Below are 70514 nucleotides of genomic sequence, written 5' to 3'. Positions count from 1 at the left end.
CGACCACACTTATAGCTTCGTTTGTGGTTACAAACGGAGGTCTCATCAGTTTTTTCCCGAACGATCACTTCCTTACTGAGTACCTCATCCGGCTTGATCTTGAAGGATTCACTTGTAGTTGCCAAGTAGCCACAAAATTCGAGGGTTCTGATATATGTCCGAAAGATTCGCTACACATCTTTCCTTTACACGGTGACCCGTTTTCGACCTCGATCTCCTTTGGATGATTAGCTTACGCCTTCGAAAATCCGCAAACCGTCGCTTGCACGCTGGCTCATAAAACGTTGCCACAACACTCACGATCTCCACCATAGGGCAGCAACATCATGTGAACGAGTTTATTTTCCACCGCCTTGTGGATTTTGGACTTACCCTCGACCAAATGCTATACTTCCTTGATCTTGCAAATGGTCTTCGTCAGGTCATTTTGAGCTGAAATATCGCAGGGCTTAGGAAATTTCAAATCTCAGATTGCATAGCTGTGATAGGGTCTACGTGGGCGCCTGACTGAGCAGTCTTTCTAACCGGTGTATTTCACCACCGCCGAAAAAGTTTGAGCTTGCACCCTCCTCTAGTATTTTAAATCTCCTTCCGATGTTTTCATCGTGTTGTTTTTATGACATCTTCGTATTGAGACCCATACAACTTTACCGCAAATGCGGTCACTTCAAATGAATCCCAGGCTATCTCCTTCGAGGAACTGGCACAAGATTGGTATGGACCCTTACGAGGCTCAAAACTCGACCATCACAAGCCGGAATCCTCTGGAAGAAAAATTCAGTAGAACTTGACGAAGCTGGTCCAAAAGACCAAATTTTAACGGGACGGCAAACCTCAGCCCTCCTAACCAGTAGTTTCAGAAAGATGTTACTTTTCTGACTACGGTAGCAAAGACGACAGAGGTCTCATCAACTTTTCTAGCGGGGAAGAGTACTTATAGGCTTGGTGGTGTGTCATTATCAAATGTAGGCCATTGGAACGAAATTTTTGAACAATATTGAAAAATAAAATTATGTCGAACCTCAAAAAGGTAATCGTTTGTTCTTCATCTTTGAAGAATTACTGAGAGCTCGAGGAATAGTTTTAGATTTTCAACATCTTAATTTTTCTGATAACATCCGTAAAACTAACATTCCTCAATCCCTTCCCAGGATGACGATTTTATCATCGACACGGCACCGAACGGCGATACCACGATGACAATGACGAACGGCGGTGGCGGCAGTTCCGGTTCACGGGGAGCGAACGGAACCTCCGGTTCCGGTGTAGGACGATACGCAACCCTAGCGACGGTCGGCAAGCGCAATAGCGGCGCTTCGGGAACCGGCAGCATCAACAATGAAAACAACCAAAACAATATCAACACCGTACTAAAGCGTACAAGTAAGTTTCTAGTTGAATTTTTAACTGGGTTCTACTAATAAGGGGTCATCCAAAAAAAAAGTTCATCTCATGATCCGTATCGATCTTATACTAATCTTAAACCATCTCCCTTATTCTACCTACCAAAATGCTTCCATGGGATAAAACAACAAATCGCCGAATTGCATTTAATCATGTTTTCTACTCTACCAGAAAACATCATAACACACGACGAGTACCATAGGTTCTGTGATAAAGCACTAGAAAGTAAATATCTGAGTCTTTAAGAGTGTAGTTTTGTGATGGGTGTTAAAGCACATATTTTTTTAAGGTTTATTGCTACGAGCACTTTTTCTATTTCACTTGTATAATTTTGCAATTTTTGAATATTTTTTGGTTATGGATGGATGCGTTTGTTGAAAAAACACAATTTAGTTTTTTTAAACTTATTCAACATGCTGACCTAATTTAAGTGTTCTGTTTCACTGATGTTATTTTTTTCTCAACATGTGAGCTTGCGTTGTGTTGTTGAAAATTCTATCATTCGATATACTAACGTCTCATCAACTTTCCCGCTAGCATACGACCTGGCAACACAGTGCGAATCGCGTAGGGCTTCAATGCGACGGCATACCATAATAGGTTGCAACCAGAACTACAAACTTGACCATCTGAACAGTCACTCGATGCCACCGTCGAGACCTTCCTCCAGACAATCGGATCACAATAGCCAAAGTCAGCAGACACAGTCTCAACAACAACAACATCAGAACCAACAGCAACAGCCAAATCCGGCCAGTGTTGCCAGCACCAACGGAAGTACAAGCCGGCTGACGGCAGTGGGACCCGGAGATTTGGTCGGCGGAAGTAATCTTTCCTCGCTGGATACCTGGACTAAAAATTCGCTAGACGAGCACCAGTGGAAGAACACTTTCAACCTGAACGATCGACTCTCGCTAACGTTGGAGGAGATCGTCCATATTCGCTCGGTCATGACCAAAGCCGAACTGGAGGGACTTCCGGTTGACATCCACATCAAGGAGGATGTCGAAAAGCGGAAGGTGTGCTTCCTGTGTTTACGGACTCGTTTCACACTGTTTGCGAGAGGAATTCTGTGCAAACTCTGCCAACGGACAGTTTGTAATAAATGTAACCAAAAGGTTTGTTATCCTGTATAGAGGTTTTGGTAAGAAAACTTAACAACGTTTTTGTCTATTTCATAGATGCGAATACCGACCGAACATTTCCGTAATGTTCCGGTGGTGCTCCTGTCCCCATCGTTGATGAGCAGCCCATGCACCTCGAATACTCCCTCACCAAGCCATCATGCGGCACACCACGGTTCCGGACCGCACAGCATGATGGACGAATCGTTTCCACGATCGCTAATGGAGCGGCTTCTACGACCCGAGTTAGACCGAAAGGTAGGTCAAAAGAGGTACGAAGTCATTAACAAACTCATCCAAATTTTTCCCCAACTTCCGCCAGACTCGCAACACCGTCGGAAGTGCCCCGTCGTCACCAAAGAATCAACGCTCGGCGTCCAGCACCCCGGGTACCAGCCTGCAGGGTGAGCCCCTGTCACTTCCGATGGCATCGCAGCCGCATTCCGCGATCGTGGCTGCTGCCGCCAACGGTGCCAAAGAATACAACAGTAGCAATAGCAATGGAGCGGTGTCCAGTAATGGGGGTCCAAAGAGTGGTCCGAACTCCATCATGTCCCGCAGCATGGAGGGTCCGCACAGTTTACCACCGGCCAGTCCGGCACGGCCTCACTCGAACAGTAGTACACTGGATCGGAGGTAAGTTTTATTCAAAGGGGTTTTTCAGTGCCCTCCCTTGGTAATGTCAAAGCAAATCTCAAAAACTTGTTATATTGAAAAACTAACAAAGGGATTACTAAACTTTGTGAAAAATTAGTTTCAACGATGGCTAGAAGTTTCACCGTGAAAGAAGATAATCAAACTGAACTCTTTCTGGAAGTGTTCAGAAACAGGACTCCTTAGGTGTTCAACAAGTTGTTGACGAAACATGAATTTTAGATGACAAAAATCAATGTTAGAAGTATACAAGTATAAGCTACTGTTACCAGTATGAAAAAAAATTAATTACCGATTTGTGACCCCTTGGATGTAGCGAATGGCTGAATAAAAAACCACAAAAAGTTTAATAGTATGAGCACTAGTTGTTCATTGTTTATTGTTTAGAAATCAACGGATCACATGTTGATCCTAATGATTACACTTTGTCTGTGATTACACTATAACTAACAAATTAAAATAAATATCATCATTAAACTTCACAATACTTGATACAATTAAAATTTTGGTTCGGAAAATTTTGGTTTCTTGGGACGTCGAAGTCGAAATGTTCGGAAAAAGCGATTGAAAATTTTTAGAATGCCGATGAAAGCATTGTTAGCCCCGTATTTGTTCAAACGAATGGGAACGTAAAGCTGCAGGTTCTGGTTTCGTAATCCTCGGGGTCGTACGCTGAGAGGTATGCCTTTCAACAGTTCGGAACAGTCGATTTTTGATGTGAGAAGGTCCGCGACTACTAGAGCACGAGTACCTATCGTAATTTCGGCGAACTTGTTGCGTATCTAAGCCTGATGATGGCATGAGATGGCAGCGGTTTTCATAGCTTGGTAAACGAAACGGACCTTGACAGTTTAGGTATCGTAGAGCGTAGAGCGCCATGAGAAACAAGAAAGCTTTTTCGACAACATAGTTCGTATGAGTCTTGAACTCCAGCCATCGGTTGAGAATAACGCATATATCGTTGATGTGGCCCACCCGGATAATGGTTCCGTCTCCAAGGATGTACTCTGCATGGAGTGGGTGCCGCTTACGGGAAAACGATATTACCGAGCATTTACTGCGGTTCAAAGGCAGGCAATTGATGTCGCACCAGTGAGAAAAAGCGGTGAATTGCTGTTGATGTCGTCTTGGCCATTTATGGTGTAAAAAGTTTCAGGTCAGCGGCATATGCGAGCTTTGTGCTGCCGAGGAGCGAGAGTACAGCATTAAAATAGATCACGAAAATGATTAGTCCCAAATGATTTCCTTGGGGAACTCCTGAGGTGCCTTCTGCCTGGTGCCGAACTGCCTAGAAAAGAATTCACCAGTACGAACGGATTACTTTCATCCCATTATGTATCTCCGGAACCAATCCAATAGGGAACCACAGAAGCCTTAACGTTCGAGTTTTGCGATTGCAATATCGTGGTTCAGCTTTTCAAACACCGCAGAGAGATCTGTGTAAATGGCATCTGTCTGAATTTTCTTGGCAAAGCTATCCTGAACGAACGATGTAAAACTTAGTAGGTTTGTAGTCGTGGATCGTTTAGGCATGAACCCGTGCAGGTCGTTGGAGAAGTGATGCTGCAAAGTGAGAAAATTTGATCCAAAACAACCAGTTCAAACAATTTGGCGATCGCGCGTGGAGCGGAGATTCCGTGGTAGTTGCTTGTATCTCTCTTATCTCCCTTCTTTTGGGCAAGAAACATGTGAGCTTCTTTCCACAATGAGGGAAAGATTGCACCGTCTAGCGAAGATTGAAAGATGTGCCCGGATAGCAGGATCAATAAGAATAGCGTTCAAAGATGATCCTAGGGGTGATATATTCCCGACAGCCCTGGCCAGTTGCTTCGAGGAAATATCCTTAGTTGTGAAAATCCTAGAATTACTCGGCCAAAGTTTACAAATTTCTGGAATAAAATTCGCTGTGTCGCTGTCAAGGAACATGTAGGACCCTGGTAGGAGCCCTGGTTCTTTCCGTAGAATTTTTAAATGCTTCCAAAAAGATCTCGGACTGGTCTTGAAATTCCTTTGTAACCGGTTTAGATATTTCGTAGCAACGCATACCAAATTTATAAGCAGAGTTTAGTTTGCGGTATTCTGCCTTAGTGTAGGGGGATTTGTGCTTGTTGTAATTTCATAGTGCACTTTTCTTAGCCGTCTTCTGTCGCCGCAGTTCTTTAGTGACGTTTCAGAACATAGTGATCAATGATGTAGTTGAGAATGCTCGAAAATGCTGCGTGCAGAAACCACTAAGGCTGGGTGATGTGGAACAGCTTTGGGAAGGGGAGCGGGAGCTAAAGCAATCGTCGGAATACTGAACTCATCGTTAACGAAACACCTGCCGAGTACACGTACGTTTTCGTTTTTCGACATTATTTATCTGACGTAGATTCCCTGTATTCAAGGCGTCTTAGTTGAAGCTAGAGATGCCGAGAACGTAGAACGCACAGGGTCTAGAAACAGAAAGCCACTTCAGGGGGAGCACCATTTTATGAGGAGAACAAATAGAGTAAACTTGTGAAAGGCAACGCAAAAAGGACTCTGCTAAAACCAGGTCGCCGAAACGATCAGGAGGCACGTACACTAAGCATAGATAGAGTTTCCTATTACCGAGATCAATGCGAGTCCAAAGAAGCTCCAGATCGTCCCAGGAAACGTCTCCAATATTTAAGCAAAGCTGGAAGTTTAGATCTAACGGCAAGTAGATTTTTCGCTGTTGAGGGGGCTACGATCACAACGAAACACTGCATAATCTGGGCCGACAATCTGACTGGAGAGGGTACGGTTATTAAGCCATGTTTCGGTAAAGGGAATGATATAGTAGTAGTAGCACGGTGTTATTAAAAGAACTCTGTTTTTCTTGCCAAACATTCTGAAAAGTTTCGGTATGAATTCAAGAAAAAGTCAATCGGATAAGTAGGGTGGTCCAAAAATAGCGGTATGATCTGAAATCTGACTTCTCTGAAAGCTCCATGCTCGTATTATTCGGCCGGCTGTCCGATTTTTGCACTAGAATGTTGTGGAGTTTTTGAATTTTTTTTTAAATATTTTAGTTTGGCAAAAAGAATGGCGGGAGCCAATCGAACTATTATTCGCAGAAGCCAATCGAGCACACATTTTATATATCGGAAAATCATGGTAAAAGTATTGTGATTAATAAAACTTTTATGGCTTTTTAGTAACACTTATTAAACCCTTTGTTTCATAAAGTAACAAATTTGCAACAATTAATGTATGAAATAAGTGAAAAATCATCGTTTGCAACTGGTAAAAAACTATTTTTAACGAAGAATAAAAAATCATGAAATGAAGGGTTAAGTTATTAAGCATATATTTTTTTTAACCTGCGACCCAGAGAAGGGTCTTGACTCAAACATTCAGTCAACGAATCTTTTTTGTAGAGAAATGAATCCAACTGTGTTAGATGAAATTTCAGCGACTAGACAAGATGAAAATTGATGTAGAAAAAAGTTTCTCTACAAAAAAGTTTCGCTGACTGAATGTTTGAGTCAAGACCCATCACTGGGTCGCAGTTTAAAAATAGAAATAAGGCGGTGCCAAACACCGAACTTGGCTGGATATCCAAAAAAAGGCAAATGCATCATTTCTCATCGTAACTGACAATCCGTGCAGTATATGAGAAGGAAATGCAAATCTTGCCGTGATTAAAATGTTCAAATTTGAGTCCAACTGTAAGATGAAATGATGGGAATATAATTAGACCACGAAAATGATGATGATCACATGGGAGAACAATTCCCTTCATTCCGATAGACTTCGACCAGTATAACTTTCATACGCCAGGTTGTCTCCGCAAGATGTGGGTTCAAGTCCTACCGGGAGACAAGGCAAATTTTTTTCGCATGTTTTTCAACATCAATTTTCATCTTGTTTAGTCCCTGAAATTTCATCTAACACAGTTGGATTCATTTCTCTACATTAAGCATCATTTTTACTAAGTTTTGCCTATAGATATCAATGATTAAAATATTTTTCAAAAGAGATTTCGAGTTAAAGCGACAAAAATAGCATGTAATTTACGAATCTCGGAAGTTAATTTCTTATTGCCACTGGAAAAAGTTATGAAGATCATGAACATTATCATAGAATGCTCTATTGGCTCCCGAAAATGACAGTTCGAGTGGCTTTCGTCATTCTCTTTGCCAGACTAGCCTATATTAAATTATAGTGTCTACATATAATATTTCTCATCTATCGGATCGTTCTGGAAAAGCTCCCAGTGTATCTTTGAGGCAAATGCTCACTATTTCTCTTTTATAAACAGTTCAAATAGTTGAGTATAGACTTGCAGTGACGAATTCAAATTCCTTCTATTTCTTCCAATTAAATGCCTCTCAGGTTTTCGAGTCGATCCTTCGTCAAGTAAATATCAGAATCAATGAGATAAATCGAGCTAAACCGGCAATTAAGCAATCTTTCAGCGCGACTTTTTTTTAAGAAACCAAAAGCTCCATAGGATGGTCTCTTAGAAGCTTACTCAGACCTGATTGAAGGCTCTATAGCGTTCTATACTCAGCTTAAATGTTAAGTTGAATAATTTCTAAGCAAATGTGAAAGAATCATGTGAAAAATTTCGAAACAACTCGAACAATACACAATTTCTAAAGAAATTTCGAATGAAACTCAAATGTTCTTAAAAAGTTTTATATGGCTCAAAAAAGTTTGTTTGAAGTTTCACAACTCGTTAGTTAGCAGTTCCTTAGAAAGCACGATAGTTAAATTTGATTTTCGAATTTTGTAAGTCGCTCGGAATGCACGAAAATGTTCCATGCTACATCTATGAATGAACATTTCATGTTCGTTCAAAAGTCCAAATTGAGCACATTCGAAAAATGGTGGTTATTTCTCTCGGGTACCACCTAAATGTTAAGCTAAATGTGAACTTTGAATGCAGACGATTATGTACCCATGAGACTTTCTGTTACTTGGGTCTCTTTAGACATGAACGAAAGCTATTTAAGCTTTAATTAACCCTTTTTTATGGAATTTTGGTTACTTGGAAAGTAAAATTGGTTTTGTATAAAGATAAATTGATTTTGAATAAAAAAAAACTGTTCGTTCTAGCCTTTCTTCAAGATTTTCCGGACTTATGAATGGTGTATACAAGTCAAAAGGTTTTTTTGGATAAATAAGCGTCGTTTGAGGGAATAATAAATTGATGAAATCTTAAAGGCAATCAATTTATCCATGCTTATTTTTAACCAAATTCTCATTTAGATTAATTAATTTGTTCAGATTATTTCAACAGCATTCTTCTTGCCGAAGACTTTTGGAATTCTAATGGTTCTATAGGAAAGGCATGCATTTTTAGGACTTCCTGTAGGAGGGTCTTTTTAATCTTAAAAGTGTTTTATAAATGTTTTATAGAAGCATATATAGTTTTATAAATAAGATTAACACCACATCACAAACGATTCCTAACCGTTTCACAGTGCTTCCAGGAACCGATTCGCCAAAGCGTTCACCCTGTCGGCGGCCGCAGCAGCCGGTGGTGGATCCGGAAGTGGCCCAGTCAGCGGAACCAGCGGCTTCGATCCGCAGAAGGAACGACTTACCGGGGAGCTGATGGCCGTGTGCAACGACTGCCGATCGCTGGTGCTCGAAATCATCCGGTCCTCGCGGCAAACGCGATCCTCGGCCCAAAACCAGGCACTCCGGAATTTGACCCTGGATCTGTCCCCGGTGTACAAGCGCTAGATTAGTCTTCTTCCCTCATCCATCCCCAACTAGAGAGCAACAGCCCCAATGTCACAAAACGCTCTGTACAGGAACAGTTGTTTCCAGGGTTTGTGCGTGTTATAGTATCCTGATTTTTTTTCTTGGATCTATGGATTTTGGAAATATGAGGTAACATCTATTGTTTTAACGAGAATTATCCAAAGCAAAACAGAGTGCACTGAAACATTTGTTAAATGCTCTGGAATCAGAGTGTGAAAAATGAGTGAAAAATCAAATTTGACTTCACTAGGAAATTGTAAAAAGTACCATATTGAATTGTAATTATTATTCTTGTAGTTAAGTTGGATCTATACATTCATTCTTTGGCAGCAGTTTTACAGAGCTGCTAGAGATCTTTTTAGGAAGTTCTTTTCATTTGTACTGTTTTGATAGATTGAAATCGAGAATTCGCTAACATCGAATGCTGGAAGTCTGTTCGAGATTTCATCAGCGGCGTTAAAAAAGAGTCTCACGAAAAGAATATCTGCTATTCTGTATCGAGAAAGTTTTAAGCTCAAAATTGGATTCGAAATTGTTTGAAGTTTATTCTTAATTTTATGCCTGTTTCTTGAATTTGATTTTTCACTGTCGCACAAATCTCGCGCGGTTTAGTGTAGGCTCCAGTTCAAAAACGATCCGATAAGGTTGTTGAACCACGAAGTTCGCCCATCTATGTATGTAAACTGAACAGAAAACAATAAGCATTATGTTCACATACCAAATAACTCATAAGAAAATTCTCTTACTAAACATCCAATGGTAAACGCTTATTAGCAGATCAGAAGAAGAAAGTAACACAAAAAGCACCTTATCGAAAAAAGAATTTTAGTCAAAAGGTTTGTTGTTTGTTGTTGGTTGAACTTTATAGGGAAGAAGGTTATCTGGCATGTGAAACTGGATCTTTCGAAGGTATATGAAATAAAACACTTTAACCAAATTAGTAATAACCGTGACTTGTTGAGAAGAAGGAAGAAATAGATATCTAGACAAACAAATGCATTCACCTGATCGATAACTGTACACACGTTTCGCTTATTGGATGCTTTACTTGGCACTTTTTAATCAAACTCCTTCATCGATTAGTTAAAAGCCATAAGAGTTAAATTTTCAAGTGATTAGCACATTTTTATCTATAAAGTTTCCAGGACATCTCCAGTTTAGTATACTCAAAAACCTAACATAAAAAATGTCTCAAGCTATCAAAATTCAAAGTTATTTCCAGTTTGATAGATTTTTTGTAGAAATGCACATTTAGGAAAAAAATAAAAGTGTTTTATTTCCTCGGAGGCATCGACCTCAAATCGACTGATAGATACCTTTTTGGTTTTCGGAATGAGATAATCATTTTTAAATGATGAAATTGACCATGTAAAATCATATCCATCTACCAAGACCCCCTTTCTCTCAAGAGAATAATCATTTTTGAAGAAAAAATCTATATCTGTAGAGTGCTAAGTTTCCCGGTAAAGTTCTACAGTAAGAAATTGTTTGTACTCCAATTCCAATCATCCGACAATATTCATAACCTGAACCGAACATACACCCAAACGATACTCATACAATTAAGAAAGGCAAGCAGGCGTAATGTGGAACAATAGTATACTAGACATTTGGGTTTTCAACTATTCAATCTTAACAGAGCCCTTTATTTTCACCAAGAGAAAACAACAGCAATCTTTTAAGTTTTAGCTTTAGATTCCCACCTCGAAAACGGAAATCAACAATTATTTTCCTGTTGTGCTGCAGTCAATCTTTTACTACAACAACTCATTCACACAAATCGAACCGAGGCAGACAACTTCAGCTGAACGATTGTGAGAATGAAACACACAAATATTAGTTCTATTAATATTTACCTACCTACTGTAGCGAGTTAAATTTAGCCAATTTAGCGCACCGAAAATAAACACTAACAAAAAACAATCCTAAGCCCCCTAATAAATCGTGAGTAACTGTATTGATGAAAATTTAAGAAAAAAAACTTAAACCCTATAGTTTACCTCCATGAAGAAACTCATTTGTGTAAATTTGCAGTTTTAAAACATAGATTAATATATATCAAAGAGCTGTTAAATTGATTAAATTATCATAATATGATGACTAAATAAACTTGGCTGCCTGGTTTGTAAATCCGCTTCGAAACATCCATAAGGCACATCTCTCGAGACAACCTGGGTCGGAGGTTCCAATAAATTATTTTAAAAGGTAAGTTTTGAATTATAAGGATCTTAAGGTATAATGACAACCCTGTTCAGTAGTGTGGAGCCCCAACAATGCTTTCTGAAATGAATGGCAGCAATTAATATAGCTAAATAAAAAAAAACGTTCCATAGCGCTCTTTAGCTAGAAAAAGAAACATTAAGCAAACCACGAAAATGTCAGCTTTTCTCTTAATAATAATTCCTCCTCCTTTTTCCTCCTAAATTTCTTAATTTCAAATATTATTATTTGTATCTTATTCAGGTAAAATGAAACTTTTTTTTCAGGGTGAGGTACAGTTGAACTTTTATAAAACTTTTTCAAAGATATGTTTCGACACATAAATTTTATTGGAAATATGTTAAAATTTATAACTTAAGGACAAGTTCGGAAAAAGGCCAATTAAGGGGGGAGTAGGGTCTAACGGGTAAAAGAAAACACAATTTTCACGATTTTTTTTAGAGCTATCGTTCAAACAAATGTATTCAAATTTTTTGCATTATACAAAGCATTGTTAAAAGAACATTTAGTAATTTTTTCGTAGAAAATTATTGAAAAATGAGCCAGTGGCGGAGCACTTTCGAGGATGCCTTTTAGAAAACAGGATTTGCGGTGGACACTGTATCTCAGCACAGAATCATCTTACATAAAAAAAAACAGAGCAAAATAATTTTAATAGATGTTTTTCTGGACCCCAACGATTTTATTTTACTTAAAAAAAAATTTATGAAATTTTTGTGGCTGTTTGAAGTAAAAACTACGATTTTTCACGAAAAAATCCGCCATTTTTTATCTGTAAAATCTCCCCAAAGTAAAAAAAAAAGAAAATCGTTGGGGTTTGGTATTTTATATGTAGAAAATATGTTCCAAATTTGAAAAGAATCGGTGAAGTAGTTTTCAAATGACGATGTTCATTGACTTTAAAAATGTGCTTTCGAGAAAAACGCGTTTGAAGTTTCTGCTTGCAGTATTCTTGCAGTAATAGATAAGAGGAAATAAAGGCCTGTAATTTTTACTTGCTTCGATTGACTTGAAAATTTGACACAACATTCTTGAAATGTTTTACAATAAGAAAAAAAAAATAAAAAAAAATCGATTTTTTGAAAGTGTTAGACCCTACTCTCCCCTTAAGTTACTTTTAAAAGGCAAGAAAAGTTGAGATAACGAAAGGAAAAATCGGTCAAAACTTGTTTTATGATAACGCAGCCTTTTTAGAAAAATTCATGATATTCTTTCCTTCTTTGATACCACATGTTTCTTTAATGATTTCCTTCACCTTTTGAAAAATTGACAAAAGTTTCAGAAATGAAAATATCACAAAAATTTTAAAATGATAAGAAAGTTAAAAATGAAAAAAATAAACTGACAAAAATGATAACAGTGGCATAAGTGACAAAAAACCAAAAAATGATAAAAACTACAAAAATGACATAAAAGACAAAAATAAGGAGTATCAAGTACATCACAGAAATTACACAAATAACAAAAACTACAGAGATTACAAAAAAAAAATTACAAGAATAGGAAAATAACCAAAATTACAAAAATGAGAAAACTACAAAAATAACACATCATACTAAAATTTCAAAAATAAGAAATTTTGAAAAATGACAAAAAATATTAAAATTCGAGCATTACAAAAAAAATCAAAAAAGGCAAAAATTTCAAAAATTACTTAAATTACAACAATAAAATGAATTATCCACATGATTATTGACAAAAACGAGAAAATGTCAATATGGCCGGAATAAAAATCAAATTCTTCGTTTGTTCACCCCCCCCCCCCCCTCCCTTCGATTTTTTTGAAAATCCTGAAGAAGGGGCTATCAAAATCTTTGAAGTATTTCATAAAAAATATGATAAATTCTTTGAAATTTTAAACTTTCGCCCCTTAGAAAGGGCGAAAGTAAAACTGTTGAATACATATATGAATTGCAACCTTTTGTAACTGAAGATTTTTTTTTTAAATTTTCGATCTTAAATAATTCGATTTTTTGTTATCTGAGCAATGTATTTTGTATGCATGTTTGTGGCATGCAAGCTTTCGTTCAATTTGTACCAATTTGTTGAAAATTTGGATTATTTTTTTTATTGTCTGCCATACTCCCTCCCTTCGTAATGTTTCATCACCAATTGACGAAAGAAGGATTGCAAAATTAGTCCGGATGTCAAAAGTGAAAAAAATTACAAAACACATTACAAAAATGGCAAAATTGTCAAAAAATACATTGATAAGATAAATAAAAGACAAAAATTACAATAAAATGTGATTAAAAATGACAAAAATTATTATAAAATGTGATTAAAAGTGACAAAAATTTTAAAAATAATAAAAACAAAATTGTTAAATAGAATTGACAAAAATAATTTTAAAAATATACAAAAAGGCGTCTATTAAATGTCAAAAATAACAAATATGTAAAATTTCAATGTTGACAATATTGTCAAAATTAAAAAAAATTAAAATGAAAAAAATTGTGAATACTACCAAAATTACAAAAAAAATCAAAAAGACAAACATGTTAAAAATACAAATCTTCAGACAAAAATAATCAAAATCAGATAAAAGATAAAAAAAATTTAATTTGTGTGATATTTGTATATAACGAAGATAAAAAAAATTATATCGACCTACTTTGTTAAAACTGGGAGATGAACAGGTGCAGCAGTAAAGCTGATAACGGAAGTGTAAAGTTGTCAGTTAAAAAAGTGAGATGTCATTGCTTTTGAATAAAATTTGACAAAAAAAAGTTTTAAAAAAGTATTTGGGTGCCAGCGCAAATACCGCAAAATGTTTCGAGCTCATCAATTTGTGCAGGCTTACGCGGAGTGAATACAATTGTTAGAAAAAATTCTAATTTCCTGTGCTGCGTCTTGTTGGTCGTTTCAACGAAGAACATCCACAAATATGTGAAGAATTTCTCGGATCCGTATGCTTTAATCAATGAACATTTAACAATAAAGTTATAATCCGCTCTTGAGTGTCAATTTTGGAAATTTGGTGGCATGTTACTTTATTCGGGTGCATCAAAATAAAAAAAAATCTTCTGAAACCTACGATGAATTCTTGAAATCTTTCATGTTGTATCATTAAATTTTTTATGGGCGCACCCTGAAAGCCCAGGTAAAAAAATCCCAACAATTCAACACTCGTCGCATAAAATAACTTTATCTCTCTTTATTCTGTACTGATTTTTACAAAAATTATAGTTTTGGAAACCTCGTAACGTAACTCAAATGTTCGGTTGTTATTCAGCTACAACACTTCTGTTTTTTTGTTATTCAAAGTCTAAGAAAAAAAAAATCCGAAACACATGCTTTGGAGAAATACTGTAGATTAGCTACAGAACCAGTCTTTATTTTAATATAATGCAATGAAGTTATCAATTATTGGTGTAAAAATATTTTTTGGTCAATCACCAATTTTTTTAAAATATTTTTTTTTAATTCAGTTACCAGTCTAGGCTAAAATGCATAAAAATGCAAATTCATGGATTCACCTTTTAAATCTCATCCATCCATCCAAAATTTCATCCATCCAAACATTAATTTTCATGATTTTAGCTAGTAGAATTTTTTGTAGTATTTTTTTACCCCTAAATGTATGCAGCAGCCATATGATTTTTCTTCAAACACATTTTTGACAGTATGTAAATGTCGTTTAGCTCACTTGTTAAGGACAACAGAAAAAATGGCATCCGACAAAAACGATGTTTGTTTTTATTTTTTCCTGACCTCAAAAAGCAGAATAAATTTATTTCTAGTATGGAAGTGAAAGATACGTAGCGGAGGTATCCGAAAATGCGAAACATAGAAATTTTCGTTGTTGAATTTCGGGGAAAATAAAGATTAAAGTTGAAAATTCGCGGCCATTGGTGCTTTCACGGTAATTGACCAAAAGTTTGAAATATTTTTGAAAATTCGTCCAAAAATCTGCGTTTCGTATTTTGAAAATCTTAAGTTGTGAAAATTTGTCAAAATAAGTCAACTTTCCTTTTCCTTTGTTCAAAGATTATCTGGTGTGACTTATAAACAATTTTGACGATTCATTGATTGAAAAGTACGGTTTTCACATCATTTTTTTACATTTTTTGTGGTGATATGATTTTAAAACTTTTCAATAAAATACATTCTTGTGTGAAACGTATAGATTCTAACTCCAGCTTTCTTGGACATAAAGTGATTTTTCTTGAGCATTCCATAGCTGATCTACGGATTTTTTTATAGACTTTGAATAACGGAAAACTCAAGGGTTGTAGCTGAACATTGTCTGAAAAACATATTTGTATTATTTACGTTACGAGGTTTCCAAAACTATAAATTTTATAAAAATCGGTAGGGTAGAGAAACAAGAGAGATATATTTAGCGGTTTTAGTCATATTGCAAGTGGCATAAGTAGCCTCGATAGTAGTAGGTTGGTTTCTGAGAGTTGGATATCTACCTTCGAAGAACCATCGGCCGTGGAAGCCCACGAAGTAATTCGAAGGCCAAGCCACATGTAAACTTCGGACCAACCAGATTTCATTGTATAGGTTAAGGTAGTGCCACCTCTATCCCGGTACTACTTCTCCTAAATAATGAAATGTTGCGGGGTAAAGTATGGTGTACGTTAATAAGTTTTCCTCGCAAAAATGGTCTTTCGCTCTTTTCAACATCTGTAAGTTTTCTCCTAACTTTTCTATCAATCTTTATCAATTTTCAATTCTGATATTCTTTCTCCAAGAATATAAAATTTCACCGATATGCCTATAATAAATTTATTAAAATCAATTAACGGTGGTAAACTTATCTTAAAAAAAAATTGAATTTTCGGAAAATCGACAAAAGAAGAACTGGATATTGAACTTGAGTATGTTATTTAAGGGGGGGGTAGGGTCTAACGGGTATAAAAAAACACCATTTTCTCGATTTTTTTCTAGAGCTATCGTTCAAACAAATGTATTCAAATTTTTTGCATTATACAAAGCATTGTTAAAAGAACATTTAGTAATTTTTTCGTAGAAAAATATTGAAAAATGAGCCGGTGACGGAGCATTTTCGAGGATGCCTTTTAGAAAACAGGATTTGCGGTGGACACTGTATCTCAGCACAGAATCATCTGAAGTCAAAAAATCAGAGCAAAATATTTTTAATAGATGTTTTTCTGGTCCCCAACGTTTTTATTTAACTTAAAAATATTTTTATGAAATTTTTGTGACTGTTTTAAGTAAAAACTACGATTTTTCACTTAAAAATCCGCCATTTTTCACCTGTAAAATCTCCCCAAAGTAAAAAAATCGAAAAAGAAAAACGTTGGGGTCTGGTATTTTATATGTAGAAAATATGTTCCAAATTTGAAAAGAATCGGATAAGTAGTTTTCAAATGACGATGTCCACGGACTTTAAAAATGTGCTTTCGAGAAAAACGCGTTTGAAGTTTCTGCTCTTGCTTTCTTGCAGTATTAGATAGGAGGAAATAAAGGCCTATTACTTCTACAGTTTTGCTTCAATTGACTTGAAAATTTGACACAACATTCTTGAAATGTTTTACAATAAGAAAATAAAAAAATAAAAAAATCGAGTTTTTGAAAGTGTTAGACCCTACCCACCCCCCCCCCCCCCCTTAACAGTTTTATAAATTCTTCGAAAATTTTTAAACAATTGAAAGGGTCAAAGTCAAATTGTAGCAGTAGGTAAAAAGATTGAAAGCAAGTTTTTAGCTGCAAGCTTTAGTTCAATTTGATCAGATTTATTGATAATTTGAATGATTTTTTAATATCCCCTCCACTTGATGTTTCTATGTCAAGTAAGATTTGGGATTTTTTTCTGGCCTAATTGACAGAAAAAGAAAAAAAGACAAAATTAAAAAAAAACATAAATAAACATGAAAGACAAAAACGACAAAAATAACGAAAATGACAAAAAGACTGAAAAGGCATAAATGACAAAAATGACATACAAGACAAACATTACGCAAAAGACAAACATTAACAAAAATAAGGAAAATGGGAAAAATATAAAAAAAAAAACACAATTAACAAACAAATAAAAATGACAATATTTAAATTAAATGACACAAATGAAAGGAAAAAATTACCAAAGAAAAAACGACAAGAATAAAAATTAAAATATGACAAAAAGGGTTATCTGTCCCTTCGTTTTTTTTTTTGCAGTCTTTAGATTTAACTTTTGAGCCTTTAACTCTAAACGATTTATTTAAAAAATACAATAGCATCTTTACATGGGATAAAACTGTAAAACTTTGTGGTTTGTCCACAAATATCAAATATCTAATTTTGCGATCATGAGAGTTACTCATCAATGTCATGTAAGAGATTTCAAAATGTGCAATAATCAATACTCTTATTTGAGTTTTCTTTTCTAAGCGTGGACATTCGGCTGCGCGAATCTTCGGCTTTTGTTCGGGTGCGACACGTTGAAATCAGCTGTCAAAGTTCGGTTTTTGTTGTGATTAAACGCTTCGGTCGGACGGAAAACATTCACCCAACTTGTGGAACAAATAGCATATTTTTACGGATAAAATCGGTATCTATCGGGCAACAGGAAACTTTCGGAGGGCACAATGGTAGACGAAGGTACCCGGAAAACGCTCAGCAGCATTCCACTGCTGCAGACCAAGGCTGGACCCCGGGATAAAGATCTCTGGGTACAACGACTGAAGGAAGAGTATCAGGCACTGATCAAGGTGGGTTCACAGGATATTTTTTAAGAATATCAATAGATGAGTGTTAATTTTGTATTTTTTTTAAAATTCAGTATGTGCAAAATAATAAAGCTTCCGATTCCGATTGGTTCCGTTTGGAATCCAACAAAGAAGGAACAAAATGGTTCGGCAAATGCTGGTATGTCCATAACCTTCTGAAATACGAGTTCGATGTAGAATTTGACGTGAGTAACTCTCGATGACAGAAATTGTATGAATAAATGCATCATGATCAATGCTGTCCCTCTCTTAACAGATTCCAGTAACTTATCCAGCAACGGCACCGGAAATCGCCCTGCCTGAGCTGGACGGCAAAACCGCCAAAATGTACCGGGGAGGCAAAATCTGCCTGACGGATCATTTCAAACCGTTGTGGGCTCGAAACGTGCCCAAGTTCGGTATCGCTCATGCGATGGCTCTCGGAGTATGTTCAATATTTTGAACTTCAAATTAGATTCGACTGAATATAACTAAAACTTTCTAATTTTTTCAGTTGGCACCCTGGCTAGCAGTTGAAATTCCCGACTTGATAGAGAAAGGGGTCGTCGAGTATAAGGAAAAGAGCGGTGCATCCGGTTAAATGAAAAATCCATTCGTCTTTTAAGAAAAAATTGTACAGTGCTGGAAACCGAATTCAATCCCTTATCGTACTCACTATATCAACCTCGATAAAATGCGTTTAAAGGTGGAATTATTATTTTTTTTTGAAGAAAAGTTTAAGAAAGCTTACATTACTAAATCAGAGATCGCTTTTCAAACTAGTATTAAACTGCATGTAAACGAAAGATGAGTAATAAATTTGTTATTTATATTTCATTTTGAATTTTCATAGTTTTCCATCAAGGTAACAACCAAGTGAGTTTTCAAATATGAGGACTATTTGAAACTAACTTTAAATCGTCTAAATTGTACCCTTGAGTTGACAATATTAAAACAAACTTTTAAATATTTGTATGAGAAAAAAGCAGAGTATTTCATTTGTTTTTCAAGTCACCTTGTAACAAATTTGGTTCCTTGAGAAATTTAAAACATGGTTTATTAATCTTCACCTAACATTTTTTTTTTAAATATTCATAGGGATTCAATCTATAAGGTTAATTCCTTCTCTAATATTTTTTTCGACTTACAAGGACATTTTTCTTTCAGAAAACTGACAACGTTTCCTTCCTTTCGTTCTGATTTATTTTTTCTTCATTTGTCCGATTCGGCTTTTGGTTGTGCTCACACAATTTCCCAGTGGCCACAAATGCCAATCCGGTTCAGTTTCAGCAGATTGATTTGCTGATTTTCTTTAACATTCATTCCGAGTGAAAGTTTGCCAAGCGACGCGTGGTTGTTTTCAAGCGGTTATAGAGATACGTTTTTACACTGATTCTGAAGGACTGATATTCTCGTGGATACTTCCCATAACTGTATTAGACACTCGGCTGTCCGATTGAGTGAAGATTTAGTGCAGAGGGACGTGAAATTCCCCATTTTATTATAATTTTGTTTCGATTTCGATCGGAGTTGAAAGTGCTTTGTTTAGGGAAATAGTTGTTATTACACGAAAACCACACGAAAATAGAGAGTCGCTCTCTCGAGAACCTCTCACGCAAGCACTTAGCTCCAAGCGGGCTCTACTGCGTGTTGCGTAGACGACGCAACGTATTGGTAGTCTCCCTGTGCGCAGAAGTTAAGGCGATAATATTAGAATAGAGCAGTGAAAGAAAACGTAAAGGTGCTTGTGCTGCCCAATGGCAGGCACAAGCGCCGGATCGGCGCCCAAAGCGCCAGATCCTTTACGTGGTCAAAAAGTGCTAGGCGAAGACCCAACCCGCAGACTCCCTGGATGGATTGATCCTTTGGGCAAATCAGGAGAACTGATTCTGCTGAGCCTACAAGCAACAGGAGAGGATGAACTCGGTAAACCGATCCAACTTCCAAAGAACCCATTTCTAATCGCAAAGACTATTGAAAACGAAGTAGGTAAGATCGATGGAGCACTGACTGAGGCCAGAGGAACGCAGTACATTTTAAAAGTAAGAAATCCTGCCCAAGCCGATAAACTTAGGAAACTAAAACGGCTAATAGACGATACCCCAATTACCATCACATCCCACAACAAACTTAATCGCAGACTTTGCAAAGTAACCTGCCACGAAGTTGACGGTATCAGTGATGATGTTTTGCTCGAGGAACTGAAGTCGCAAAAGGTCATCGGTGTCAGAAGGATCCAACGACAAGAAGGTATAAAAAAAATAAGTACACCCCATATTGTTTTGACAATTGACGGAACAGTTCTTCCTGAATTTATATTTTTCGGGCTTATAAGAACAAAGGTTCAGGTATACTATGATTCTCCAATGCAATGTCGTCTTTGCTATCAGTATGGACATACGAAAAATCGTTGTTCAAATAAACCTATTTGTGGTAACTGTTCGATTAGTCATGAAGGGACATGTGAAGCAGAAGCAAAATGCATTCATTGCAACGGAAATCATACGCCCTACTCCAACCTTTGCCCGAAACGCATCGAGGAGCAAAATATAATTCGTCTGAGGACAGATGAGTCTCTCTCCATGGGTGAGGCTAGGAGGATCTTCACAGAAAGGCGGCAAAAGAACACGTATTCTAATATTGCTCAAACCCTACAAAATAACGAAATTACGAAACTTAAAGAGTCTGAAGCGAATGCTAGAAGAGAAACCGAAGACTTAAAAACAAAACTAAAACAGTTTAAACAGCATTCGCAGCAGCTTCAAGTTTCACACCAAAAACAAATCAAAGATCTCCAGTCTCAGATACAAGCCTTGCAAATGCAACTGGTAACACCTAAATATCTGTCCCAAGCCGCTCAAGCCCAAACTTCCAATGAAACTCAAGTAAGAAAGCAACCCGAACCGACAGTAAGCTCAGAAGAAAACTCAAAAATAATCTCGAAGCGTCAAAGAAAGCGACAAAACAAGAAACAGGATAAATCTGGAACAGGATCGCCGCCACAGAAGAAAAATGATAACCAAAAACAATCCCCACAGCCTCAACGACATAGTCACAAACAAAACGAAACCCCAACCATGATAATATCGGAAACTGATACTGACTCAGAAACTGATATGTCTTACGACTAAACACTTGTCTCGCTATTCTTACATATTTCTTTTTAAATCACCAATGACCAATCAATCTAACACTACGAACACTGTCATTTCAACCACTAATACCCAACAATTTATAAATAGCGGGAATTCTAACACTCAGGGTAACGAGACTTTTAATGAAAGATCTTTACATAGCGAAGGTCAAAGAACTCCCCTTCTTCTCAATGTAGAAGATGTAGGCGACGTCACACAAAACTCCCAAAGATTTGACTCTTCCCAGCCTTGCCCAAGTCGAACACCGCGCGACTCTAAGGCAATGGCGATACACTGGAATGTCCGGGGCCTAAGAGGACGTTTGCCGGAAATTCAACAACTCTTAAACGATGAAAAACCGTTAATTTTAGCACTGCAGGAAACAAAATGCCAAGAAAATCTAACTTTTCCGCTCAGCCTCACTCGAAATTACAACTGGAAACTAAAAAGTGGTAACAACCGAGTTGATCAACATGGAGTTGGTTTGGCAGTTAACTCCAGCATTCCCCACAGTTTCCATAATATCCAAGTCGACCTACAAGCAACTGCAGTGACCATCCTACATCCTTTCAAAGTCACTTTCATTTCCATATATATTCCCCCCCAAGCTAGCCCTCACAACTATCAAATCAAATTAAACCAACTCTTAGAAGAGCTACCTACTCCTCATGTTCTCATGGGAGACTTTAACGGTCACAACGTAATCTGGGGTAGTCTCAGAACTGACAGAATGGGCTCCATGTTAGAAACATTTATCACTCAACATAACCTGGTGCTGCTAAATAACGGCGAGCATACTAGACTCGATCCCATTTCCGGTCGTACATCTGCTCTAGACTTAACCCTTGTTTCGAGCCATATAGCCAACAAGTTCATCTGGTCGGTAGATGCGGATTGTCGGGATAGTGATCACTTTCCAATCCGACTTTCAATTCCAACAACCAACGAACCACTGCTCCTACGACGTAGGTGGATTACCGATCAAGCTGACTGGGAAAGTTTTGAAAATAAGACTCTTGAACTCTTACCCCCCGAAACACAAGTAACTAGCCAACAGTTCATCGACACAATTGTTGAAGTTGCAGAAGCCTGCATTCCACGAACCACTGGAAGATTCGGTGGAAAATCAGTACCCTGGTGGAACCCGGAAGTAGCGAAAACAATTAAGACGCGAAGAAAGAAATTACGAGCCTTACGAAGAATCAGAGACGACGACCCCAGAAAATCACAAGCCCTTAAAGAGTTCCAAGAAGCTAGGAACATTGCAAGAACAACTGTAAGGAAAGCGAAACAACAATCCTGGGAAAATTTCATCGGAGAGATCAATCCTACCACTTCTTCTTCTATTCTTTGGAGGAAAGTCAACATCCTAAGAGGAAAACGAAGCATACAGCAACCTTGCATAGTTTCAAGCAATAATATTTATACCGATCCTTCTGACATTGCTAATATTCTTGCGGACCACTTTGAAAACATATCTGCCACCGAAAGCTACGCCCCCGATTTTCAAAGCATGAAACACAATGCTGAAAAAAACCCCCCAACTTTTGATGGAGGAGAAGAACTCGACTTTAACGTTCCTTTTAACATTAGTGAGTTACTTTGGGCACTCGATAGAGCCAACGGAAAATCTGCAGGATTCGACACAATAACTTACCTTATGTTAAAACGGCTCCCCCTGCCCGTTAAATATACGCTTCTGAATGTATTTAACGATGTGTGGGCAACTGGATTAATACCACCGGAATGGAAGAATGGACTGGTCATTGCTATTCCAAAACCGGGTAGAAATGCCAGAGAACCTGACAATAACCGTCCTATAACACTACTAAACTGCGTTGGCAAAGTCATGGAGAGGATGGTCAATCGGAGATTATTACATTTTCTGCATCAAAACAACTGTCTTAGCAAAAACCAATACGCGTTCATTAGTGGCAGAGGCACCGAATCATACTTTTCTGACCTGGAATCGATTCTAGAAACACCTTTACAGGAAAGGCAACACTGTGAAATGGTCCTTCTCGATATCTGTAAGGCCTATGACAAAGTTTGGCGACACCCAATCCTCACAACACTATCAGTTTGGGGTGTAAAAGGAAACCTTGGTAAATACATCAACAATTTTTTCATGAACCGAACGTTTTCTGTTTCAGTGAATGGGAAACTCTCTGCTTCGAAAGTACAAGAAAACGGTGTCCCACAAGGATCGGTGATTTCCGTAACCCTTTTTTTGATTGCAATGGAATCAATTTTCGAGCAACTATCCTCAAATATTAAACTTCTTGTCTATGCCGACGACATACTTGTAATAGCTTGGGGACAAGACCATACACTAATAAGGAGTCGACTTCAGGAAGCTATGAACACAATTCATCGCTGGGCGGTTACCACGGGATTTTCTCTATCGCCATCTAAATCGCAACTTTTACACGTCTGTAGAAAATACAAACACTACAGTGTTCCCCGTCTGCAAATCAACGGGACACTAATCGAAGAAGTCAATGTCGCTAAAATTCTGGGAGTAACGGTTGACCGTCGACTACGATTCTCAGCTCATGCTAGGGCCTGTCGTAAAGCACTTGAGTCAACCCAAAACCTGTTCCAAATTATGGGAAGTCGTCTAATTGGAGGAAACAGGAGATCGCTTATGAGAATCCATCAAAGCCTTACAATTCCGAAACTGTTCTACGGCATCGGATTTATCAGTATTGGCAGTGAACAATTCATCAGAAAATTACGCCCGGCATACAATTCTATAGTGAGAAGTATAACTGGAGCTTTCCGAACAAGCCCAATTAATTCAATTTATGCCGAATCTGGAATGCTTCCATTTGAATACCTCTACGTACAACAGCTTACTAAATGTGCAATACTAAGACAGCAGAGGGTTACTATCGAAGATTCGAATAAAACACTAACAATCATTCAGAGAACTAATTCACAACTCCGAAATTTGACGAATGAACAGATACCGTACATCGAACCAATAACGCGACATGGGCCCCGCCAATGGAATGCTAAAACTATAAAAGTTGATTGGAAACTAAAACTTAAACTTCGATCCGGTGCAAACTCAATGCAGGCAATACCTCTTTTCACTGAACATATCAACCGAGAATATTCAAATCATCTACACATCTATACTGATGGTTCGATAGCTGACAACCGGGTAGGTTGCGGAATCTGGTCCTCAAATATTCAAAAACTAATGCGACTCCGACCGGAATGCTCCATATTCTCGGCTGAAACCTACAGCATACTCAATGCGATTAAAAGTGTTAATGACATCGATTCACCTCTAGTAATCTTCACGGATTCGGCGAGTGCTATAACCGCAGTTCAAAATGGGTCCTCCAAACATCCGTGGATTCAATCCATCGAAACAGCTGGACAGTTCAAAAACATAACTCTCTGCTGGATCCCTGGACACACTGGTATAACGGGTAACGAACTTGCTGACCACCTAGCCAACGAAGCCAGAGCAATGCCCAGCATTGCACAAGGTGTTCCAGCACAAGATGCCATAAGAAACCTGAAGCACATCATTAGACAAAGTTGGGAAAGTGTTTGGACAAGCCATAACCAACCATTTCTTCGCCAGATCAAATGTAATACCTACGCATGGAACGACCGCAAACAACGCCAGGAAACACGTGCACTATGTCGACTGCGTATCGGTCACACAAGACTGACGCACTCGGGACTGTTCCTTAGAAACCGAGAACTGTGTGATACCTGCAACACATTACTGACAGTTCCACACATCCTACTAGAATGTCGCAAATACAATTCAATTAGAACAACATGTGAAATCCAAGGAGACATCAGCGAAGTGCTATCTAACAATGAACAAAGAGAATCCAAATTGATAGAATATTTGAAACAAACAAAATTACTGCACCAATTGTAAAATGAAATGTATCTATTTTTCGGAATCTGACCTGAATGACTTATAAAGTTAAAGGGTCATTAATAAATATTATTATTATTATTATTTAACATTACATTATGTTAGAATAATCTCCATTCCATTTGTCCGTTGGGCGGTGCGCGGTTGTCATCATCATCATCCTCGTCGTCTAAAACAGTTACACATCAGTTTGAAACCAATGCAGATTCACTGGCAAATCCTTTTTTCCTTTTCTGATTAATAGGTAATTAATTAAATCACCTTTTATTTGGCTTTGTGCGAACAGCAGCGTTTTTGGAGTTCATTTTGTCTTTAGTGATGCGTGTTGTTGGATAGCACTTATTTTGGAGCGAAATTCTTCAAAGTAGTTCAATACCACTTGTTCCTATCAATGAAGAATCAGTTCTATGGTTAATTGATAGTAAGAATATTGGTTAAAGTGCTGTATAAACCAAACGTTTCTTATATGCTTTCCTGTTATAATTCAATTGTTCTTTCAATTAATTGTTTGTTCTATAATAAAGATATCTGATATAATGTGCTTTTTTGTTTAATAATTTACCAATGTTATACTCCAATCTAGGCTTGTGTATCAATTATTGTTTTACATAAGTCAACTTTTCACACCGAAAATTGCTACCGTTTTTTTTCTGTCTGACCTTGCTTAAATCTACTTGCTGATTATGTTCACGAAAAATAATACAAAGAAACTGCAAGCAACAAATCAGTTATTCGATTAGCAACGATCTGTAACTTGAAACTAAAAACCTAGCAGCAGGTTTACAAATACAAACGGGAGGTTAGTTACGAAAAACCGGATAATATTACGTTTCTGGTGGGTGGAAAATCGACAGAAAATGAAAAACTTCAATGAAATAAACCGAAAAAACCTTATACATGTGTGAGTATCTATGGTTCAAATTATTATTTTTTGGTAAAAATTAGTTCATGTGTAAAATAATGAAAAAGAATTTAAAAAAAAATAGCAGTTCTACTACTTGTTCTTTGTTCTGTGCGAAATCACCGAAAAATCAAATCCAAGCTTGGACGCAATTATTTTTTCTCGCTCCACACATCGGCACCTGAATTGGCTGGTGCCCAAATCGAGCTCAAACGGAATGGATCGTAAGCCGTTAAGTTGTTCTGCTGCTGCTGTTGCTGTAAAGCGTTGAATTGAGCTTGCATTTGCTGCTGATGTTGTTGTTGCTGCTGCTGCTGATGCTGTGCTTGTTGAAGAAGAATGGAGTGATTCGGCGTTGGTTTGACCGGTGAAAATCCTGGCGGAGCTCGAAGTGGCATATGTGGCGGTCTAGCACTGGTTGAGGGGCCCACTGTTGATGTGTTCAGCCAGCTGTTTGCCAAGCGGGAGCTAGCCTGCAGCGCCGGAAGTTGTTGCTGCTGATGTTGCAAGTGATTATTGTTTTGCGAATATACTGTAGGGGCTGTCCACAACGAGGACCAATCGACGAGCGAATTAGTGTTGGATTCCTCTTTCTGAATCATTTGCCAGAGCATTTTTTCCGTATCCCAGTCACGGTGATCGAGAACCATATTATTCAAATCATTTCCAGAATCTATTGGACCCGAGGAATTCGACATTGGGTGACTATTGTTCATTCCCCCAAAACTGGCTTGATTCGAATGGCTTCCATTGACTAAATTGCTGTTCGTGCGGAATTGATCACCAACTGAATTGTGATTGAAATCGCCGTAATGTTGCGAGAAATAACTTTCTGACGGTTCAATATCATTCCCTAGAGCGAGCGATGTTGGTCTCGGGATAGAATTGCCGAAAGGCTCCCAGCACTTCGGGGAGGACGTTGGCGACTTCTTACTGGTACCGATCGGTCCTAATTCAGGTCCAACGCTTACGTTAAGATCCTTTTCCGTGCCAACGCATCCATCATCCTTGGATTTGCCAAACAAACCAGAGGAAGCAGATTTAGTTGTTCCGTCATTTTGAGGCAGAATTCCATCGCAAGTACTGCTCAGACCAAACCTTTCGAGACCTGCGCTCAGATCAAAGTTTAAAAACTTAGCAGCATTACTCGCAGCTTTGTCCAATGAAGCCTGTGCCACAACGTCGCTAAAACGTGCGCGATTCTCACCCCATACGTTTTGGTTTCCAGCACCACTGACCGTCGCATTCGTAGGAATATTGCTACCGGTGAGAAAAAAGCTTGCCCCAGTTCCGTTATTGGAACCCGCCGAACTTCCTCCCGGTTTACTGCCAGAGGAACCAGAGGATGGAAACTGGAGCACCTGAGCCTTGTGAAGGGTTTTTTGGTTCCCAGATTTTTTGCCTTGGCTATTCGATTTCCGTTCCCGTCCCGGAGTTTTGCCGAATTTCTTGCCACTTGATGAATCGTTCTGAAAAAAAGTTTATAAGTTTATCTATTAAAAAAAACAGAAAAAACGTGGTGAATACCTTTCCCAAGTTTTCTCCAAAAGCCGCACCGCTCTCTTTCCCAATGTATTCCTTAGGTTTTTCAGAAGACTTGCTACTTTTCCCCTTATCGTTGGATTGATTTTTGACGACATTGTTCCGAAAGTTTCCGCTACCGGTGCCATTCGTTGTTGCGCTGCCGCCGGTTGCTTTGCCAGCATTTTCCGAACTAGGAGACACGGTGGCCGTCAATCCAATCGCTGCCGCTGCAGCTAGCGCCGTCGTTATTCCGCTTAAGGTATCGGCTGCTGCCGGTTGCCTTGGCTTTGATTGAACATTGGCCGAGGCGGTTGAACTCGAGTTTTGATGTTCCGCCGCAAGGATCGGTGATGATTCATAAGCGACCGGTAGGCTTTTAGTTTTCTTAACGTTGGTTTTACCAACTGTTACCGGCTGAGTCTGTTGAGGACTTGCTTTGGACTGTTGTTGCTGATGATAACCATTGCTCATTTGCACATTTTGAGTCGAGTTGGAATTTGATTCCGCCTTTAAGTCACATGCTTTTGTCAGTTGTTGTTGTTGCTGATGGTGGCAGTTCGCCGATTTGGAGCTCTGCAGAAGAGTGTGCACGATGGGTTCTGCTTTGTACATGGATGTCGCTGAAAGTGTCGTGACAGACGATGTTCCAGAGGATCCTGAAGAGGATGATGAAATTGAGGAGCTTTCCGAGCATTCTGTGGTGGTGGAACTGGAATCTTCTTCCACCGGAGATTTGTTTCGATCTTTGGCGTTCATAGGTAGATTACTGGCTGACGCCGTATTTTCCTTGGAAGGAGTTATCGATCTACGATTCTTTTGTGATTTCTTTTCGGTTGATTCAGGCGAATGTTTATTCGAATTGGCTTCTGGTTCAGAAGACAATTTTGAACTTAACCCCCTTCCAATTTTCGAAGTGAATTCGTTCCAAGTTTTGTTTAAACCGGAAATGGCATTACCATTAGATAATCTATTATTTGACAGCTGTTGCCTCGGGGGAGCTTTTTTCTTAGAATTATTCTGGTTGCCTTTGTTCGGTCCATTTGTGACTTTTTCCGGTTGATCATCCGTTGTAACGGGACTTTGCAATGCGATCTGCCGTAAGTCTAGAGGAGGCTGTATAGGTCCACGATCCCTTGACATGTTTAGTATGTGATCTCTGATGACTTTGTTTGATTCCAGAAAAGCCGCTATTAAGGCCCCCACCAATGCCAATGGAAGAACGCAAATCAATGCTACTCTTAGGATCGATTCGAACCACGGTCTTCGTAAACTTAAACTACAGGATTCCAAACCGTGCGCCGGAACAGTTCCCAGCAAGGTAAAATTTACTGAAAAATTGATATTCGTATCGAAATTCAACGTTCGTGTCACTCGTGCCAGAGTGAAATCTGGTGAAAATGCAATCTCAATCTTTTTACTTGCATTTGGTTGCAACTCGAATGGCCAACAGTCTAATACTTTGAAACCGTAACCTTCGCAGAGAAGATCTTCCACTCGAATTCCGGAAATTGCAATCGGAACCTCTCCATAGTTTCGTGCCGTAAACGATCGCTTTGTTTGAATGCTTACGGCCTCCGCACCGGGTTCTTGAAACTTCGTACACATCTTCAGATGCTTATCAGTAATCTCAAACTGTAGGGCAGTTGCTGAGCCAGGTTTTCGATTGCCGAACTTAAACTGCGGCACTACCGCCTTGGCCTGTATCCAAACAGCGTCAATCAATGTTAGATTGTTGCGCATGTAGAATATTGTGGAATACGTTCCCGGTTCTTTTGCCGTAAATTTAACGGCTATTTTCAGAAACGATTTCGGCTTCACATAGTTCACGTAGATATCGTCGTAATCGAATAGGAAAAAAGAAAATACATTCTCCTCGCTCAAGCTGCAGTTCTCACGCCGCGATAGAATCTCCGGTGGAATCGAACTGATGTCACTCCCATGGACTTTTACATCGTGCAGAACCAAATGAACGAAAAGAATTTGATCCGAAGGATTATTGATCGTGATTAGCTTCACTGCTTCCTGTTCGATCTGCAACGTTGGGAAGTAAATGTTTTCCGTCAACAGTTTGGGCCACACCAAGTCAACCGAGGCGTTGAACTCAAACTTCCGAATCGGATCCGTCGTCAGCTGGAACCGGATGCTCTGCCAAGCCTTTTTCATATCCGCGTACAACTTTAACTGTTGCAGTAATTTTTCACTGTCCAACTTCCTGTATTGTTCGTAGTTATCCAGAGTAGCCATCCACTTGACCCCGAAAGGTTTTGAAAGGAGATCGAAACTGCTGTAACAATCCGTTCGACAGATGACCTTCGGATCGAACACCAGCTTCCCGATGTTTGTAACCGTATTGGGATGAATGACCGGTGGATGTCTACTTTCTACGGTGAACTCGATACCCTCCACATCTGTTTTGATGCCCTCGACGTGTATTTTCGAAAGGAACGTTGAGTGGGCCGTAAGGTTAAGGGAACATATTTTACCCTGAAAAAAATTATATTATATTTTTCAGCTTTTAAAATTTATTTAACGAAGACTCACCGGAAAACAATCACCGAAATGCAGCAGTTCCCGGTTGAGCTCCAGTTTCCCGATGGCCGTTGTGAAGCTGATTGGTGTCACAATTTCTTCGTAATCGGTGACGATGCTAAATCGTCCCTGGTAGCTATCGGTGCTACTGGACTGCACGGATATCTGATAGACGATCCACTGCTGCGGTGGAATTGTGTGGCAAAACATAAACAAATTTTGCACCGCAGGACCACAACCTCTTAGGATGACCGTTATAGTGGGTGTGCTCGACGTAGTTGGGTTCAACTGACCCTTCCAGTGTCGGATCGGAATCGGAATGGGGTTAGGGTTAAAGAACGCAATCAATGCCTCCCCTAGGGTAGCGGTGGGAAGAATCCCAAAGTTCAGCTGCTTTTCGTCGAGATCTAGCGTCTGGTAATCGACAGCTGTACGAGGGATGGTAGTCGAAAACGGTAGTATACGCTTCAGTCTACCCGTAAAACTGTAGATCGGTAGATCGTAGTTGGAAATGTTGGTGAGAATTCTAACGTATGTTGCGATGGATTGATTTAGATTATCCGCTAGGATGCGTGATATTCGGAATAGAGTTTTTTCCTTGTTGGGTGCGATTATTGTGGGATGGAAATCCTGGAGGAGAAAATTGCTGGAGCAGTTTTCAGGTACTGAGATGTTGGAAATAGATAATGGCACGTTAAATTTGTTCTGAATTACGACGGCTCGTGGCGTTTGCAGGTTTTCATTATGTTCTTCGCTTTTCAGTGTTAGGAATTTTAGTATTTCAGGATCGTAGTCCAACTGACCGTGCAGAAGTTTTATTGTTAAGGGGACTCTACAGACAAAGTCCTCCTGTTGTATTCCTTGATTAACCTTTCTGTATTCCAGATCTAGTTCTGCTCGAAAATATTGAATGTCTTTGGTAACTTTACTCCAATCGATTTCAAATTGCAACTGATTGTTTTGCCTGTTAAATTTAGTTTTGGATGGATCCAGTACAAAGTTATCCGAGAAGATCCCCCAACCTGAGATCATATAGTAGGTATTACCGGAGTTAGTAAAGTTTACTTTGATCACGGTGCTGTTTTCTTTCGTGCCATCCAATGCCATGTCTAGAAAAGGAACCTTGGAATAGTAACCGGTTTCTTTGGAGATTTCGATCTCAATCGGGACAACAAGCATTTTTTCGACTAGAGAAGGTTGTTGACTTCCACCGGAAATTTTAATTCGAACGTATGCTGAATGGTTTCCGGGTGATTTTCCATGAAATCGCACCCGAATTACACTTTGAGTACTGTGTGGAGGAATTTCCCACATGGCTTGCGGACCTTCTTGTGCTCCTGTCGGTAGTTCTAACTGAAAATTCCCTCCGCTGCTGTAGATTTCTACTATCTGAAGCGGCGTGTCGTGAGGATTATGCAGTGTAATCTCTGGTGTAAGCGTGGCATTGAGTGGAGCCTTTAGTCCCACTAGTGGCTTAAGCCTGTACGGGCACTCAATACCTTCCCCTTGGACATGATATTGGAGCAAACCAAAGGAGGTATGAATCTCAATCGATCCAGCTGTGGCGCCTAGCTGTCGGGGCAGAAATACAACATTGAAGGTAGTATTGCCCTCGGGAGGAATAACCATATCTTTAAAATAAGAACTATAGAAATCCGGCGTATTGCCAGATATAGAACCGAGCACGACACTTCGGCTTTTGTGTTTGTTTATGAGAATTACCACCTGATTATGTGGATCTCCGATGGACCGTTCCAAGAAGTCTAGTAAACTGGGCTGAAATATCAAGTTCCCAACCAGTTCCGGGCTGGTTTTGTCCAGCAAGCCACCCCTCGGAAGGACACCTTCTCCTCCTTGAAACATTTCGTCCATAAGCTGCTGTTGCTCCTGCTGTGACGAAGACGAATATATCTCTTGTGCTCCAAAGTTCAACTGCTCATTCTGGTGCCCTTGATGTGAGTTATGGTCATGCTGCTGTGATTGAACCTGCACTTCGAATTGCAGGAAAATGACCAGCAAGCTGAACACACGTACCGATCGCTTCTTAGAAGCCATGGTGCCGACAAGTTTCCTTCAACGAATTATACCCTTAATCCACAACCAATATTTTGGTACCCAATATGATATCTCTGGTTCTATTTCCGTCGATTTATTTGGGTGATCATTTTTTGTTCCATTCGTTGAGCTAGCCAACCTCTATCCCGAACTTCTGTTTCTTAAGCGAACCAGAGATTCTCCAAAAAATCTTTCAGCTGCGTTTTCCCTCGTTTCTATTCATATCCAAATCCGAACAACAGTGATCGTGCGTGTTTTTGTTGTGTGGCGGACATCGTTGTGGAAACCGTTCCGTGGGGTCACAAAAAGTTCCATCCAAGCAGGATACAGCAGAAAAGATAAAAGGAAAAAAAACGTCATAAAGCGCAAAAAAGAAAAAAAATACTCGCAAAACACACGCGAGACAGATGAGTTCGAGACCATTTTACTCCATAATACCTTCTCTAGGGATCGCTCGGTCCACTTCCGGTGCTGAACTGTTTCCTCGTAGTTATCGCTGATAACACCTCGACTCCGTTCGTCTGGATTCGCGATCCAAATAGGGCAATATTGGAATTATATTCCTCCGCTCGATTATGGCTTACAAAATCCGTCCGTGGTCTGTCTGCTTTTCACGTCTGTAACTTGTGGTTTTATTTGCCAAGAGGTCGAAATTTGTTTTTGATGGTTTTTTTTTTAATTTGTTGTTACATCACAAAAGTAAAGTTTAATATAAAACTTACCTTAGAAACATATTAAACTCCTTTTTTCTATAATGTAAAGAACAAAGTTCATAGAAATGGATGATTTTTGAAAATTTAAGATTGCTTTAGCTTTTAATGTTTTCGCCTTTGTGGTATTTTCTTCTATTTTTTGACATTTTGATCTTTTTGCATATTTTGTCATGTTATCTCTTTCTCGCGTTTAGAAGTTAAGATGCTGTAACTGCTTATAACGCACGCATCAAAAATACCATAACGCCTGCCAGAATTGCCAAAACCACTAATAACATTTCAGTTGAAAAATCTTATGTGACACTCAGGCAAATTCTTATTATAATTTTCATAAGATGCATCTTATGAACCGCTTTTTAGTGTGCAAAATAATGTTTCATAAGAGTCTTATGAAATTCTTTCAATTTTCATACGATGTTCTTATGAAAAGTAGAAGAAACGGCTTTGTGAAAAAAATAATGAACACATTCATTCATGGAATCAGTTTTTTTTTCATCATCTAACAGTACGAAGCAATCGCCAGTTCATAGTTATTCTAGTTTCCCTTCAATTTTAAATGTTATTGTTATCTCCGGAATGGTAAGTTCGATTTGATGTGTTTGGTGAGATCGTTTAATATTAGTAAACTAATATACATTATTTGTTTACTTTTCAGCAAGCTGATCGGCAAAAAACGAAAGGTCGAAGATTAAGATGCGGCAAAAATAAATTTGATGGAGCCGTCTGTTGATGCGCTGCTGATGGTGACCATGAATGATTCAATTTAAAAAAAAAATTTGGCAAACAATAAAGTGAATGTTTTCAGCATGAAAAATCTAGAATTTTTCTTATTAGAAAGTGATTTACTGTTTCCATAAGAATCTCTTATGAAAAGCAACAACCTCTCATTGAAGTAGGCGTTCATCTTCAGAATTCATTCGCGTCATAAGACAATCTTATGAATTTCATTAATTTTTCTTATGGCGCCACTTCATAAGAGAATCTTATGGCATACATAATAGTATTTTTCTGAGTGGAGAACAACAAAAATTTATTTAACAAAAAAATTATTTAATAATTCTCGCGTGAGCTTTCATTACGTCGAATGAAACAGAAACACCGAACCGAGAAAAACGCTTCTGAAATTTGAAGAGTGTTTTTCAAATCCTATTTTCATTCCTTCGCCGATAACCCTTCAAAAAATACGCAATATTCATGGAAACTAATTGTGACAGTTATTCCACATTATGAATTTAATTTTTTGCAATTTTTAGAGCTATTTTTTAATCATATAGGAACATACGACATATTCAAACATAATTCGTTCATACGTCTGAACACATTCGTCGTTTGGAGGGGAAATTTGTTTCATTCGTCTCTTTTCTTTCGTCCTTTGATTCGTTCAACTTGCACTTACGCCCAAATGTTTCTGATGCAAATACTATGGGAAATTTTCAATTTTCTCGGCGTAGTGGCTGTTTAATAAGTGAAATATCTAGTGTAGCGGTAAATTGGTGAGTAAATGCATAATGAAATGTGTGAATCGGGTGCGCCATCGGTCAAACCAGCTCGCTGCTGCTGATCAGCTTTCTGTTACCGACCAGCTGGAGGAGAAATTTGTCTCATTCGTCCTTTGATTCGTTCAACTTGCACTTACGCCCAAATGTTTCTGAGGCAATTTCCGGTAAATTTTTAATTTTCTCGGCATAGTGAATGTTAACTTATTGAGTTGTCGAGTGCAGCGGAAAATTTATTAGTGAATGCGTAATAAAAGTGTGAATCGGGTGATTGGGTGACTAACAGCAGCAGGCTGCTGCCGCTCAGCCTGATACAGTTAGTTGTTAGGTTTGCTGCTACTGCTGCTGTTTGGTTTCTTTTCCTTGCTGCATTATTTTACAGCGTTCGAAAGCCTGCTTGAGTATCGATTTAAGAACGCTTGAAAAGAAGAATCTGAAATAATATTCATTGCCAGGTTGATATTCTGATAACCTCTACCTGTATACACTTGTTTGCTCATGGAATCCATATAGCGAATGTGCTAGGTTTTTTTTCCTCTGCACATTCGCCGTTTGGAAGAAGGGACGTAAGCAACATTGAAATTGGCAATCAAGGTTTTGTTTCATTCGTCATTTTGGAAGTCTTAAATTTTATATATTAAAAGGGTTTAAATTGATTGTTTTATCAATCACATAGGTAGATAATGTTATAATGAAGCTTTTTTAGTGAATATCTCTATTTTTCAAATTTTGTTTCATTCGACGTAATGAAAGCTCACGCGAGAATTATTGTTTTTGTGGTATTTTTCTTTGGGCATTATTTCTCAAAATATTTATTAAAAGCAATCAAATATTCCCATGTCCGTTACATTTCTTGTTGTAAATGAACAAAGCAAAACAGCAACGACGCATTTATTCCATTTTAGCATATCTAATAAAAAACCCTCGGTTGACGCCGCGACTATTACGGCTCCCCCTTCTACTAACATAGATTAATAAAGTGATACACTCGGCAAAATGAAACTTTATAAGTAAAATGCCTATTAAACAAACATGGTTAAAAAAAAACCCTCGGTTGAATAAAAATTATTGATTAAAAACTGGCATCCCTGTTGCCATCCGAAATCCGATAAAATGACGTTTATTTGTTTATTTTGCTCGTTTTCGTATACGAATGGAATTTGTGATTGATGTTTTTCGTACATTCCCGTTAGTTTGCGCGAAACATTTCTGTAACTGGTTAATTTTAAAGTCATTTAATCATCAATTGTGCATTATTTCTAGTGCAAAATGTTGCCGGGCATAGGAATGTTCGGTACCAGTGAAATAACCAAGGTGCTGGTACCGATCCTCAGGGACAAGGGTTTCAACATTGCTGCCATCTGGGGTCGAACTTTGCGGGAAGCCGAAGAAATTGCCCTGGAGCTGCAGATACCGTTTTTCACCAGCAAGATCGACGATGTTCTTCTACGAAAGGACGTGGATTTGGTGTTTATAACCTGTCCGCCACATCTGCACTCCCAGATCTCGGTCAAGGCTCTGGGTATCGGGAAACATGTGGTCTGCGATAAGCCGATGAGTCTACTTCAAGCGGATGCCCTCAAGATGGTGCGTGCTAGCCAGTATTACCCATCGTTGATCTCAATCGTCAACCATTCACTGCGATTCTTGCCAGCAATTGGGCACATGAAGAAAGCCATCCAGGAGGGCTATCTAGGCCCACCGGAAAAGTTAGCGCTCATAGATGTTAAGGTTGGTATTGCTTGCACAAAATTATATTTGAATATTGATAGTAAAATCAACTTTTCAGGTTCGAATGAGCTCATTGCTGCACAACAAGTTTGACTGGCTTTGTGACGAAACGATGGGTGGTGGTGTGTTGAATCTGGTCGGAAGTCATGTGGTCGATTTGGTCAAGTTTCTAACGGAAAGGAAAGCTATCAAAGTTCATGGCACTGTAAGAACTTATGTGAAACATACCGGTCAGATAAACGGAATACGGCTGATCACGGCGCCAGATTTCTGCACTTTCCAGATGGAACTGGACGGAGGCACTCTGGCCACGGTTAACATAAACTGTCACATTTCGAACAATGCATTCCAGCAAGAGGTTGCTGTTTATGGCAGTGAAGGGCACCTAACAGTTCGAGGAGGGGACTTGGTGGGTCATCGGGTAACCGGTGATCCTGTGGGAAATATCAAAGAAGAAATGCTTTATGTGGACGTTCAGGATTTGCAGTTCTGTACCTCCGAAACAACCTTGCCAAGACCTTACGTGAAGGGTCTCTGTAAAATGGTCGGTGCTCTGAGAGATGCATTCCAACCGACTAAAGAAAGCGCTGGTTGGATCAAGGAACCAGTTCGATCGGCTGCTACATTCGAGGATGGACTATACGTTCAAACGGTGTTGGATGCAATCCGCAAGTCCAGCGAGGAACGGTGCTGGTGCAAGGTAAATGTGTGTACCGAGTCTCCGACGAACCAAAAGTTTCTGACTGCCGCTCGATTGACCTCCGCTACGGCTATCCACTAATAATATTTTTGCTTTTTGCTATCGGTGCCTATCTTGCGAGTTTTCTACTCAGTATTATTATTGTTGTCATGCCTTTCTCATACTTTCTGAAACTGGAGATGATTCTGCGGTTCCGAAAGACGACTCGATGCATTTTGTTATATGTTGTGCTAATTTATTATTTATATGCCTTAACCATATTTTTTACATTCAATCACGTGACTGCAAATATTTTGACTTTGATATGTACTAAATAAACCTTCCTAATGCTCAAAAGTATTTGTTTGAGAAATAAAAGAGAACATTACTTAAAGGGCTATACCCTTTACATGACTTTTAAAGAATTTTTAATTAGAGAACGCAACGGCTAATGCAACTTGCAAAAATGTACAATTCCTGTGAATACGTCTCGGTGGTCGAGTGGTTAGCGTGGTAAGAGGGTAATCACTGGTCCACTGATGGCATGGGTTCGATTTCCATCTCGGTACTGGGTGTTAAATGTTAATCTTTAGTTGTCCATGTCATTTATTCAGTCTGTAAAGCCTAAATCGGTTAAGACGGTGTATGTCTTTTAATTTTATCAATACTCGATAGTTTATGTTTAAATATTTCTAAAAGTATAGTAGTTTTTAGCCATTTTAAATTAAGACTAAAAAAAAATTAAAAACCAAATCATATCAAATAAATAAAATTAAACTGGAATCTGAATCTGGATTCTGAACTGGATTAAAACATCTGATATTTGAATCTGAAATTTCAATCTGAACTCTGAATTCTTAATCTGAACCTGAATTCTGAAACTAAAATCTGAATCTGAAATCTGGACTCTGAAATTTGAATAAGAAATCTGACACTGAAATTTTAATCTGAAGCTGAATTCTGAACCTTAAATCTGAATCCTGAATCTGATATCTTAATCTGAAATCTGAAACTGATTCTGAAAATTTAAATCTGAAATCTGAATTAAAAATTTAATTCTGCAAACTGTATATGAAATCAACCTTATATTGGGTTGATTACCAATTGATTACTCCAAAGCTATCGCACGCTAAGATAAAATTACCCTTCGCCGGGTTTCTTTTTATTCAGCAACAACATCTCCGATCGTAGGTTCTGATTTTCGCATGAAAGCGTTTTGATAATATCTTGAAGCTTGGAGACTTCCTCCTGGTGTTGGCGTTCCAGTTCATCTTTGTCCTACAAAACAAGTTTTAAAAAAGACGTATAAATAAGATCACATTTTTTTTTTATAAAGTTCCATACCGTAACGGCTTTCTCCAGCATAATTTTGGCTTCCTTTGGAGACAACGTTTTACTGGACAGTCCCAGCAGGGCTTCCATTCGGGTGCAAGCTCTCTGCTTAACGTTGAGTAGTTCTCGCAGTTTGTTCAGCTCGTCAAGAAGCTCCATGTTTTCGCGCATCAGCTTTATCGTCTCGGTGTTGTCCTTCTTCTGGTTATTTTTCATTTTGGAGTTCTTCGTCAGTCGTTCTAGGTGTTCCCTCTGTCGGAGGAATTCATTTTGAACATCTTCACCGAGGGCTAGGGATTTTTGTAATTCCTTATCGGTTAGGTATCGTTTCACGAGATCAGTTATCCCACGTTTAAGCTGATCTGGTTTTTGTATGAGCCCGGATACGTTAAAAATTTCCCTACACACTTGCTGGTACTGCTGATTGGCATGACGATATCTATCTCTTTCCCGTTTCAGCTCCAAATCGGCTCCGAAATATTTATCTTGGAGTTCTTGCAACTGTAAGGTCAGCTGTTTATTGTTGGTTTGCAATTCATCAAGTTTCTTTTCCATCTCGCTGATAACTTCTTTTTTCTCCTTAATTTCTCGATCTTTAGGTTCTATTTGACTCTTTAGTTCGTTTATTTTGTGTGTCTGTACCTGTTTATACTTTTCTAATTCTAAGTTTCTTTTGCCCATTTCGTGTAGTTTGCGTTCCTTTTCCTTGATAATAGCTTCTTTATCCGCGAGCTCTCGCTTCAGATCTTCAATATTACTTTGATGTTTTTCAATTGCCTGTTGGAATCTACCATGCTGATATTGAAGTGTTTCTATGTCTTTGCGGTAGTTTTCAGCCTCTTTGCTGAGGGTGGAGAATTTCTTCTTCAATACACCTGCTTCGCCTCTCCATTTCATGCAGTTTTCTTCCTCTTCTTGAAGCTTTTTCTCATAATTCAGCTGCAATTCCACTTTGTTTCTGTCGTTGTCCACGTCAACTTGTTTGCAGTACTCATCGAATTCCAACTTTTTGCGATCCATCTGTTGGAGAAGACTATTGATGATCTCCTGCTTTTCTACTAGCTGCTTCTTATGATCGGCATCAAGTGATTCTGAAAAGGATAAAAAGTGCTGATTGGAAAATCCCTAAAATTTCTCCATCTATCTTACCGATTGTATCCTGCAGACAACCAGCCGACCTGCGTAGTTTGACCTCATATTCCTCGCGCATTTGATCCATTCGGGACTTCAAATCAGTCAGCTTGTCATACTCCATGATAATTTTTTCATGAAACTGGGCCTCCAAGTCCATCATCTCCTTCTGATGTTCTTCCTTAGCTTGAGAAATACTGGCGGTCATTAGGTTAAACTCTTCCATGTGCGCCATCTCCATTTCTTCGTTTGTTTTCTTCAGCTCTTCGATGGCGGCGCAGTAGTCCCGATGTATGTCCCGCATCTGTTCCGAGTGGAACCTATCGCCCTGTTTCATTTTATACTGGAACTCCATAATTTGCTGCTGGATGCGCATCTCCAACGTGGAAATGGTTTCGTTTTTGTCAACCAGGTCCTGCCTAGCGATTAGCACATCGGTACAGAGACCCAGTTCTGGTTCACAGGGAGCTGTCTTTCCTTCGGTGTTCAGAATAGTCCACACAACCAATGTGCCATCATCAGCTGCCGTTACAAGTGTGTAGTCGTTGTAGGTTATACAGATTTTCGTGATGGCAGTATTGAAAAACCGGAAGTTGTTGCAGTTTCCGTTGCTACTGTCCACATTGTACAGGTGACCTTTTTCAGTGCCCACAAACATGATAGAATCCGAGCGGGATAGCGCGATATCCGTTAGCGGGGTGAGGTTCGGTATTTTGAATTCACGTAGCTGTAGGAAGAATTTTGTAAGATTTGTTGGTGTTATCAAGAAATATAGCAACAATAGCAGTCTGTAGTATAACTGATCCATCCAGTTTTTGGGTATCGATGAGAGCAGTTGTGCAAAAGTCTAGAGTGGACCTTAGAAATGTGAGTATGCGAGTGTCTCAGTGTTACAATGATGAACCACGTATTTGTTTGGATCTACGTCGTGTGAACGAAGCCCTTCTTCGTGAACGACATGCGATGGCTACAATGGATTGGAGTAAATTGTATATAAAGGAAATGGATAAGGAGATAGTCGAAGACATTGTCTATCTCGGCTCCCTGGTGACCGCAGACAATGACACCAGCCGTGAGATCCGGAGGCGAATTATCAGCGGAAGTCGTGCCTACTATGTCCACAAGCAACTGCGGTCGAGAAGACTTAGCCCTCGCACTGTATACGACGCTCATTAGACCGGTTGTTCTCTACGGGCACGAGACATGGATATTGCTCGAGGAGGACCTGCGTACACTCGGAGTATTTGAGCGACGAGTGTTAAGGACTATCTTTGGCGGCGTACAGGAGAACGGAGTGTGGAGGCGAAGGATGAACCACGAGCTCGCGCGACTCTACGGCGAACCCAGTATCCAGAAGGTGGTGAAAGCTGGCCGGATACGCTGGGCGGGACATGTTGCGAGAATGCCGGACGACTGTCCTGCAAAACAGGTGTTCGTTACGAATCCGGTAGGAACAAGACGAGCGGGGGCGCAACGAGCAAGGTGGTTAGACCAAGTGGAGCGTAATCTGGCGAACGTGGGGTGCCCGAGAAATTGGAGAACGGTTGCCATGGACCGAGTGAATTTTAGGAATTATGTTCGTCAAGTTATGTCATGAGACGGAACACTATGTAAATAAAAAATAATAATGAATATAAAGGAGGCTTTCTACAAGTAGATTTAGCGGAAAAATCAAGGAATGCGAGTTTCATAACGAACAAGAGATTATTACGTTTCAATCGTCTGCCATTCGGATTAATATCAGCACCGGAATTGTTTCAGAATGATGATTGGCCAAATTCTCATGGTATGTATAGTGGTAGATACGTACTGGTTCCTTGATTACGTTATAATCAAGGGAGAAACACAACTTAGTCAGTTGAACTGACCGGATGACTACCTGGTTACTAGAAATGTAAATTTGAGTAGTGCTTGCGATTGCTCATCATCCTTACTCTTGGCTCTCATACACTCTCTTCTAGTGTGAGAACATAGGCTTATTCTAAAATATCTCAATGAACAAACCGGGTAGATAATATAAAAAAAACCGTTATTGACAAAGTAAAATCTGATAGTCCGGAGTAGGGAAAGGTTATTCTTTGGTTCGAAAGAGCAGGCAGATACGGATAGCGCTGAATGGGCAAAAGGAATGTGATATTCCAAGAATCCCAAGAGTTGTTTGATAACCCTGAATGTGCTAGAGATATTGACTAAACCGGAAAGCGCAAAAGGTATTGGAAAGCTCTGAAAAGGGTTTTGAATAGCTCTTAATAGACAAGAAGTAAATATTTGGTTCGCTTAGAATGGACAAAGGTGCAGTGCTCTGTGTTTATGAAAATAACTATTAACTGAAAACACTCACAATATCCGACTTCCACATCTCCCGGATGAGTCCACTGTTCGTAATGGCGAAAACCGAAGCTCCATCGCTACTCATGGCCAATGATCGATAGTGGATTCCTTTCTGAACGATCTCCTCCATCCGCTCGCCGCCGATAACGTTCCACTTGTAGATTGCGCCATCGTTACCGCCCGAGGACAGCATCAAATCGTCGGCCGACCAGCACAGGCTCAGCACCGTACCGTTGTGTCCTTTCAACGTTTGGACCACCTCGAACGTGAAGATGCAGATCAAACTGATTATCTTGTCGTGAGCTGCCGCCAGCAGATGCCCATGGTTCGAGAACTTGAGCTGGGTGCAGTTGGGATAGTTGAAGGCTTTGGTCACTTTCAGATCGTCCAGCTGGATTTGCATCAACCGCAGGAGATCTATGAATCCAACCGCTGCGAAGAACCCGGACGGATGCAATGCGATCACTCCGATTTCGATTTGAAACTTTTTCACCAGTTCCACCTTCATACTTTGATAGTTCCACAGTCGAATCGTCATGTCCTTGGCTACGGGAAAAGATACAAAGAAATTATTTTCGAATTTTTCACAAGGCAGTACTTACACGCAGTCATAAGCATAGGTTTCCAAGAGCAGACATCAAGTCCCACGATTGAACTGACATGGATTGGTTCACCCAAATGTCGGAAAACGAGTTCGCTGACCTTAAGTGTTTCGGGGACGTACAGCATGGCAATGTATATCTGGGAATGCTTCGTCGCTACAACAATCGTATTTTGTTCGGCGTTGATGGCCACATTTTTGATCTGGTAGGTCTCAGCATCGAACAATGTGATCGGTATCCGTATAATGGATTTCTTGATGAAGGTGTAACCGGACGTTTTTTCAAACACGTGGACAGAATTATGGATCGAGTATAGGAATCCATACTCGAACTGCGTCAAGCACAGTACGTCATGTTTCAGTTCGGTGCTATCAGCGTTCGGAGAACCGCTTTCCATTTCTCCGTCAAAGCCTAGATCGATGTTTTCCACCTCATCTGCCCGCAGCTTCAACTTAAGTTCACCGGATTCGACTATGATTAGCTCAGTTTCTGCAGTTCCTGCAGCTAGAGCATCCGAAGTTAGCCAGGCAATCGAGGTCACCAGCAGATTGTCCCCCTTGATCGATCCGATCTGACCGAATCCCTTGTCCGTCTTGTTCATTATCTTGAGCATATAGTACCCGCCAACGGCAACGATCGTTGAATCGGACGGATTGCAGGCCAGGTAGGTAGCTTGACCCTGCTGGCTGGAATTCGAGGCACGACCAATGATAAGGGATTCATTCTTATCGAAGGAGAAGATCGAGAGGAATGCGTCTGGTTCCACCGATAGGACGGCCACTCCGCGGGAATCGAACGTGAAACAGATGTTGCCTATGAGCGTGCATGGACAGTCAGGCGGTAACTGGAGCGTTTTTCGTTTTCGCAGAGTGCTCACCTCGTAGATGTTGACCAACGATTTGCTGCGAATAGGGATTGCCTTCAATTGAATGTGTAGACGAATCAAGAAATTCGAGCGAACATCTAAATTGCTAAGACCACCGAAGCAAGATCCAAACCAGTAAAAAAACTGACAACCCCACACGCGTTCTCTCTCAACTTTCAAACTGTTCATAAATGCTTGAAATTGGGTTCAACCCAGACAACCAATTGGTGGGTATATAAAATTTGCAACACAAATATACGTGCAAATATAAGTGTAAACAGTTCGTATATAATGCAGCAAAACCAGTATATACGTATCATTTTGGAGGCCATATAGGTACATAAGCACACATATTCTTGATTTGGTTTATTTTGTCGTAATAAAAACATGCAATGTATTTTAATACGATAAAGAATATGCATGGAACGCACATTGTAGGTGCATATACACGAATTGTCGTAATAAAAACATGCAATGTATTTAAATACGATAAAGGATATGCATGGGCCGCACATTGTAGGTGCAGATATACGAAAATGAGTTTAAATAGCATTCATACGATATAATATGTTAAACAATATACGACTTCTGGTTGTCTGGGAAATAGCATCATTTTGAGCCTTATAGTGTTTTCGTTTATTGGCAGTGGCAACCTAGTTACCCACGAGTTTTGCCCTAACTGCTGTTATTATGTTCGGTTATTAATTCAGAAGTCCACTAGTTTTGCCCGAGATTTGAACCTCAAGCAGGCGGTTGCACCCCGTAAAAGTTGTCAGTGTTGGGGGTAAGCATAAGGGTGAGTATAGCAACCATATATTTGCATCGTCCCGGGTAACGATTCTGTTTGTTTATTCAGAAAAAGTTTTGCCCCGCGCGAGTGGACATAAACGAAAACGGCATTAAATTTATCAAAAACTCACGTTAATTTAACCTTCCATTTGTATTTGAGTGTGGGAAAAATTCGTCGATCAAAAAAGGGTTGCCAAATTATCAAGCTTAGACCGATTTTTATTTGTAACACCTCACATTCCCCTTGCTTTGAAAAGATGTTTAGTTACCTATATGTTTTTCTTAATACAATCAACCCATCCATTTTTTTTAAATTCCAGAAATTTTGAAACATTGAGTAACGTTCTTTAATAGATTTTTAAAAAAATATTTTGATAAGTTCTTCTATTCTTCTATACTTATCAATTATAACACCATCAAAAAATTTTAAATCATACTTATCGCTTGTTTTCTCCGCAATAGCAATGAATCTTCGGTCGGGACTCAAAACGATTCGTTCTGGGTTATTTTTTTCGGGAAATCTGAAAAGCACTTGAGAACTTATTATGAACTTTTTCAAAAATTCGCAAAAAAATATAAACCTTAAAAATTTCTGCTTGTTTGTTGCAAAATCATGTACGGCGAGCACTCCGGCGACGGGATAGATTATCTCCTGATTAGCCGTAAAGTGGACATTTCCATCGATATCGGTTCGCAGCCCAAAAACGTTCTTCGGCACGATCGAAATCGGCTTATTCCGGCTTTCCTTTTCCATAATTATTGCTTTTTGTTCATTAAACACCGTTAATTGTCAACGTATAGTTTCACCGCACCAAACACACAACGTATCACGACGAGTGTTGAAGAATTTTGCACAGTATCGATCGGGACATCAAACCCGCGAACTGACAAAATGAGGCCACGAAAATAAACAAATGCTGTAGCCAACGAGGCGACAAACCGACGGAAGTAAGCGGTGTTTGGATTGCTTAGTTACGAATAAACTACTTACATTCCGATGAGTTAGAAAACACGTGCGCCTGTTAGGTTACATTCCTTTAGATCGTGTTCGTTAGTTGAACTCTGATTCGATTGAGCATGTGTGAACTTTACATATGTTGTGATAAACAATATTTTGAATGTTTTTATAACATTTTGAATTCATGTTAAGAAAAAAAAAAAAAATGATACACTCAAGTTTAAGTTTAAGCTGTGATATTGATCCTTCATATTTTAATCTGCATCTCAGGAAAGTCAACCTTTCTAAGATCAAGGAAATATTGAATAACCACAAAAAAAATTATAGATGGCAATAGATCTAAGACAATTGTCCTTGTAAACTTTATTTATAAATGAAAATCTTAATTAATGGTTCGGCCACGGTTAGCTTAAGCCCGCCCCAAAGGAATGATAAAACTAATACTATCGGCAAAGTCACCCCAATCGGCTCGCTTCAGCTGGAACGTCGTTACCCAGCTGAGGATGACCACCAGCCACATAAGCGATCCGATACCGGACATTATCACATCTGTCAGGAATGAAACAAAGATATTAGTCATACCGCAATTGAGTGATGGAGTATTTTTCAACTTACATTTCTTGATCTCCTTCTGCTCGTCATAGGCCGGCTTCCGAAAGGCCTCATTGAAAAACCAGCAGGTATTGATGGCCCACACGAAGGGGAGTAGTGCAAATCCGACTAGAGGACGAAATTTAGAATCCGGAATGTTTTGTTTTTCGTTGAGGGCAACCAAATAGAGGGCTTACCTTTGAAGTACCATTTGCAAAGATACAGTTTTTGGTCGTTGGGAGCTCTGCTAAGGTCCATGTTAAACTTATCGAGCAAATTACTTTTCAAATATTAAGAGATTTCTAATAAAAATTGAGGATTCAGGGAAGTCGTGAAATATTCCTTGAACGAAATCAAAACAAACACCCACAACAGTTACATTTGAAGGCGTTATCAAACGTTTCAACAATTTTGTTTGCGAATAAGGTTTGAGTCTTTGATGATTATACGAAAATGTAACGTTGCGTGTGTCGCCATCTTCAATTGAGCACACAATATGTGCGACCTGGGGGAGGAACTGGGTTGCCAGGTGCCCAGATTTGTCTGTAAAACCAAGACTTTTGACCCTTGGTCCAGATATTGGTCAGACACAGATTTTGCCCAGATTTTTGCTGAGAATGCCCAGATTTTACAGATTTTCAAAGTTGAGTGATGAAACCAATATTTATGCATCGGATTTGATCCGTAAGTGCCAGATTAGACTGAAATCTCGCTTGTATTCATTGGTATTTCACCAAGCATTTATTACCACTTCTTTTTTTTAAATACGATCAACATGGTACGTGGTAGGAAACAGTGTCCTCAGCTCGAAAATAACCTGAATACCACAGGACAATAACACCCCCCCCCCGGTCACATGTACCGTCAAATGTCTTGTTTAGTACCAAATTTGTGATCTTCCCTGTGCACAGACAAACACAGACTTTTTTTCAAAATTGCCCAGATTTTTACTCCTCAACACCTGGCATCCCTGGGGAGGAAGACTGAATAAAAAAAAAAAAAAATTCAAACGTCAAATTTCTCTCATCAATCTACCGACCAGTGCGAAGGTTCAAAATTTTACTTTCTTATTTAGTAATTTTTAATAAAACTTTTTTCATGCTGAAAAGCACTTGTTTTGCATAAAACAATGATTTAATTAGGTTTTGTTTTGCTCTGGCAAATTCCTGCATGATCAGGCGTATTATGTCGCTCAAATTTCGTCAAAGTTTTGAAGCTGATAAATAAAAATGGCTTGATTAATGGTTGTTCTAAAAATATAGCTAAATCTAAATTTAGCACCTAAACAACTGAGTTACATGACTCACTACACGAAACTGATCATCTAATGTTAAAATTTGAACGATTATAAATCTTTTCAACAATTGCTGGCTTTTTGCCGAACAATAAAAAAACGATGCAGAAAACGATGCAGCAAATTTCAGTCTTCCTCCCCCAGTGTGCGACTTGACGAGAATTTGAATTGTCACAGACTTCATACACAATTAAAAAATAATTGTTTTAGCGAACTTTAAAATCGGAAAATATATTTTTTTTAAGTTTTATTTTATTTTCATAGCATTCTGTCTCACGACATAACTTGACGAACATAATTCTCAAAACCTACTTTTAAATTAAAACAGGTAAATTATATTTTAGTTAGATTTCCTTTAGATGAATGGGGCGGTTAAAAATAACAAATCTGACAAAATGGACGAAAATGGCAAAACAATTACCAAAGTGAAAAAAATTGATGAAAAAGACAAAAATAACAAAGACGACAAAATTGACAAAAGCTTATCGTTTTTGTCACTAAGCCGTTTAAAATATTTTTATATTTGTTAGTTTAATGTTTGTACACTCAGAGAAATCTTGGTGTTTGAACCAAACAAAATTTGATTTTGATTCAAAAAAATATTCTATTGAAACAAACTCCTTTTTTATTTGAAACAATGTACTTAAAAAATACTTTGAATCAAAGAATTTGTTTTAATTTCAAAGGTGAAAAATTCTTTGAAATAAAGGAAAACAGATTAGAAATAAAGGATTTTTTATTTGTCCCAGAATCAGAGGAATTTTCCTTTGTTTGGCGACTAAACAAAGGAAAATTCCTTTGTCCTAAAATCTTTTTCGCTGCGTTTTTGCCTATTCAACCATTTTATTATTTTTGGCATTTTATCATTTTCTCCACTTTGTCATTTTTGTTCAATATCGGAGAAATTTGTTTAAAAATTGTCCTTCTTTTAAGAATTTTTTATTATTTTTAGGACCACAATTCAGTCTAATTATTAAACATTCCAAAGATTCCACTGATTTTTCGTATTTGATTTTTGCTCAAAAATTTTCCCGGAGATCTCGTCGTATTAACACATTTTCAAGTTATTTCGCATATTATTTTTACTCCTAAATTTCTTTGGTCTTCTCTTATAGGTGATTTTTAGGAGTAAAATTCGAAATTTTTGTCGCTTTGAGATGGGTTGGGATGGTAACACGTTTTTTGCCTTTCTTTCAGAAAGGTATAGTTATCAGTCAATTTGGGAGATCATTAATTATGGGTCTTAGATATACCTTTATGGTACCTATCGAATCAGCTCGGCGAGTACAGAAGATGTCAGTGTATTTGTGTGTATTAGTGTGATTTTTTGTAAACTTTGTCCAACACGTTTTTATTATGAATTTTTTTTTTAAAGTCAAGAGTAAACTTTCAAGGTCTCAAATAAAAAAATATCTGCACAAGAAAAGTATATTTCTGCACATGAAAAATAATTTCCAACTTAAAATTACTGTTAAGGAAAAAAGCATGAAATTTAGGGTTCTAGAGTAATTTTTTTCGATGAACGCGATTAATTTCGAGTTGTTAGATAAACAAGTACTGAAGTTTTCATGTTTTATATTTTTTTGACAATTGAAATTGAAATTGTTACCAAATATTATAAGAAATCGAAACCACACGGAATATAGGTTTCGAAGTCTTCAGCGAAGTTGTTGAATAAATTAGAATCTTTAATAGCTCTTCTTCAAATCTTTAAAACTTTTTTTTTTTGGTTTTTTTAACGGGATTTTATTCATCCCAATATAAAAGAAACTCAGAAACGCCCCTCAGTGATACTAGTTAACTGAAATTTCGTTTCTTTTAAATTATATAAAAAAGGAAATTGAGGAGATGACGGATGATATGGAGATGATTGAACATGGGGCTTGCGAATCCTTGCTTAAATTGATTCAAAATGAGATTTTGTATTTCACAGTGGTTTTTATTTGAACATCAGTTATTAATGATAGGTTTCAACCAAATACGACAACCGATTCAAATTCAGGATACCAAATTACAAGCAACATTTCAACAACCCTATACGCATCCCCATCCCTGCCAACCCCCACCCAAAGAGAGAGGGTGAAATCCCCGAATAACTAGTAAAAGAATCTTTGCCATTTTTTCCATTTTGAACCACTGCACAGTGGAAAATTGCTGGCCATCAGTCAAAATTTTGTTTTTGAGTTTATCATTTCATAGTATTTTTAGATTTTTTTCTTTCTAAAATCTCCAAATCTCAAATTTTGGCGCAATATCATGAAATTTGATTTTCCAAATTTTTGATATTTTTTGGAAAAAAGGCACTATTTCAAAATCCTCTTTAGCTACAACTGCTATAACATCGAATGTATTTAGCAGCTCGAATGAGAAACCCCCCGAGGCAGTATGAGCACCATTAATGAAGGCATAATGAGTATTTTCCGCCGGGGATTCTAGCAGCGAATTCGACTCGATGAAATCAACTGAGTAATAGAGCTACAGCTTAACTTATATCGTCTGACGATTTGGCCTATTGGTTAGATGTCGGAAAGGTAATCAGTAGGCTCGAGTTCGATTCCTGGTCGAGGTGATTTTTTTTTTTCATTTATCATTCATGATCATGATTGCACTAACCGGTGAGGCTTAGATTCATCAAACAAAGCAATAACAAAATAATCTAGGTCTGTTTGTAGAATTCAAAGAATTAACACATGCTCATACATTATGTTTCTGGTGTTTTGTTTGACGGATGATGCTTTGATGCTATTAGCTGTATAATGTAACAATAAAAAAAATCAAGCATAAATGGTATGTGCAATAAAAAATCCCCTCGAACAGGAATCGAACTCGAGTCTACTGATTACTTCTCCGACACCTCACCAATAGGCCAAATCGACAGACGAAACAAGCCAAGCTGTAGCTCTATTATTCAATTGACTTCATCGAGTTGAATTCGCTGCTAGATTCCGCGGCAGAAAATGCTCATTATGCCTTCATTGATAGTGCTCTGTTCGCCTCTAGTGAACAAATTAAAGTAAAAACGCGTTTTAAAATTGATTAAAGTGAAAAATCAAAAATTTTATGATGTTGAAAATTGAGAAACAATGTGTAGATCATGTTGCAGTGCGTACATTTCAGATCAAGATGATTTAAAGGTCATAAAAGCTTATTTGGCGGTGCTCAAAAATTATAATATTTTCGTCACTTGAGAACCTAGATGGTTATTATTCAATATTTCTGTAAAGATGAAATGGATATTTCTTTTTTGGTGAAAAATTAATACTATGGGTAGTACGAAACAAGTCCTTATGAAAATTTGTTTAAGAAAATACGTACTTATGTAGAAAAAAGGAGTGCTCATTATGCCCTCATCTCTCCTTCTGTCCTCTTGAACAAAAGAAACACATTCGCAAAGCAACAAATCTATGAGAAATGAAGTAATATTTCTAGAGTTTATTTTGATTAGGTCGTATGAATCATCATAAACAGAATTGAGTTTTAAGCTGCAAACGATTGTAAAAAATGTATTCTTTGTTCAATAAAAACAGGAATTCATTTAGTCATTAATTAACTTCAACAAAATTAGAAGAATGAGTGGCTTAAAATTTTGTTAGGTAAGTGAGATATGTGTTAGCTAGGAAAGTAGGCGTTGCCTTGTGCGAGCCGAACGTGTTTTTTTCTTCGTCCGCAAAAGTTTTGTTTTAATTAAATTTAAGTGACAAAAATCAAAGTTAAACGACGAAGAAGTGCAACCACCACTGCGGTTTATCATTGGAGTGATTACCGGTTTTTCAGGATCAACTCTAATCTTATTCCAGTCTTCAACAAATTTGTCGGGCATGAAATTTTCTATAAAGTCATTGAACTGATGATTGTCGTAAATATGTAGTCAGAAAAATCGATGGTCATAGAACATTAGGTCAAAAAACCCCATTGGGAATCGAATGCAAATAGACTTAAAAATTTAAAATCGCTCTAATTTCAAAAAAGCCCGATGAAACATTTCCAAATTTTCAGGATGGATGCCTGAATACTATGGGTGGTATGAAAAAAACCTAGTAATTGCTTTTGCTGAACTAAATCGAGCAGTCGAGCAGTCGCTTAAAGCAATTGCTTCGGTTGTTATGAATAAAGTTTTTTTGACAGCTGTTTTCTCAGTCAGGAGCTTTTACTTTTAGAACAAGCTAGTTTGGTATGAATAAAGCTCAAATCTGAAGCAATTGCTCGACAAATCTCCTAGCAATTGCTTTATTTTCTAAGCATGCTCGGTAGCAGACTTTTCCAATAAAAAATTCTTTAATAACGTCATGAATTTATCAAATTAGCAATATTTCATTTCAAAACAATTCAAAAAGGCATTTTCAACATGGATAAAGAAAATTCGAAGTGATAACCCAACTTTTTTCATATTCCGGTCGTTGTATGAAATCATTCGTCTAAGATGACAATAAACAAATCAATTAGTAAATATTTCAAATTAAAAAAAAATCCGGCTATAGTGGAAGAAGTCCCAATTGGCTCAAAGTAAGAAATAAATTGTAATAATTTAAAATATTATACAGATCTATCATTTTTATATAATTTTGTTATAATCCTAAGATTTAAAAAAAAATCTAAATTAAAATACGCGCCTATTGCTATTTTTTTATACATCGGATTATCCCGATCCGAATACATGTGGAAGAGCTTATGATAAATATTAATTTTCTTTAAACATCGACATACGAGCACGCATTTACCAAAAAAATTCCGGTCGTTCTTACACCCACCAACCGCTTCGTCGACTTCAAGGCTACTTTAGCCGTACTTTTCAATTTTCTGATCGCCTTCTTTCATTTTACTTTAGAAAACTTCAGATTCTGCTGGTTGGATAGCTCTATTTTTCGAAGCAAAAGCTATGTTCTAAGACTTTAGTACACATCCGCTAAGCAAATGTTTATTCATACCAAACTAAGCAAATGCTTTGGACTTTTGCTTTGATTGATTTCGAGCTAAGTAAAAGCTATCGAAGCATTTGCTAAACCTTATTCATACCACTTTATATCTTTCGAATGGCGAGTGCCGTTTTGGTGGTCATTTTTTCTTTTTAATAACGTATTTTGGCACACCGTGTACTGGAAGGCCAGGGGTTATTTTTTCAATAAAATTTATAAGTAATTTCATTTAGAGTTACTTCTCAGAAAAATGGGATGTTCCGGCTGATGGCTGCTGGTGATCGGAGTTGAAAAATTTCGGAAAGCTTGGGTGTTTTTTATGCTGATGAAGATACAAACTATTTCTTCTAAAAGTGTTATCTGTTTCGGTTATTTACGCTTCTTAAGAAAGCAAATTTAAAAAGTTCTATCAGCCGTTGTTTAATCAAGTCTTTTTTTACATGTTGTTTTGCTCGAATTCGGTCAAGATTCTTCTGTCACGTCAGGGGCGGTCCTAGAGTCGGCTCTTGGGGGGAGTGATTTTCCAATTTTCTAAAATCAGTCAATATAAAGGAACGTTAATATCGGGTGAAAAAAAATCATTCGAGTGAGCGAAAGGAGAAGGGAGGGGTTGCGGAGGGGGGGGGGCTTATCCCTTTATAAAACAACCAGCGAATCAATAATAACCAGTGCGAATAAATTTTGAATTTTTTTTTATTTGTAGGTATAGCTGGTATTTTAGAATTGTCACTTTAAAGGCTCTTTTAAAAATTTCTCGTTATAAATGTAATTTTTCAATGAAAATAGTACACACGTTGTTGAGAGATGAACACGTACAAAAAATTCAAGTTATCTTCATTTTTTTACTGAGCTTCTAAATATTAGCGATCTGGTATTTTATAATTTTTCGGAAGTATTTTACTTTTCACCGTTAGGCCCGATAAACAAATTAACAAACATAACTAATGAATAACATAAAAACATTAATGAATCGTGATTTGGAAATTTAGTATTATAATTTTCAAATTTGGAAACACAATATATAAAATCAACACTTCAAATATAAATTAAGTAGAAAAAACCGATTATCAAAATCAGTTTCTAAATTCTGGAACCGAATTTTATTTGATTTGCTCTTGAATTTAAAGTTTTCATTCAAAATTTTCAATTTTAATTGTATTACAACAAATAAATTACAAAGAAAAGTGATTAATCTTTGTTCACCTTCACATAATTACCAATTTTTTAAATAATTTTGAATTATAAAGAAAATTATGAAATGAAGGGTTAATTCTGAATGTTAATACTTTTCTTTAGTGAACAGTCTCAATCATTTGCAATTGAAATAGCCAAGCTTTCAGATTAAGAATATCAAACCTTATGCTAAATTTTAAATTAAAATTTCAATATTATTGTGTAGATGTGCTGAAAGCAGTATCGGTGACATAACTTGCTGTAGATCTAGAAACCCAGGATTGGTTAAAAATCACGAAAAGATCTTCTGACTGTTTTGCATGTTAGAATGCCTTGTTGCCGAAAAAATAGTGGAATGATAAGGGGATAGTTTTAATTCACAAGGGAAAAATAAAAACCGTGGCCAACCGATTTTGGAAGCTTTTTGCGTCTCAAACTTGATTTTTTTGTCTGTTTTTTTCCCTTCTTATTTTCTGGCATTGAGTAATTTTAAAACTTAGCAGTTCAGAGTGAAATCGATCAATGATAATTGATGAAGTAACTAACCTGAACAAAAAAAATTTGTTAAATCTTTTCATTATCCTTTATTCATTCAACAATGCAGGTCAGAGGGAAGAATGCTAAAAAGTAACAAATTTCCGGAAAAAACAGTACAGATTTCGTCTAGATAATCTAGATAATCACTTGTGCTAAAAAGTGCACAAATTTCTTCAATGAGCCTTGTATTTTCAAAATTTATACCGGAAAAAGGGGCTGATAAAATAATACAAATTTGCATTTAGAGCTCCTAAATAAGTTGAAATCAGTTTTCAAATTCTTTGCACTTCGGAAAATGTGAACTTTGTTTTCTTGTGTTTTGAAAGCAGATTTTGGGTTCTAGAGATGAATTTGAATCTCTATCTCCAACACCAATTCCTGAAACAGCTGGTATAAATACTTTTTTGTTCCTTTTTGGCACTTAAAACTCATAGGAAACGCAAAAGTCATAAAACGTAATCTCTTCCTTCGATTTATTGTTGCTGAAATCTCTTGAAAGGATTTTTTTCAAATTTAAACTCTTACTATGAATATTTTATATTCGATTTCTGTTTGGCAGTAGATGTATATTTTCACAGTCATCCATAATATGAATGTTTGATGTGATACATTTCAAACAGAATCAAATAAAATCAGATCTAAAATTTAAATTTTTGTTTCTGAATTTCATAATATAGGTAATCAATTTTAAGTTTATAATTCATATTTGAATGGTGGATTAATTGAAGGTGATAAATTCTCGAGAAAGAAAATCTTTACTGTGATTCAGAATCTGATTTTTTATTTATTTTGCAATTGATGGAAATAAATGTATGATGAAAGCAGAACAAATATTTCAAGTATTTCAGTGTTATAACCACTTTCATCCCCCTATATGACTTTTCCAAATTTTTCATTTTATTTATATTCAAAACAAAATCAAGAATTCAGAAGCTCTGAATTTGAAGCTAATACTAAAATTTGTTGCGATTTGCTCGTGTTAATTGAGGCATATGAGGGAAATTAATGACAATTTAAAAAAAAAAGTTGTCCCTACATTTTATTAATAGCAAATTCCAAATCAACACTCAACAACACACTTTTGTTGAGTAACTTATCAACAAAAGTTATTTGGTATAATTCAGTCCAGGGAATTCTAAATTACAGCTGCTTGAGTTTGGTGGACCGACTTTTTCAATATTGAGCCTTTTAAGTGATAAATTAACTTTTTTGTAGAATAAACACCCCCACGGAGTGGAAAATTTTTAAAATTGGAAAGCACATCTACTAAGAAAAGTTCCAACTTTTTATAGGAATTCAAGCTTTGCGGGTATTTGGAACGGTTTTTTTGCCGCTTGGGGGGGGGGGGGGGGTAATCACCCCGATCACCCCTCCCATAGGACCGCGCCTGTGTCACGTTAACGGCCAACCCTCCAAAAAGTGTTTGAAAAGGAGGAATCGTGGCATCTGAAAGTGACGGAAATGTGTTGCAAATAGTTTCTTCGACAAGACTTGTTACAAGTCAGTGATAAGTTAAGTGTCCATAAATTTGCCCCAACACCCAGAGCTAAATTTTTTTCTGGTTGTAACATGTGAGATTTTCGTGGCTTGCTATGATTGATAATATGTAAGAAGAATCTGGAAAATAAAGGTTCAGTGAAAGTAATGAAATTTTGACTAGGACCTGAGAAGAACTGATAAAGATTTTTAGTAAAAACGTAAAAAATGTGATTTCCTGTTTGAATTGGCGTCTAACTTTGGAAGTTTCGGTTGAGACCAATCCATTTTATTTTTCTTATTTCAATTTTACAAATACATTTGCACTTTATTACTTATTTAATTATAAGAAGCGTTTGGCAGGGATCTCCACGCTTCATCCCTCCCTCGTTCCTGTATCCTTTGCGTTTTCATCACATGGTTGGCCTGACCGTAGTAGTTTCTGCAATGCATGTTCTATGTATCAGAGACTATGTTGACAAGAAAAATGAGGAACGCAAGTTTTTCATTTTCCAGGATGCATACAAGTTTTGGCCATGTTGGTGTAAGAAGAAGAAGGAGAAGAAGAAGTTAGGTAAGTGAGATATGTGTTAATTTTTACAAGCCGATACGTTCATATATTTTTCGACTACAACAGGAAGTATCTTCCTGAACAATTTATTAGCCTTGGACACGTTTACGTTGTACTTGCTGGATCAACAGAGACACAGGTGGTAGCTAATAGTGTCCTGTCTCATAGAAACATTTCGCCGAAGGACAGTCCGTCGCAGAAATGTTCCGAAAATCAATCATTATTTGATTAGTCATGCTTTACTGCATTCAGAGCCAAAAAATCGAAGCAGTCAATTTTTCCTTCTTCAACCAAATCATATAAACAATTATGCATGACAACGACGCTTCTGTATTTGAAACATTCCCGCAAAACATGATGTGGTAAAGAAGGTCGCAGGCTATCAGCAACGAACGTCTCTATGGTGATTGCCTTCCTTGATGGTTTTCAACCTTCTAGGATGACAACTTATTAGAGCAAGTTCAAACTTGTTAGAGCAAGAGCAAACGGAATTGCGAAGTTTTGGGCAAATTAAATCATTTTTGAAGATTGAATTCAAAATTTAGCAAAACGACGTTTGCACCAAAGCATCAATGCAAAAGGTTGTGTTGACTTGTAACAACAAAATTGCCCATATCGAATACATAGGCATAATCTTTATCCAATTTACGATTGGTAAACAAGTTTTCAGGCAATTCTCAACAATACTTTTCATACTAGAATTAAAAAGGTGTTGTGAAACTTTCCTCGCGATTTCCTCGAAACTCGTTAAGTGGCTCATACGACCTAATCAAAACAAACTCTAGATTTCTTATGAAAAAAAAATTAAGAAGAGAAGAAGATTATTTTTTATTTAAAAAAAAGGCTTATAAAAGCAAACTTAGTTGAAATCAAGGGGTCGTCCTTGAACTTCGTGATAATTCTGTCTGTTTATCTATTCGCTATATATTCAGAAACTAATCGATTTACGAAAAAATTGACAGGTGAAAACATTGAAGGCCGTGGAAGGTTCCTCAATATTTTGAGAACCCTCCCCCTTTCTGGAAGGAAGGACAACAGTAAAAAATAGGGGATATGGATAGGAAAAATATTTTAAGGATGATTTGAGATCCTCACCCCTTTGAGTGTGGATATAGAAAGGAAGAGAAACGAGAAATGACCATATGATAAATATTGCTCTGTCCTTTTTCAATTGGGAAGATAAAAAGGCCCATCCCTCTTTCCACTGAGGGAATGAGAAAAGGGAAGGGAGTCTCCTATACAATTTTATGCATTACCCGAGAACAAGTCGAACAAACGAAACTAAATTTGTGATGGGATTATTAGAATACGATTCGAGACCCCTACCTCTCTCCAATGGGAAGAGAGCATGGAGGAGAAAGTATTCATACAATATTTGTTGGATGACTTGAGAACATTTTATTCAAATTTAGTAGTAGAAATTTTTATCTATGATTTTTTAAGGCTTCTTTCTCCTTAGACTGGAGAGTCAGAAATGGGGAAGGGGAGCTCGCATACAATTTTTTTTTCATAACTCGAGTGCTAATCCCGCAGATAATTACAAATAGGGGAAAGTATTTTGATACAAGAAATGATGATTTGGTACCCCTCTCCGGATAGGAAAGAGGAGAGAGATGCTATACGTTTGTTCAGCATAATTCAAGAGGTCATCAAATAATTTGAACCATGTTTAACAGGGAAGGGTATTAGGTACGAGAAATAATTCCATGGTTATTAAAAATCCTTTTCTTCTTCCAGTGAGATCCCTCCTTCTTTCAGAGGTGAAACCGGAAGAAGGAAGGTGTGTATAACTCGAAAACTTATCTTGATGTTATTTGGTCACGAAAAATGTTTATATGGCAGTTTGTGGACTCTACCCACATTGCAGGGGAGAGAGGCAAATAAAAACCAGTTCATAGTATCAGATTTAACAATTATTGAAAAACAATTTCAGATCAAGTTAAATAAAAGCATTTAACTGAATTTTATCTTTTTTATAATGCACTTTTCATTTGTAGTTACAGCTCTTATTGTATCGAAATTTTGTCATACATTTTGATTTTTAGAAGGTGTAGCAAAGCACACAGGGTCAGCTTGTAACATATAAAAAAGTTAAATCGTGAAATAAAATTTTTAAAATTGGGTTTCTATTTTATGGACATCCCTAAATAAAAAAAAAATGGATGCCTAATTCGGTTCCAGCATCCCAAAATTAAGTATACTACATGTTTTTTTTACACTTAATAGAACATTTTTTTGCCTGGCCAGCCTTATGACAATGCTGGACGTATCTGCCAGCAATATTTACACGATAGAGTACTGCATTCAAGAAATAATGATTGGACATGAGACGGGGGAATATACGGATAAAATCCCGACTCAGGTTCAATCTATTAATTCAGGGTTTAAGGCTTACCGTTGGGATAATCGAGTAGAGCAACATATTTTTGCGTTCTAAAGTAAAATACATTTTGAAAATTGTATGGAAAATGGCCAAACACAACAACTAAAAAGCGTGTTTTCTCGAAATAAGCTGTTATTCACTTCTACCCCTTTGGCTCTGAGGGCCACTAATGCCAAACTTCGAAATGTTATTTTATCGAAAATTTTTTGCCGAGATATTTAAGCAAGAGTTACTGTTTATCTTCGTAATCCTAATCCGTTTCTACATATACACCTATCTGAGGAACCAAAAATCCAAATTCGGCCATAAAACAGCTACATAGGTGTGGCCGATTCAAATCATCCCATATGGGCGCTGGCCTGGGTATCGAATATGGTAAAAAAGAATCGTGCCACAGTCAGTCATCGATTATAAGCCGGAGTGACTTTATGGGACACGTCAAGGTAGATTTCCAATCATCATTTCGTGGTTTCCCCCCAGCTGGAAATGCGCGGGATCAGATCGCAGCGCAACCTGCCTGCTTTTCGAGGCTCTTAGAGGACACATCACAACGTCCGTCCACGAATTGTGCGGCCTTCCGAACGTTAGGAACCATCATCGCGGAGTGGAGAATCGAAACGATTTCTTGATGTCATCATTATGAAGCAATCGATGATGCTGCACGCAGCCTGAATTCGGGGGGATTGGAACATTGGAACTTTTCGGTACCGACATTTTACATTTTTATCGATTTTTACGCTATAACTGCCCACAACAATGGCTTCGGCGATCGATTTGGGGGAGATCATAAATGCGAATGATCTAAGGTTGGCGTGTATGGTGCATGGTATTTGATCCGAACCGCCCTCATTTCCCCCAGCTGATCATCTAACTTGATTGTTTTGTTTTGATACCCGAACGAAGAAGTTTGGAAATTTTTAATCGAATTCACTCCGGACCCCAAGACTTGAACCGCCGTTTTTGAACGAGTCGCAGAAAAATGTACAACGACACTTCTGGATGGGATGGAATGGGGGAAGAAAGCAAACGGCTGTTGTTGTCATAAAATTTCGAACATTTAGATTTTCGGCCACGGGACGAAATTAGATTTGTGAAAACAGCCTTTTTACGAGCGCTGCTGGCTGAACATTTTTATGATTTATGTTTCGATATTGGTTGGATCGATAGCATTCGATTTGCCGAGGCGTAGATTAGCCGTTGTCGTCTACTGAATAAATAAAAAAGTGATGATACAGTCCACATTTCTTACAGTGCACTTTGTGCTATAAATTTGCTATAACATCCACACCATCTACACACATACTTTTGTTACCAAGTCAGTTGAAATAGAACTCTCGTTAAGATCACACGCGCGTCTTTTTACTCGTCACCAAACCATCCGAAAATCCATTATCCAAACCAGTGCATTTATCCTAAATCTACATAATTTTGGTCCGTTCGATTCCGGATTTGGATAAATCGTGTTTTAAGAAGAATTCCGAGCGAATTTTGTGATGGTTTTCGGTGATTTTAGTCGCAAAAGTTCTTGAACCGCGTGTGAATTTGTGCTCCGCCATTTCTTGCATCATTCGGTAACCGTTGCGCAAAGCAGCGAACAAAGTTTAGTTGTGTTAGTGAGTCGCCGTTTGGCCGAAGAAAACCGAATCGGTAGTGCAATGCTATCCGATCACACACACAAACATATGTGAATTTTGTCTTGTCGCCGATTGGCCGAGAACAAAGAAGAACGCAAAAAGCCGGTTGCTACTGAATGATGCAAGTGAATGAGTGTGTGTGAACATTGTCGTCGTTTGACCATGGACAATTGAATCGTCGCCGATTGGCCGAAGAAGCAAAGCACAAAGGAAGAACAGAAAAACCTATCCGACAAGTGTTGGATGCATGTGTGCATAAGTGGGGGAAATATCCTTTGTGGAACTCTTCCAAGTGAACCTCTATGAGTGGAAAGAGGAAAACAAAAAGTGCGAGAAAGCAAGATAGTGATACTCCCAAGAGAGTAATTGAAAACATACAATCACGACAGTTGGTTGAGTGTACTGAAGAAAACTTTGGAGAAGTGGAGTTCGATTCAAATAGCAGTGTGTTAGTGGCAGCGCAAGCCGCAGAAAAACGAAACATGAAGAAGCAACTGCTGCTATTAATGGATCGCCGTGATCGCATTGTTCGGAAATTGCTGCGCGTGCAGGATTCAATCGAAAATGAGGCAGAACCAAACATCCATCGTCTCAACCTGCATCTCGAAACAGTTCGTCGTTGCTACGATGATTTCGAATCCACACATGAAGCCATTTTTGGCCAAGTGTCGGCAGAAGAAAAAGATGACGTGGAATCGGAATATGCTAATTTTGAGAACTTGCACGACGGACTGTATGTACGATTGCAGACGATGATAGCCGACATGAAGAATGCTCCCGTTATGAATTCTGCCGCCCTTGAATTTCAGCCCAAGCCACAGCCAATTAATCCGATTGCTCACCTCCAGGTTCCGCTCCCTACATTCGATGGTAAGCTAGAAAATTGGTTTTCTTTTAAATGTATGTTCCAAACAATCATGAATCGCTACCCGAATGAATCCCCTGCAATCAAGTTGTATCACCTCAAAAATTCCTTGATCGGTGGTGCAGCTGGGAAAATTGATCAAGATGTGATCAATAATAATGATTACGAATCGGCATGGCGTCTGCTGGAAGACGCATATGAGGATGAACGACTCATCATCGACACCCACATCGATGCATTATTAGAATTGCCAAAGTTATCCAAAGAAAACGGTGATGAGTTGCGCAAGCTAGTAGAGGCTTTATCGAAAAATGTCGATGCTTTGAAGAATAGGAATCTTCCTGTGGAGGGACTATCGGAAATGATGCTGATTAATGTTGTTGGCAAATGTATGGATCGAGAAACGAGGAAACTTTGGGAATCTTCGATGAAAAGTGGAACATTGCCGAGCTACCAGCAATTAGTCGAATTCCTGAAGGAACGAAGCCGAGTTTTGCAGAAACTTCAAGGTCAAACTCAACAGCCAACCAACACATCAGCATCAAGGAGCAAGCAAGCAAAAGTATTTGTGCAATCGACGAGCGAAGCATGTCCTTGCTGTAAAGGTGAGTCATCCATTTATAAATGTCTCTCGTTTAAGAAACTCTCAGCAAAGGAACGATTCGAGAGAGTCAAGAAGGCGGGTCTTTGCTTTAATTGTCTGCGTAAAGGCCACCGCACAGCTCAATGCAAAACTGATCAATGTTGCAAAAGTTGTGGTAAGCCACATCACACTCTCTTGCATTTGAGCGAAACTACGACAACGCAATTTGAAAGCTCTCCGAATCCAAGCACATCAACTCACCAATACAACAAGAAACAAGATGGAACAGCTGACACGCAAATCGTTAATTGCTGCACGCAAACTCAAGCAACTGCTGAACAGATTTTTCTCTCGACTGCTGTAGTATTGGTTGCCGGTGCTGGCAACAGGAAAATCAAATGCAGAGCTTTGCTTGATTGCTGCTCCGAGGCAAATTTGATTACCGAGAATTTAGCTGCAAAATTGAATATCACACCCACCGATTTGAATCCACCGATTACAATCTGCGGATTGAATGGCATGAAGACGATGTCATGCAAGACTGTTCGGACGAAAGTTTCGTCGCGAAATCAAGCCTATTCTGCCAATCTGGATTTTTTAATCACCCCTTCGATCACCGAGCTGCCTACAGGTAAAGTAGACGTTAATTCATGGAATTTACCTCGAGATTTTGAACTCGCCGATCCTTCTTTTAACGTTCCACGCGAGGTGGACTTGATAATCGGCGCAGAAGTTTTCTATGACGTTCTGAAGAAAGGACGAATGAAAATCGGTAACAACCTTCCTACTCTCGCTGAAACTGTGTTCGGCTGGGTTGTTAGCGGTTCAGCAAAGACGACAAATAAGCGATCCTCCAAGCGTGTTTGCCAAGTGAACACCACCCATGATGATGTTAATCGAACCCTTATGAAGTTTTGGGAGCTCGAAAATTGTTGTAACTCTTCTACTATGACTGCGGTGGAACGCGCCGTAGAAAAGCATTTCGAAGAAACGCACCGTCGTTCATCTGATGGCCGTTTTATCGTGCGCATGCCCTTCAATGATATCAGGAATCAACTAGGCGATTCCTTTGAAACTGCCAAGCAAAGATTCAACAAGCTAATAATGAGTCTTTCCAGAAATCCTGCCAAGCGGGAACAATATGAGAATTTCATGAACGAATATCTGGCCCTCGGCCACATGAAGGAAGTTAATGACAGTCCCAAGGAATGTTACTTCCTACCGCACCATGCGGTCTTTAAGGAATCAAGTTCCACCACGAAGATTCGAGTCGTGTTCGACGCTTCGGCGGCGTCGTCAACAGGCATTTCGCTGAATGACACCCAATTGGTCGGCCCAACGGTGCAAAGTGATTTAGTCACTATCATTTTAAGATTCTGTATTCATCAGGTAGTTCTAACAGCTGATATTCCCAAGATGTACCGTCAAGTTCAGATCCATGAAGACGATAGACGATTTCAGCGTATCTTATGGCTCAACAAGAAGGGTGAAATGTCTACTTTCGAATTATCGACGGTCACATATGGTTGCTCAAGTGCGCCCTATTTGGCAACACGGTCGCTAATCCAGTTGGCATCTGATGAATCTGAAACATTCCCGCTCGCGGCGGAAGTAATTCGAAAAGACAGCTACATAGATGATTTCATTACGGGTGGCAAAACAATAGCTGACGTAATTGAAATGTACAAGCAGCTCAACGAAATTCTCGAGAAAGGTGGTTTTGGTGTCCACAAGTTCTGCTCCAACAGCGAGGAAGTTTTGAAAATGATTCCCGCAGAACTTCAAGAAAAGCAGATGGATTTTGAAGGATCGGACATCAACAATACAATCAAGACACTTGGACTGATATGGAATCCGAGTGAAGACTACTTCGTGTTCAACGTACCACCGCTAGACAGCAGCATCAAACCGACGAAGCGCATAGTTTTGGCTGAAATTGGACGTCTCTTCGACCCACTGGGATTTTTGGGTCCAGTGGTGACTTTGGCGAAACTTACTATGCAAGAACTATGGCGATTGAAAATGGATTGGGAAGATGAACTTCCACTAGAGCAACTGGAAATCTGGAAATCGTTCCGGCAACAATTGTGTTCAGTGAAAAATATTCGGAAGCAACGATGTGTTATTCCTGGAAAAGTGAAAAGTGTTGAACTACACGGGTATTGTGACGCCTCTAAGCTCGCTTACGGTGCCTGCCTGTATGTTCGAAGTGTAACTGAAAATGAAGAAATCGAAGTACGTTTGATCTGCAGTAAATCCCGTGTCGCACCACTCAAGCCTATGACCATCCCTCGACTGGAACTCTGCGGAGCCCTCTTGTTGGCTCAACTTACTAAGAAGGTGAAAGAAGCTCTCAACATTAAATTCGACAGTATTACGCTTTGGTCAGACTCACAAATCGTCCTGAGTTGGCTGAAGAAGAGTCCATTAACGTTAAATGAATTTGTATGCAATCGAGTGGCTACTATCGTAGAGCTTACTCACGATTACGAATGGAGATATGTACGATCCCAATGCAATCCAGCGGATTCTTTATCCCGTGGAGAGCTTCCAGAGCAACTTTTAGAGAACGAGCAGTGGTGGACAGGCCCAGTCGCACTACACAAAATGGAATCGATTGAAGAACCGACATTTGAGATTCTTGCAATCGAAAGTCTGCCTGAAATACGGAAAGTGAAACACACGCTGGTAATGGCTCCAAAGCAACAACCATTTGATTTGTCACGTCTAAGCAACTTTAACCGATTAAATCGAGCATGGGGCTACGTGTTAAGGTTCATTGCCAACAAATGTACCAAGACAAAGAATTATGAACCACTTACAGCAGAAGAGCTTTCCAGAGCATCCCGCATAATTTGCAGATTAGTTCAGAACCAAGCATTCGGCGATCTTAAAAAAGAATTGTCATCAGGTTCTATGAAACGAAATAACTACTCAAGTTTGGCACCATTTATCGACGAAGACGGATTGATTCGAGTTGGAGGTAGATTGAAATATTCTGACATTCCTTATGACGGTAAGCATCAAATCCTTATGCCAGAAAAGCATCCTATAACGGAAATGATAGTTCGTCATCTGCACGAGAAGCACTTCCATGTCGGGCACAGTGGCCTGCTCTCGTTCGTGCGCCAGTCTTTCTGGCCAATCAAAGCTAAGGCAGTCATCAAGAAAGTCATTGGAAGCTGCTATCGCTGTTTTAAATGTAAACCTCCACAACTGCAGCAACACATGGGCAATTTACCAAGCTATCGTGTCACGCCAGCCCCACCTTTCAGCCGTACAGGTGTCGATTTTGCTGGTCCGTTTGTTCTCAGGGAAGGAGGACGAAAGCCGAAATACTACAACTCCTACGTCGCAGTATTCGTATGTATGACAACCAAGGCACTGCATTTCGAACTCGTGACAGATATGCGGACGGAAACTTTTATCGCTGCCCTTCAACGTTTTAATGGTCGTCGTGGTTTTCCGTGTGATATGTACTCGGATAACGGAACAACGTTTGTGGGAGCGAACCACGAACTTGCAGCCTTGCGAAAATTATTTGAAGATCAACTCCACCAAAGAAAATTAAAGGACTACTGTAGTTCTGAAGGCGTAACATGGCATTTTATTCCGCCAAGAAGTCCTCACTTTGGAGGCATCTGGGAGGCTGGAGTAAAATCGATGAAATATCTGATGAAACGTGTTGTTGGCGAAACGCGTTTAACCTACGAAGAAATGTATACATTCCTGGTCCAAGCAGAGGCAATACTCAACTCACGTCCGTTATCAGCGTATTCGGATAATCCTAACGATTTTTGCGCTTTGACTCCATCACATTTTTTGACTGGAAGATCCTCAAAGGCATTACCGGAACCAAGTTACGACGATCTCAAGGTTGGAAGACTATCAAGGTGGCAGCACATTCAAATAATGCGTGACCATTTTTGGAAAAAGTGGTCAGCCGACTACTTGCATACACTCCAGACACGTCAGAAATGGAAGGGCCGTGTGTTGGAAATCCATGAAGGCGCATTGGTTCTTCTACGAGACGAAAATATCCCACCCCAACAATGGAAATTAGGTCGAATCATCTCAACGCATCCTGGCAAGGACGGCATCGTCAGGGTGGTAACAGTTCGTACAGCCAAAGGTGAATACCAGCGTGCTGTAACCAAGGTTTGCCTGCTTCCTGATGTTGACTCTGACGACTCAACGGGGGGAGTATGAATAAATAAAAAAGTGATGATACAGTCCACATTTCTTACAGTGCACTTTGTGCTATAAATTTGCTATAACATCCACACCATCTACACACATACTTTTGTTACCAAGTCAGTTGAAATAGAACTCTCGTTAAGATCACACGCGCGTCTTTTTACTCGTCACCAAACCATCCGAAAATCCATTATCCAAACCAGTGCATTTATCCTAAATCTACATCTACCTACCATAAAATTTTCTTGAGTACAGATTCTTGTCCTAGGAAGGACGGATTTGTGACACGGTTGATTAAAAATTTAAACGGTTTCTGTGATTGATTTTCTGTCCATCTCAGTTCTCAAGAAATGTGTGACCTACATTTGTAGGTCGACGATGTCCAAAATATTGTTATTTATGATGAATACAATGTAAAAAAGCACCTATAGCATTTCGAATAATCTGAAAAAAAAAGTCATTGAACATATCTTTGAAAACCCTTACTTTTCATTAATAGTGTTTTAAATTTAATGATGCTGTATTGTCTCTGGGACTCCTTTTGACGAAGAGAAGCCCAGATGTTTTCATGGTTCAGTCGGTCAAATTTTCGAAATCAACGAACACCATCAGAAGAAAGTCTTGGAATTCGTTGGTTTGTTAAAGTATTTTTTTTACATATCGTTGTGATATGGTCCACACATGACAATCCGGATCGAAATCCACCTTGTTCCCATTAGGAGTGTAGCGTCTGTGTTTTATTTGATCCCTGAAGGTTTTTTTTCTAAAACTTGAATAAAACATTATCTTAAGAGTGTTGCTAAAACTTCAATAAAACACATACTTTCCTGTTTCTATTATTCCTTAGGTACCTGTTTTAAAAAGCACTTAATGCGCTTTTAAATCAAGCGTTCAAACCAAATTGAAAAACTGCTTTATTGGAACAGTGGATGTAGGCATGATAAAACTAAGTGACAGATTAAATTGACAATCGAGAAGAACGTTTACACGCTTAAACTTTTTTACCTATTTTTGAGATAGCATAACCTGTTTTGAAAGGATTTTGAGTGATGGCTTTGAGAAAAACGGGCTCTCAAAATGATACAAATTATCACAGTTAAATTGATCTGAAAAATAAAAACAACTTTGTTGTATCCGAATTAAAATTTTAAAAGAACCGCAAATCAGTCCACATAATCAATAGCTCAAATTTTAGGGTTCAAATTATAGCACACTGTGAATAATCCATGAATCCAGTGCAAATGGAGTTTAATCCTGAAGACATAGTACTCAGAAAAAGCTTCATTCAACGCCGAATAAAGTACTTGTTTTATTTATCAATCAATGTCTCTCACTCTTCTACCTAAAGCAAAATAAAAACGATTTTAGAACTTCGACAGTATGTTAATCATTGTAATAGTTATCTGATACTGGAGATTCTGTGATCAGAAGAGTTGTTTTTTTTATGAATCAACAATCAAACAACGAAATAATTGAGGATACGGAATTCTTAGACAAAAATTTGGATGTTATAAACCATTAAAATCAAAGATCTGGATTGAACAAACCGTTCATGAAAACTGCTGTTCTATTTCGTTTTGGTCTTACGCGCTTTCGATATTGATTCCATCTTTACGGCTTCAAATAAATAAGGAGAGTATCGAAAATTAACTATAAACATATTTGGGCCTTCTACTTACTAACGCGTGAACTGTGCTCTCCTGTATGTAGCATCTTGATCTGTCAAGAGTGAACCAGCGCACACAGGAGTATTTTACCCCAAATCCTGGCCAAAACCTCTAAATTAAAATTCAAAAAAAATCTATAATTTTTAGGTTTTTCGGTTGTTAGATAGTTGTTGTATATAACTATTGTCGATTTTCAACCATCGGTATAGTGAGTTCGTAATGGCATAGCTCGAAACATTGATGTATCACAATTATAAATTTTGTCTTTCAAAATTTGGTATAAACACGTACAATTGCAGGCTGCGTAGCACGCAGAATAATGTGACTTTTAACAAAATTTGTTCTACAAATTTTCAGCTATAACATGACCAATGAATTATGGTTGAAATTGCGTTCATTTCTTGATAAACACATGTAATAGAGAAGCTAAACAAAATAGTGCAATGTTTTTTAACAAACTTATATTGTTTTTTTACAAATTAGTGTTGAAGTTTATCTTCCGGGCTCCGCCGGGAAAAAATTCACATATCACAGGAATGCTTCTAACTTCCTTAAACATGTCCAAAAGAAAAATCTTGCGCATACTTGCGAATTCGAGCTGTTTTCAATTTTGAAATCTAAAAATTTGAGCGATTTTCGTCCCTAATTTTGTTTCAGATAGCGAGCATACCATGCATTTACTTTGTGTTATACAAACGTGTTTAATTGCGTTTGATTTGTATGTTTAAGAATGGTATTTTTCGTCATTTCTGATAGTTGATCGGCTCGTTTGCTTCGAATTTGCTTGAAAACAAACATTTTATAAGGGTGCAGCGAGTGACCCAAAAAATACCAAAATTAAGAAATTGGAAATTTTGGTTAAAAATGAGTTGTGTATACTTGAAAACAATGAAAAAAAGATTTTTAATCATTTTAAAGAAAAAAACAGGTTTTGGCCAACTTTTTCCACAGAGTACTCCTATGTGCAGCGCTTTGTTTACGTTTGAAACATTCGTTTCTCCCAAAATGTCGCGAATTAAAAAAAAGTTAAAATTCGTGTGTTGGACACTTGGATGCGAGAGAAGGGCATCTCGATGAATGAAGTGGCAAAACGTTTCGGCATTCATCCGGCGAGCGTAAAATCCATCATCCTCAAGATCGGGGAATACTATACGTTCGATGATTGACCTGGAAGAGGCAGAAAACCAGGACCATCTGACCCAAATCTGGACCGTAAGGTAATCAACCTCGTAAACCGGAATCGATCGATATCCATACGGGATTTGGCGAAAAAAGCTAGGACATCGATCGGAATGGTACAGCGGATCAAGAAGCGGAACAACCTGAAGACATACAAGAAGCAGAAAGTGTTCAAACAAACGGCTGAACAAAAATCACGAGCCAAAACCAGAGCCCGGAAGCTGTATCATCGGATGAAACTTACCTAAAAGAGGATTCCAGTACTTTTCCGGGACCATAATTCTACACTGCAGCTATTGGGGAGGATGTGAGTGACCACGAGAAGTCGATTGAGGTGCAAAAATTTGGCCTGCGGACTGAAGTCGGTGAGTTTCTTTACAAACACGGAAAAAAATTGCATGGGTTTTTCTAATACAGAGTAATGATAATTTTACTATAACCATCATTTAGTATTTTCGACCATGATTTAGTATTTTTTACCAAAAATCTGGGTGATAATACTACGACATAGTATTTTTACTATGCTTACTTTGACAGCTCATAGTAATTTGCTCGTGGCTTAATTACCATGCGCATGATATTTTGATATTACACAATTCGTGTTCTTGAAATTACCATGCCCATGGTATTGTTGAAACACCGTCATTTGTGTTGTCGAAAATACTATGCTCATTATAATTCATAGCAATTTGTGCTTCGGTCGAGTGTTTTTTTTTTCGAGTCTGCCTGTCGGGGTCTCGGAACGCGGACAAAATTGTTGCGCGGGAACGTCGGTGAGGTGGTTATGCTGTTTCAACTAATCAGGTGACCGGCGCACTTGGTGTGAGGATTGGAATCAGCGTCATAGTCGGATCGGGAAACGCATTCCCTCAGGTGAGTAGATTGTGTTTTTTTTTGTTACTTCTAATTTACTACTTATAGAATATGCTAACAAAATCTTTCTTCTAATCTTAAGGTGTTCCATTCGATGCAACCCGAATTCCCTGGCCGTGGGGGTCTCCCTCCCAACCAGCCGCTGAAGATTAACGGGATGATAGCAATTTCCAGAATCCTTGCCCATTTTCTGGATCATTGGTCTTAAGATGACTGCCAACGTTCATATCGATTCCAGCGTAAGTACAACAATTACCAAATTTGATCTGCTCATTAAGTTTTTTTTTTAATTTTTTTTCAGAGCCCGACAATTAATCATCAAAGTTATTAGCGGACCATTTTAGTTATTATGGAAAAATAAAAAGGTAATTTGTTTCAAACTAAATTATTTCTAGATCTCGAAAAATCACAAAGAGTATTAATCCTATCGTGCTGCAATATAGTTATACCATGGCGCATGGTAATTTTGCTATCAAATCAAGCAACATATACTTATTTATATCATAACACGTACCAATTTTATTATGAAACATTTAAATGTTACCATGCACAATGCAAAAAATACCAATGATTTTATTGACGATTTTACTACGAACGTAGTCAAAATTACTATGCGCAGCCAAAATCAACACAAAGTAAAATTACTATGCGCATGGTAATATCAAGAACAAAACATTATTGACTCAAAAATATGGTTGCGTGTTGTTCATTTAAACCACGGATTTAGTAATTTTACTATGACTTTTCTTTGTGTGAAAGGAACAATAAATGCCGGTATATACCAAAAGGAGTGTTAGCAGAAAAGGTTGCTGCCACTATATAAGAAACATGCGACTCCACCATTGTTGTTCTGGCCGGATTTGGCGTCTACGCTAAAGCCCACTACGCTAAATCCACTTTTGGATGGTTTGAGGATAACGATGTAGATTTCGTTGAGAAAGATATTAACCCACCAAACTGCCCACAGCTTCGCCCCATAGAACGATATCATCAAGAGAGTTTTTAAGAAGGATGGTGAGGCCAACAGGGCCATGGCGGTTTTCAAGAAAAATTGGAAAGCTGCGGCCAAGTATAGTGTTCAATCAGCTGTACAAAACCTAAAGGGTGATACGGTAAAAATTTGGTCCGAATTGCCGGGCCTTACGCTTAATCCCTGCCATCAGATTTTGTACAGCCACCTTGTCCACCTTCTTCGCCGCAGAAAGCCAGTTTGCCTTGAACTGCTGCTCGTCCTTAGCAGTTTTTTTTGGTCTTCTTTAGGTTCCGCTTGACAATAGCCCAGTATTTCTCAATTGGGCGGAGCTTCGGCGTGTTGGAAGGGTTCTTGTCCTTGGGAACCACCTGCACGTTGTTGGCGGCGTAACACTCCATGGCTTTTTACTGTAATGGCAAAATGCCAAATCCGGCCAAAACAGTACGGAACAACCGTGTTTCTGCCCACTTCCATCTGTACCGTTGAGCCGTCAACACGTACGCCGGAGCATCGTATCGTTGCTGTGTACCTGCAGGAACATTTTACATTATTTATTTTTTCCTTACCTGTATTTCAATCAGCACTTTTCAGTGCTAAAATTATTTTCATTTTCTTTTATTCATATTTTCTCTTTTCTTTCCAGCATGGGGAAGTCATCGGCCGGGTCAAGGGCCGGAAGAAAACGGATTGCCGAACCTAATTCAGGTCCATCGCCCAAAAAAGTTGAAATTTCCAATTCATTCGATGTCCTTCATAACATCGGTGATGAGGAAATATTCATATTTAATTCTGATAAGAGTACTAAGAAACCTTCTTCTTCTTATACTCTTAAAAACGAAAAGATTCCACCAATAACGGTCACGATTCCTGACTTCAATGCCTTTCGAAAAGAAATCGTCACTTCCGTCAAGGATGTGAAGATTTCTTTTCAGATCGGTCGAAGGGGAACTGCTCGTATATTGGCGGAATCTTTTAATGATTTTCAAAAGGTTTTAAATTATTTGAATAATAAAAAACACCAATTTTTTACGTACGACACTAGAAGTGATCGTCCATTTAAAGTTGTACTTCGTGGTCTCACTGGCGATCAGACACCGGATGAGATCACAGCTGAATTAAATTCTTTGTTAGGTTTTTCTC

The 70514-nt window shown here is 38.4% G+C and overlaps 7 protein-coding genes across 7 annotated transcripts in view; 4 read left to right on the top strand and 3 right to left on the bottom strand.

Annotated features, from left to right (window-relative positions):
* LOC129742383 (protein spire-like) overlaps window positions 1-11016 on the top strand; it is a 431262-nt gene extending 420246 nt beyond the window's left edge. Inside the window, exons 11-16 of the mRNA XM_055734284.1 lie at window positions 1152-1383; window positions 1576-1629; window positions 1942-2522; window positions 2586-2786; window positions 2851-3164; window positions 8618-11016. Of these exons, the coding sequence (XP_055590259.1) occupies window positions 1152-1383; window positions 1576-1629; window positions 1942-2522; window positions 2586-2786; window positions 2851-3164; window positions 8618-8882 (1647 nt within the window). The 3' untranslated portion in view covers window positions 8883-11016. The remainder of the gene's footprint in view (window positions 1-1151; window positions 1384-1575; window positions 1630-1941; window positions 2523-2585; window positions 2787-2850; window positions 3165-8617) is intronic.
* A 6519-nt stretch (window positions 11017-17535) lies between these two features.
* On the top strand, window positions 17536-18629 carry LOC129748443 (ubiquitin-fold modifier-conjugating enzyme 1). The gene is made up of 4 exons (XM_055743068.1): window positions 17536-17788; window positions 17860-17991; window positions 18063-18230; window positions 18300-18629. The coding sequence occupies exons 1-4, from the start codon at window positions 17666-17668 to the stop codon at window positions 18384-18386; spliced, it is 510 nt and encodes a 169-aa protein (XP_055599043.1). The 5' UTR covers window positions 17536-17665; the 3' UTR covers window positions 18387-18629.
* A 350-nt stretch (window positions 18630-18979) lies between these two features.
* LOC129744664 (transmembrane protein 131 homolog) lies at window positions 18980-32461 on the bottom strand. Its single transcript, XM_055737299.1, has 4 exons — window positions 32277-32461; window positions 29796-32053; window positions 27258-29738; window positions 18980-27199 (listed from the first exon to the last, which is right to left on the bottom strand). The coding sequence occupies exons 2-4, from the start codon at window positions 31836-31838 to the stop codon at window positions 25883-25885; spliced, it is 5841 nt and encodes a 1946-aa protein (XP_055593274.1). The 5' UTR covers window positions 31839-32053; window positions 32277-32461; the 3' UTR covers window positions 18980-25882.
* A 2692-nt stretch (window positions 32462-35153) lies between these two features.
* LOC129747909 (glucose-fructose oxidoreductase domain-containing protein 1-like) lies at window positions 35154-36814 on the top strand. The gene is made up of 3 exons (XM_055742313.1): window positions 35154-35235; window positions 35311-35778; window positions 35837-36814. The coding sequence occupies exons 2-3, from the start codon at window positions 35317-35319 to the stop codon at window positions 36557-36559; spliced, it is 1185 nt and encodes a 394-aa protein (XP_055598288.1). The 5' UTR covers window positions 35154-35235; window positions 35311-35316; the 3' UTR covers window positions 36560-36814.
* On the bottom strand, window positions 36695-44399 carry LOC129747908 (cilia- and flagella-associated protein 57-like). The gene is made up of 7 exons (XM_055742311.1): window positions 44089-44399; window positions 43945-44028; window positions 41854-42755; window positions 41262-41797; window positions 38939-39647; window positions 37802-38880; window positions 36695-37735 (listed from the first exon to the last, which is right to left on the bottom strand). The coding sequence occupies exons 1-7, from the start codon at window positions 44259-44261 to the stop codon at window positions 37598-37600; spliced, it is 3621 nt and encodes a 1206-aa protein (XP_055598286.1). The 5' UTR covers window positions 44262-44399; the 3' UTR covers window positions 36695-37597.
* A 387-nt stretch (window positions 44400-44786) lies between these two features.
* Window positions 44787-45419, bottom strand: LOC129748749 (gamma-secretase subunit pen-2-like). Its single transcript, XM_055743481.1, has 3 exons — window positions 45254-45419; window positions 45081-45185; window positions 44787-45014 (listed from the first exon to the last, which is right to left on the bottom strand). Exons 1-3 carry the CDS (start codon window positions 45312-45314, stop codon window positions 44875-44877), a joined length of 306 nt encoding a protein of 101 aa, XP_055599456.1. The 5' UTR covers window positions 45315-45419; the 3' UTR covers window positions 44787-44874.
* Window positions 45420-59519: 14100 nt separating this feature from the next.
* Window positions 59520-64694, top strand: LOC129741778 (uncharacterized). Its single transcript, XM_055733563.1, has one exon. The coding sequence runs from the start codon at window positions 59520-59522 to the stop codon at window positions 64692-64694; it is 5175 nt and encodes a 1724-aa protein (XP_055589538.1).
* The last annotated feature ends 5820 nt before the right edge of the window (window positions 64695-70514 follow it).

Source organism: Uranotaenia lowii, chromosome 2, assembly GCF_029784155.1.
Source record: "Uranotaenia lowii strain MFRU-FL chromosome 2, ASM2978415v1, whole genome shotgun sequence".
Taxonomy (NCBI): Eukaryota; Metazoa; Arthropoda; class Insecta; order Diptera; family Culicidae; genus Uranotaenia; species Uranotaenia lowii.
Note: the sequence above shows the minus strand (reverse complement) of the source record. Positions and strands in the feature narration are given on the sequence as shown.

Excerpts from the sequence above, each read along its gene's own strand:
- LOC129747908 (XM_055742311.1), bottom strand. The coding sequence starts at position 44,261 with ATGGAAAAGGAAAGCCGGAATAAGCCGATTTCGATCGTGCCGAAGAAC. Across the intron at positions 41,798-41,853 it reads ACCTATGCTTATGACTGCGT|CCAAGGACATGACGATTCGA; the intron begins GTAAGTACTGCC and ends CTTTTCCCGTAG. Across the intron at positions 38,881-38,938 it reads TTGTCTGCAGGATACAATCG|AATCACTTGATGCCGATCAT; the intron begins GTAAGATAGATG and ends TATCCTTTTCAG.
- LOC129748443 (XM_055743068.1), top strand. The coding sequence starts at position 17,666 with ATGGTAGACGAAGGTACCCGGAAAACGCTCAGCAGCATTCCACTGCTG. Across the intron at positions 17,789-17,859 it reads AGTATCAGGCACTGATCAAG|TATGTGCAAAATAATAAAGC; the intron begins GTGGGTTCACAG and ends TTTAAAATTCAG. Across the intron at positions 18,231-18,299 it reads CTCATGCGATGGCTCTCGGA|TTGGCACCCTGGCTAGCAGT; the intron begins GTATGTTCAATA and ends TAATTTTTTCAG.
- LOC129747909 (XM_055742313.1), top strand. The coding sequence starts at position 35,317 with ATGTTGCCGGGCATAGGAATGTTCGGTACCAGTGAAATAACCAAGGTG. Across the intron at positions 35,779-35,836 it reads TAGCGCTCATAGATGTTAAG|GTTCGAATGAGCTCATTGCT; the intron begins GTTGGTATTGCT and ends TCAACTTTTCAG.
- LOC129741778 (XM_055733563.1), top strand. The coding sequence starts at position 59,520 with ATGAAGAAGCAACTGCTGCTATTAATGGATCGCCGTGATCGCATTGTT.
- LOC129748749 (XM_055743481.1), bottom strand. The coding sequence starts at position 45,314 with ATGGACCTTAGCAGAGCTCCCAACGACCAAAAACTGTATCTTTGCAAA. Across the intron at positions 45,186-45,253 it reads TTGCAAATGGTACTTCAAAG|TCGGATTTGCACTACTCCCC; the intron begins GTAAGCCCTCTA and ends TTCGTCCTCTAG. Across the intron at positions 45,015-45,080 it reads GCAGAAGGAGATCAAGAAAT|ATGTGATAATGTCCGGTATC; the intron begins GTAAGTTGAAAA and ends CATTCCTGACAG.
- LOC129744664 (XM_055737299.1), bottom strand. The coding sequence starts at position 31,838 with ATGGCTTCTAAGAAGCGATCGGTACGTGTGTTCAGCTTGCTGGTCATT. Across the intron at positions 29,739-29,795 it reads ATTTCGGTGATTGTTTTCCG|GGTAAAATATGTTCCCTTAA; the intron begins GTGAGTCTTCGT and ends AATTTTTTTCAG. Across the intron at positions 27,200-27,257 it reads TTGGAGAAAACTTGGGAAAG|AACGATTCATCAAGTGGCAA; the intron begins GTATTCACCACG and ends ACTTTTTTTCAG.